Source organism: Artemia franciscana, chromosome 15, assembly GCF_032884065.1.
Source record: "Artemia franciscana chromosome 15, ASM3288406v1, whole genome shotgun sequence".
NCBI lineage: Eukaryota > Metazoa > Arthropoda > Branchiopoda > Anostraca > Artemiidae > Artemia > Artemia franciscana.
Genome location: NC_088877.1, coordinates 10,961,856 through 11,033,944, shown reverse-complemented (window position 1 = coordinate 11,033,944; position 72,089 = coordinate 10,961,856). Strand labels below are relative to the sequence as shown.

The 72,089-nt window shown below is 35.2% G+C and overlaps 1 long non-coding RNA gene across 1 annotated transcript; it reads left to right on the top strand.

Moving 5' to 3' along the window:
* The first annotated feature begins 20,594 nt into the window (after nt 1-20,594).
* Nucleotides 20,595-56,086, top strand: LOC136036037 (uncharacterized). Its single transcript, XR_010619611.1, has 2 exons — nt 20,595-20,691; nt 55,909-56,086. It is a non-coding gene; the product is annotated as an uncharacterized LOC136036037 (long non-coding RNA).
* Nucleotides 56,087-72,089: the final 16,003 nt, after the last annotated feature.

Here is a 72,089-nt window from a genome sequence, read left to right as displayed (position 1 = left end):
ACTCTCTCAAACCCATGGCCCTAGATTATCAGGAGAAGGCTACTTTAAAAAAACAAAATATTAATAAGTGTTAACTTTCAATAGTGACAAAATATATGTAGCCATAGGAAAGTGACGTTTTCATACATTTTCTACCCCAAGTCGAAATATTAGCCCACAAATCTGATATCGTGGTAGCTAGATAAAAGTAAAATATTATTTTAAATAGTTTAAATTAAAAATAAATTTTAAATAGTATAAAAGTAAAACCTAATAGTAAATTTAAAAGTTTAAAATATGAAACACTTTTAAATAAATTTAAAAGTGTCATATCGTGGCGCATTCGTGGTGCTACTTTTGTTTATTTATTTTGAAGAATAAAACTGTATTGACCAATCAGAATCAGAGATAAAAAAAACATTATTTGACAAATGGGGGAAAAATTACGCTGAATTAGAAGGATAACTTTCCTTGCGACAGGCGGGATTGAACCTATACACCCACAGTTGGAGAGTACGGCCATAACCGCTTCGCAATCGCACGGTAACAAAATTGGCAAATTTTCTAATACTTCACTCACTTTCTTTTATAATGGCTGATGTATATACACTTCTTAGCATAGTCAACAACAGACTTGAGATTATATTTATATCAATGGACAGTTCAAAAATGAAATGATATTATTTCGGTAGGAATGAAGAATAAGATGATAAACAAAATGGGTGTAATCAAAACATTTAATGCTATCCTTCCGTCAAAACTTGTCTCAGTGCCATTTTGCCCCCCCCCCTAATACCTGGATAAGTATGTAGGAAAAATTAAAAGTTTACTGATTGTTCATTTTATGGTTTCACAAATTGCCATTAAGAATCAATAGTTGAAAAGATATAATTTCAAAGTAAATAAAATAAAAAACTAAAATGCCTGTAAACATGACGTAGGCATCTTACCTGTTTTTTGCTGTTCTTTTTTTTTCATTACAGCCATGAAAAAAGGATCCATCCATGTTGTTAATATTAAACAAATTGTTGTTAAACAAAATAATAAACAAGATTGTTGCGTCACTCTAAGAATTGGGATTTTGATACCAATAGCTACATCAAAAGAATTTGATTTTAAAGCTGATTTTAAATATATAAGTCTCATCAAGGTTAGTCGAGGTTAGCCTGAGAAAATTTGCCTTATTTTAGAAAATAGGGGGAAACAAGTTTCAAGCTCCTATTTAAAAAAAGGTGTAATTTTGTATTTTTGCCAGAGGGCAGATCACGGATTCGTGTTTATTTGTTTTTTTGTTTTTTTATGTTTTTTTTTTAAGGGGTGATCGCATCGACCCAGTGGTCCTAGAATCTTGCGAGAGGGCTCATTCTAACGGAAATGAAAAGTTCTAATGCTCTTTTTAAGTGACCAAAGAAAAGGAGGGTATTTTGGCCCTCTCCCACACTAATTATTTTCCCAAAGTCACTGGATCGAAATTCTGAGATAACCATTTTTTTTCAGCGTAGTCGAAAAACTTTATAACTGTGTCTCAGGGGATAACTTATTCCCCCACAGTCCCCGTGGGAGGGGCTACAATTTACAAACTTTGACCAGTGCTTACATATAGTAATGGTTATTTGGAAGTGTACAGGCGTTTTCAGGAGGATTTTTGGTTGGGGGAGGGGTTGAGAAGAGGGGGATATGTTAGGGGAACTATCGAACTTTCCTTTGAGGAATTTGTCATGGGGAAGAAAATTTCCATGAAGGGAGCGCAGGATTTTCTAGCATTATTTAAAAAAGATAATGAAAAAATAAATATGAAAAAACAATTTCAACTGAAAGTAAGGAGCAGCATCAAAACTTAAAACGAACATAAATTATTACGCATATGATGGGCTCACCTCCTCCTATTACCTCGCTCTTTACGCTAAAGTATATTTAGTTATATCAGCTATTTATTCTACGGCTTTTGTGATTCAGGGGTCATTCTTAAGAAATTGGGACAAAATCTAAGCTTTAGTGTAAAGAGCAAGTTACTGACGAGGGAGTGAACCCCCTCAGATACGTAATAGAAACATGATAATACAGAAGTTCGTTACGTAAGCTAATTTGTAGGTTACGTATGTCTTTTACTAATAAAAACATTCGTAACAAATTAAAAGTTCTAGTTGCCTTTTTAAGTAGCCAAAAAATCGGAGGGCAACTAGGCCTCCTCTCCCGCTCCTTGTTTTCTCAAAATCATTCAATCAAATACTATGAGAAAGCCATTTAGCCAAAAAAATAAATATACAAATTTCGTTTTAATTATTCATCTGCGGAGAGCCAAAATCAAAACATGCATTGATTCAAAAACTTTCAGAAATTAAATAAAAAAAAACAAAGTTTTATTAACGGAAAGCAAGGAGTGACATTAAAAATTAAAACGAGCAGAAATTACTTCGTATATGAAAGAGGCTGCTTCCTTTTCAATACCCCGCTCTTTACGCTAAAGTTTTTTTTACTGTTTTAAAAGTAGAGTTAAGAGAAAAAGTCAAACCTTAGCGTAAAGAGTGGGGTGTTGATGAGGAAGCAGCCCCTTTCATATACGGAGTAATTTCTGTTCGTTTTAAGTTTTATTGTCGCCTTTCCGTTAAAAAAAAATTATTTATTTAATTAATAAAAAAATTCCATATTGGATGGCAGATTGTAGGAGATACAGACAAACTTGACGTTTAGATTTTGGTGGTGCGAATCAATGCAACTTATTTTTAAATATTTTGTCTTCCTTATAGTTTTCTTTGGCCTGTCTCCCTAAGACTTTAGAATTGCCCGGGATACATTTGGGGATTTCCGTAGTAGTATTATGTTAAATCCATCAAGGAATGCTGAGGAGGAGGGGGGTGTTAAACTAAATTTATCAAAAATATATGCATCTAAGCTGTCACATTGGCGTATATGTAATATATTGCTATATATGCAAAATAACTTAATAAACAAGAATTTAAAATGTCTTCCGTTCGTTTTTACTTGTTTTAAATGTTCTAACTAGATATATAAAGGGGGAGGTCCACCCCCTTGCACTCCAATTACAGCACGAGTGTCTGGTGTCATTTTTAAGAGTAATAAGAGATTAGAGGCCATGCAGCCTTTCTCTCAAGGTCATTCATTTTCCAAACGCATCCGGTCAAAATTTTGAAACGGCCATTTTATTCAGCATAGTAAAAGGGTACAGCAACTACGGTTTTGGGGATATTAGGCATGTCAACTCCCATAACTATACAATTGGCCCATTATACTTTAAAACTTAATATTGCTTTAAAAAAATCAAAAGCATTGTATTAAGTGGTTGTCAACAAGACACCTCAGCAATATATCGAGAACGACTGGGGGCACTAAGTTGAAACTTTGGGAGATACTACTATTACTGCTTCTGTTCTTACAATTTAAATAAATAAAAAGAATGTAAGAGTATTGAGATTGTCAAAGAGCAGAGATAGAAATAACATAAATTTTTATTTTTCTGGTCAATTTCAGAATCTTATTTTTCAGGTCAACTTCAAAAATCAGGCAAATATTCTAAGACTCATAATTTTTTATAGGTAACACTAAACTTGATGAATCCTGTATATTTGGAATCAGAATCTTTTGATGCGTCTATTGTTATTAAAATTCCCGTTTTTTAGAGTTTCGTTTACTATTGATTTCTATTTTCAAAAGAGAAGAAACACTCCCTAAATGTCAAGGGTCTTACTGAAAATCACATCATCAGATTCAGCGTATCCGAGAGCCCTATAGTAGAAGTTCAAGCTCTCTCCAGACAACCTTTCCCTAGGGGCTCTGGAGGATCATTTTATCTCCAAAGGCATAGTTCTTGGACCTTTCAGCTATGCTGAACAAAAGGGCAATATCAAAATTTAGATAAAATGACTTTTAGGAACGATTGGGGTTGGCAATAAAAGGGGGTCTAGTTGCCCTCCATTTTTGGCAACTTAAAAAGAATATTAGAGCTCTTAATTTTCATTTGAATGAGCCCTTTCCCTATAGATAGATAGATAGATAGGTGTATTTCAAAAACCCATGGGCCATTTACACACAAAAATGTAAATAAATAACAAACAAGCAAGGAAATTAACAACAGTATGAACACGCACAAAAAAACAGAATTCAACGCAAAAAGTACCTAATCTAACTACAAGAGAAATTAATCATATAAAACTTTTTCTTCTTATCAAGGATTGATCTATATATACTCCCACTCGAAATATTGTGGTTGGGTTACTATTTTGTAGAATACCCGGAAGCATCAAATTAATCCCATGCAAATAAATTTCCCGTAAATCCAAGAGCACCGGGCATTTCCGGAGAAAATGATCCAAGTCTTCATCATCATCTTTACAAAGGAGAAAATCATTTTATTTTGTCGAACGTTTTTTACCTGTTCTGGATTGGAAGACAATTCGCCCTAAGCTGGATCCAACGACGTAGAATCATAGCCGGTAAATTAAATTTAAAATAAACTTCCTCTCCAAAACTAGGTTTTGCCTGATTATAATGTTGTAGGGTTGTAGAATCTAAAACCCTTGCCCTTGCCAATGCTGAATTTCCTGACTCTCTAATATAAATCGTACCTGGCTTTCTAAATTTGTTGGTACATCACTAGAGCAAAGACCATTATTCCATAAATAAGGCATTCCTACTTTTTCTAGTAATGATTTAATTTGGGATGGCCACGAGGTTTTTAAACCACATTTCAACATCTCTTCATATGCCACTCTTAATAGTCTATCTTCATTATTCTTAGTTAACTTCAACCAGAATCTAAGCATTAAAATATACCTACGTAGCTTTAAAGAAAAGAGGCCGATATCACCTTTCAGAATCTGTGAATGAGTTGTCTGATGTAGACCAAACACTCTTTTATAATACTGGAGCTGAAGGGACTCCAGTTGCTGCACCGTTTCTCCACCCCATATCTCTGCTCCATATTGTATCACGGGTAAGATTTTTGTGTTAAATATTCTTTTATGTATTTTTAGGTTTTTAATCCCCATTATCGTCGGGTTTCAAAATATTGCTGACATGGCCACCCTACCTCTCTTAATTATTTCATCAACATGACTCCTTAGGCTTCCATTTTCCGATAAGATAAAGCCTAAATATTTTGTTCTTTTACTTATAAATATTTCCTTATTATTAAATTTAAATTTATATTTTTCATCGCCCCCAACCCTCCTTTTTTTTAAAATAACAACTTCGCTCTTTTCAGCATTCAGCCTTAATTTTTTTATCTGCAAATATTCTTCTATGAGATTCAAAAGAGTGTGTAGATCTTGCGGTTTATTAGCCACCAAAGCAATATCATCTGCAAATAATGAGAGAGATAGTTTTTGAGTCCCTAGGCTAACTTTCGGACCCCATCTATTCTCTAGAAAGCTAACAACATCATCAATAAAAATATTAAACAACTTAGGAGAAAGGGTGCTGCCCTGTTTTACTCCCCGCTTAATATCAAAAAGCTTCGAAAACCTATTACCAACTTGAATGATTCCACTCACACAAGTATACATGCTCACTATCAATCTAACAAATGAATGGGGAAGGCCAATATTTAGCATGGCATCATTCAATAACTCTCTGTCTTTTTCTTTGTTTTTGACACTATCAAAAGCCTTATGGAGATCCAGAAATCCCACATAAAGACAAGTTTTACCCTTTCCATATTTATCTATTAATGCCTATAAAATAAACACACTATCTGTCGTCCCATACCCTGTCCTGAAACCTCCTTGTTCCTCATGTATTAAATTATTTTTATCTAACCAATTGGAAATATTTTCTCCAAAACCTTACTTAAAGCAGGGACAAGCGCTATTAAACGATAATTTTCATGAGCCTTCGGGTTTCCTCTCTTAAAAAGTAGTATAAATAATGATGTCTTCCAAGCGCTTTGCCATTGCCCTGACGTTAACACCTTATTACAAAGAAGAACAATTATCGGCATCAAAATGGAAAGAAAATTCTTAAATAACAATATTGGTATACCATCAACACCCGCAGCAGTACCACCTTTTAAATTCTTAAATATTGACTTAATCTCTTGGCCATTCACATCACCCACTAAATCGTAATCATGTTCCCTCATTGGATAAATAACCATCTCTGGGGTATGCGCTACCTCCTGAAGATCTGCACAATCACCTTCTAAATTATTTTGGTAATCAGGCCATGAATCAGCTTCTGGAACAGCCTGGGTATTAACATTTCCCCTTCCACTATCATTCTTTATATAGCCCCAAAACTTTTTAAAGTCTTTATTTCTAAAATCATCAGCAATGTCCAGTTTCTTCTTATTCTCGTACTCTTTTTTTTCTTTTTATTAAACTTTTATATTCTCTTCTTTTATCTTTATATTTAGCCAATCTCAGACTTTGATCTTCCGCGCTATCAAATTCATTCAAACGATTTAATAAATATTTTGCTTCTTCTTTCATTAACTTGCAATCCAAGTCAAAATATCCCTCATTCTTTTTTAATTTTTTAGTCGGGCCACATGATTTCATTTAACAGCATAATTACACCATGTGCATCTTTTTCATTGTCTTTTAACGCTTTCAACTTATTTTTTACATGCGACTCCAAGAGCTCCCTTCTAAATGCCTCAATATCTTTATCTGTTAAATCATTTCTAATTCGTTTTTCTAAACCTATTTTTCTATAATCCGCATTGTAGAAATTTCTTACTCGTGAACCGTGGTTCACAAACTGCCCAATCTTCACCTCAAGCATAATACCTCTATGATCAGATCCAACTAAATCTAATGCTCCCATATTTATTGATTCAGGTATAAATTGCGTATTAATTAGCACATAATCTACAACACTTGGAGTTGGACCCGAAAGGCAAGTGAACTCGCCCCTACCCTTATCATTCCCCAACCTACCATTCGCAATCATCAGACCATGTTGCCCACAAAACGCCAGGAGCTTTCTTCCCCATACATTTATTTTTCTTTTTTCATCCTTGTCGCTTCGTGGTATTCTACAACAAATTGGGACAAAATCACCTAAATCTGGGATCAACACATCTGGGATCTCAGCCTCCAGGCCGGTATAAGCATTGAAATCCCCCATTAACACACAATTCAGATCTCTATAACTTTCTTGTATTAGCGAAAATTCTTCACCTATAATTTCCTAAGCGTTTTCTCGATTATACGAACTATTCTGTGGAGGTATATACACTACACCCAAAATTAATTGCTTCCCACATTTCAAATAAATAGACAGCCAAAGCAAGTTTTCAGATCTACTACTAATTCTCGCATAACCGTCAATAGCAGATGCTTTAACCAAAACCAAAATGCCACCATAATGTCTATTATTTTTTGCTACATTACGCACGGTCTGTTCAACGAAATACCCGGGGAGAGGTGATATAGGAGAACAATCGTTCCATATTTCAATAAGCCAAATCACATCAAACGAAAATAAATCGTCATATAAATAGGTCAACTTATCACGTAATCCTTGTATGTTCCATGACACTAGACTCAGTATATGGCCCTCTATATCCTATGTTTCTACGCCTTCTGTTAGCACGTTAACATCACTAGCCTTTGGTCGAGATTGCTCGTTACTAGTCTTAGTCGGGGGAAAGGCAACTTGATAATACTACTCACGACTGCAGTTATTTATATCCGCTAACACACTTCGGTGTTTATTGTCATAAAAATCACGTGAAAAACCACCACAATGTCTTTCATTAAACTTCTTTCTTGGCGAATGGCTTCCTTTGGGTGCTACATTACGAGTACTTGGTCGATACAAGTCATTTGGGCTGACAATAGCACTAGCAGGTCTTTTAGCTGTCAAGAGTGCCTGAAGAGTGCTGGTCGATGGTACTAATGTCTCAGTATCACTATCACTGGCATCACTAACTAGCCTCATTGGAATATCATTGGGATCATTTGGGAGCCTAGCACTGAAGGGTGGACCAGAATTTTGTACTGGCTTCAAATTGCGCTTAATCTCGACTATTGAATTTCCATCGTACCTGAATATTCGGCCTTCGATGAATAGTTTGTCACCTCGTAATTTTGCAGCACGGCCGTCATTTTGCGTAGTAGTCAACATTTCCTTTAAATGTTTATGGGCCTCCCTTTGTATAGCTGTGTAATCCGGAGCCACCGATAAGCCAAACCTTCTTAATATGGAGCTGTTTCTTAAAATATAGTCTCTGATTTCAACCGACTTTAGCTTTACTACTATCGGCCCTGATTTCAATCTAAAAATGTTACGTATATCACTTCGATTTATTCCGAGAGACGGCATAGTACGATTTAATAACCCCGTTATTTCTTGCTTCAGAGTATAATCGCCGAGTTGTTGAGGGGTGTAATTATAGAAGATTAAATTCGCTCTTTTCTGATCTGCATCGAGCTTCTTGGCTCGTTCATAAGAGACTCACAAACTTGGGAAAAAAAAGTCCTCATTATTCTCTCTTTTGTATTTGTGATAAGGTTTATTGCAAAAAGCCTAGGGGCCATAGCAACACACAATATAGTCTGCAAACAAAGTTCAGGAACAAAATTCAACTTTAGATAATATAAATCAAAAAAGTAAAAAGAAAAAAGAAAAACAAAAGACAAAAAAAGAAATAAAAAAGCAACACACCAAGGCTCAACATATTAACCAACAAACACCAATCATTATAAAATTCAAAACCTAAAAACTGTAACAGGCTATCCCCTCAAAAATGAATCCCTATCTTTAATCCCTAAATGAAGAAACTTACACAACTGTTGAATAGCACACGCGTTCCTCTCAGCAATCCGCTCATTTTACCACCATTCACTCCCAAACACTCGTCCAAAACATTCATTCCCCAACCCAGACAGCTCTTCACACTCGGATACAAAATGAAATAAGTTTTTATTCACGCATCCACATATAGGGCCAAAAATAGGGACCAGCCTCCAGCCTAAACTTTCCCAAAATTTCGTTCTCTCACCTAAGTCCAAACTATACCCTCAAATCCTCTTTATTAAACCCAAATTCAAAATAAACCTCTTCCCCCTTACAGTTATTAGCTTGGGAGTGATCCTCGAAGACATAGATTGGTCCTTATGAGCTTGCCACTCTTAGATTTCTTGGTCATTTAGGGTTTGCTGGACTTCCTTCCATACTGACACGCCTTCACCAATTGGGCATTTTGCTTCATTCCACATCTCCGGAAGCCCACAAAGGTCTCATAATTTCCTCATTAGTCTTCATCTGCCTCTCTCTCTTTTTAACTCTTTCAACCATATTACAATCTGACCTTAATTTCCTATATTCAGCTAGCCTGCGCAAATTCGTTTCCTGATCCAATGGGTTAGTTGGTTTAAGTAGCCTGAAATCCCTAATTACCTCTTTCCTTTTCTGCCTACATGCCTAAGAAAACCTCATTTTTTTCTGGTCGGATGTTTCCTATCGTGAGCTAAAGGCTTGACTCTCTTATGGATTCTATCTGTAATTACTGAAACAGCTTGGTATAGCTGTTGAATTGTATAACAATTCAATTCAGCTGGTTCTGAAAAATTCAAAATCGAATGGCAATCATTTGGAATTCCTCACTTTGAAGTTCCATTTTAACCAGTTTTTCTTTCTCCTTTGCTAATCAAACTGGTTTAAGGATCCTTTCCTCACACGCAGACATTCCCCTTGCCCTTTCTGATCGTTGAATACAAGCTCTCAGCTTAATAATCATTGGCAAATGGTCAGATCCGACCAGCTCTAGAACCCTTAGGTCCACCGTCAGGTGTCAGAGACATAAAATACAATCAATTAAACTCAGGCTAAGCCCAATATAACATTTAAAATCATCCATATCAAAATCTCCTCCCAATTTTCCGTTCATAATTAGTAACCCTTCCTCTTTACAAAAATTTAATAAACTCCTTCTCCATCTATTTATTTCCCGGGACCAATCCCTACTTTTCCTAATAGGAAAAAAAATACTCACAATCATTCTCCAAATAGACATTCTGACCTGGTTCACTTACAAGGGGTTTATCAACCTGCAACTCGTCCTCTTTACTAGTATATGCATAGAAGTCCCTTAGAAAAACAAAATTACGGCAAGGGTACATTCTTTTATGCATTTGTGTTTCATTTTCGATCAATTCCCATGTATCTACAGAGCTGTAAGATCTATTATTCGGAGGCAAATAATCAACAAACACAACATGGTGAACGTTTTTAACTGACAATATTAACCATAATAAATTTTCAGACTCAATTTCTAGCCTATGAAATAAATTAAATACGCCCTTCCTTACAAGCGCCGAAAATCCTCCATAGCATTTACCATTGGCCAAAACTTTTCTCCTACACTAAGAATCATCAAAATCTTCAGATGATAATAAACTATCTAGAGAATTCCACGTCTCAACAAGGCAAACAACATCCCATCGCTCACAGCCGGCTGAAGTACTTGACTCTAATATTTTTTCCAACTTTTCCCTATTGTAACCTTGCAAATTACAAACTACTAACATCCAGCCATCATCCAGGCATATTAATCATCACGATAATTTCTTCAAAATCCGATTCTAAATTGCGACCAACAGTTATGACTTTCAGTTTTGGGAGTTCCGCTGTGGTCTCTTCTTGAAGAAGTGTTTCGGTCAAGTCAAGTAAATGTTTTGGAGGTCATGGTCTCCCAAGCTTTTTGTATTTTTGATAAAATTTTTCCTTCTGCTTAACCACAAGGAAAAGCTTTTGGTTTCTTGCTTTTGTTTTTGGTGATTGTCTGAATACCGATAATTAGTCCGACACTTCTAACTTACAAAATCTTTGGGCGAAATTGCTACTTTTCATAAAAAGGTAAATGATTAATATTTAATTTCTTTCCCGGAAAAAGATTCAAAAAGTGCTACAGTGATACAACCTATTCAATCACTCAATCCACAGAAATACTAATTACGAATAAATTAAGAGTTTTTCAGAAATAGTGAATTTCATGACGTTAATAAACCATGAAAAATACTAAAAAAAAAAGAATTCGTAAATCCGCTCAATCCTATTGCAAAATAAAGTCGAAGAATTGTTTAACAGCAAAGCAACAAGTCTTTCTCGTTTTTCAAAGTCTTTGGACGCAACCTAATTTGATGGAGCACTTTTATTTGCTTAATATGTTGAAACATTCACTTGTAATGTAATGTCTGCCGAGACAAGTTGAAACACTGACCATTTATCACCTAGAGACTAGTATTTATCCCCGCCTATTGAAACTAAATATGCAACAGTTCAGGAGTTTCCAAAGTAAAACTGACGGCAACAACTTTTAGAAGAAACAAATAAACTGATGAAAATATCTTTTTTAAGTTAATTTGGAAAAAACTTGAAAGTCAAGTTGTTCCTTTCAAAACCCTCTACAAGTCTGTGTTAAAATTATTAAACTTTTGCCGTTTTCTTAGACATGTTGAAATTGCATTTGCACTAAAAAGCTTAAGTTAGAAAGGCCAGAAAAAAAGAAGAAGAAAAAAAGAAAGAGGAGATACAGATTATGTAGCTAGATCAGGGGAACAGCTAGAAACCAAAACCAATACCTTTTTGCGCCCGTTGTCGCCAGACAAGCTATAAATACTTAAAATGGAAGAGATAGCCGGGAAGTTTTCTATACCGTTCCCCCTTAAGCGCTTCGCGTAAGCACTGTTCAAAAAGTTCGTGGTAACGAACTGTAGCAAAGAGCGACCCGGCTCAATAGTAACCAAAATTCTAAAAAAAGGAATTTTGATATCAATAGCTACATCAAAAGAATCGCATTTTAATGCTGATTTTAAATATATAAGTTTAATCAGTTTAGTATTATCCATCAAAAGTTACGAGCCTGAGAAAATTTGCCTTAATTTAGAAAATAGAGGTAAACAACCCCTAAAAGTAATAGAATCTTACGAAAATCACACCATCAGATTCACCGTATCAGAGAACCCTATTGTAGAAGTTTCAAGCTCCTATCTAAAAAACTGTGGAGTTTTATATTTTTCAGTCATAAAAGTCATAGAATCTTAACGAAAATCACACCATTAGATTTAGCGTATCAGAGAACCCTATTTTTTTTTGTTTTTTTTTAGGGGTGATCGTATTGACCCAGTGGTCCTAGAATCTTGCGAGAGGGCTCATTCTAAAAAAATAAAAAGTTCTAGTGCCCTTTTTAAGTGACCAAAAATATTGGAGGGCACCTAGGCCCCAACCCACGCTAATCATTTTCCCAAAGTCACTGGATCAAAATTCTGAGATAGCCGTTTTATTCAGCGTAGTCAAGAAGCTTGTAACTATGTCTTTGGGGACGACTTACTCCCCAAAGTCTCCGTGGGAGGGACCACAAGTTACAAACTTTGACCAAGTTTTCCAATTCATGGAAAACTGAATTTTCAAGTTCATGGGGGAAGAAAATTTTCATGAAGGGAGCGCAAGATTTTCTACATTATTAAAAAAAAAAAAACAAAGAAACAATAAATATGAAGTTTTTTCAACTGAAAGTAAGCAGAAGCATTAAAACTTAAAATGAACAGAAATTATTACGCAAAAAATGGGCTCACCTCCTCCTAATACCTCGTTCTTTACGCTAAAGTATTTTTAGTAATTTCAACTATCTATTCTACGGGTTTTCTGATTCAGGGGTCATTCTTAAGAAATTGGGACAACATTTAAGCTTTAGTGTAAAGAGCGAAGTACTGACGAGGGGGTGAACCCCTTCATATACGTAATAAAAACATGAGAACACAGAGGTTTGTTACGTAAGCTAATTTGTAAGTTACGTACATCTTCCTAATAGAAATATTCGTAAAATATTAAAAGTTCTAGTTGCCTTCTTAAGTAACCAAAAAATCGGAGGGCAACTAGGCCTCCTCCCCCACTTCTTTTTTTCTCAAAATCATTCAATCAAAACTATAAGAAAGCCATTTAGCCAAATAAGTAAATATACAAATTTCGTATTAATTACTCATCTGCGGAGAGGTAAAGTCAAAACATACATAGACTCAAAAACGTTCAGAAATTAGATAAAAAAACAAGTTTTCTTAACAGAAAGTAAGGAGCGACATTAAAACTTAAAAAAAAACAGAAATTACTTCGTATATGAAAGGGGCTGCTGCCTCATCAACGCTCCGCTTTTTACACTAAAGTTTTTTGCATTTTTAAACAGTTAAGAGAAAGTTAAGAAGTTAAGAGTTGAGAGAAAGAGTCAAACTTTCGCATAAAGAGCGGGGTGTTAATGAGGAAGCAGCCCCTTTCATATACAAAGTAATTTCGCTAAGGTTTGACTTTTTCTCTTAACTCTACTTTTTAAAACAGTAAAAACTTTAGCGTAAAGAGCGGGGTGTTGATGAGGAAGCAGCCCCTTTCATATACAAAGTGATTTCTGTTCGTTTCAAGTTTTAATGTCGCTCTTACTTTCCGTAAAAAACTTGTTTTTTTAATAGGAACTGATCGTTTATTTAATAAGATACGGCAAGGCCATCTTCTTAAATAAAATACCTTTACTACGAACAGCTTTAAGCCATACCTAATAGCCGACTCCTTCTTAATATTGCAATATGGACCGAATCCTGTCTTTTTTTTATTATGTAAGTGTCCTAGCCTTAGCACGTAAAAACTAAAGAATTAGCAAGAGACCTAAAAAAAGCCCAAAGCAAATAATTTAGTTTTGTATATAATTTTACACGAGAATTTCAAGAATGAAAATTTGATCGCTCGCCTAAATTCTAAAAAATAAATCTGACCCATTTTCTCTAAATTTTATTGAATGTTGATTTGAAGAATATTTTTGTTTTAATATTTTCATTGAAAAAGGTTTTTTTTTATATTCTCGAAAATTTTCGGTTTTTTCGTTTTCTCTGGTTTTCTCTATTCAATACTCTGTTCACAATAGTCCTGTGCATAGCCACCATGGGGAAAAGAATATGTTACAAAGGATAAATGCCAATAAGTATAATTAATTATTTGTAATTATTTGTGTTCGAAACCACCAGATAACAAAACAATATTTTGTAGTCAAAACAACTTTTGCCTGAGATTATCACATGCGGAGTGGAACTTGAGGTATTAAGCCTTTTTAGGATTAAGACGACAAAAGAAAAAATTAAGGATAATTATACTTGGCTTCTGGCACGCACTCTAACTCGTATTAGTTTCTATTTTCCTCACAATCATCAGGGATTAAAAACTATCATCGTTAGTTTAGGCAGCCGAAAAATATTCTCAGGGTAAAATATTTCAAAGTTTCATTTAGTAGGAAATGGATTGGAATTTAAAGCATACAATTTAATTCAAGCAATTTTTAATTTTTGAAACTAAGGATGAAATCAGAGGACAGGGTAAAAACAAGACCATAAAGGGTGTCAGATCTAATCTAGGTCATATGTATTTATTTTTTCATATAGAAAACCAACTTCAAAGTACGTTACTCTTACGTGGCTTTTAAACACACCCTTTTATGCTTTACTTTTTATGCCCTTTTCATACGTTAGTACATTGCTAAGTACGTTTCTGATATATACGATTTTCTTCAATTTATGTTAGCCTTATTATTCCACATCAAGAAAAGGTTAGAAAATGTTTCTATTAAAAGAACCCAGAAGCCTTCTCCCTCAAATGCCAGACCTCTGTACTGGCCTACACAGGAGGAAGATGTGTGCTGTCTATTGAGGGAGAGAGTGTTTTCTTGTTTTAATCAACCTATTCAATTGTTTAATTGACTCTTTTAATTTTTTTTGTATGTTTTTTGCTTTTCCTTTTCTCTTGTGGCTTCGGCCCTGTGCTTTCTTTCTGTCAAATATACAATACTAATGTATTACAGTTTGATTCATTTAGGGTCTTTCTTAATACAATATTTAAAAATTAATTATTATAATTACCTACGTATTTTCTAACTTATTAATAATTTACTTAATACAATTATTTATATTAACTCATTCTGAGTGTTACACTGCCATCAATTTTTGATTGCATAAAAAATACCACACCATATATTCCTTAGTAGACACAGTGGAGCTTTCTATCCAGCATTAAAAACTACTGCAAGAGTCTTTCATTTGTTCGTTGGTAGATATAAATAGCTTCCAGTAGAAAGGAAGATCATAGCACAAATCTTATCAAAACCTAGACGACTAGTACAAGCCTAAGTTGGTCCCAAGCCACTTTTCTGAAAACGCGTCAGATCATCGTTATAAATCAGAGTATTCCGTTAGTGAAATATTGAAATCCATCATATAATCTTGTAGATAAGGAGCATAAATTTGATTCTACCATAGATTCCACATAATTTTGAAGTTCAGAGTCAGTTACACCGATCATAAAACGATTCCTCAAGGCTCCAACCGAAGCTGCTCCAGATCGTGAGCACTGAAGTTCTCCAGCTGGAAAAAAATAAAGTCCTTTTGAATATTAAATTCTTGGTTTGTTTTTAGATGGATTTATGGAACGCCAGCTGGTTAATGCAAAACGAAATAAACCACCCTATTAAAGGCAAATGTTCTTGCTATTACTCGTTTGAAGGAGAGGTGGGCTTGGTCTGGGCATGTTAAGTGAAAATCGTTGGTGTTCAGTAAGAATCAGGTTTACCAATGACAACAGAGCAACTCTAATAATAATTAAAAAATACAGCTAAAAAACACCCACTAATAAATACTATAGTTTCATCTCTATTTGATTATTTACTGTCATTCTTTACATTATTAAAATAAGTTTTACTGATTTAAATTCAGATCATTTTAATATCATATAGAGATTATTTCAAATAATTTGCTCCCAGAAACATGCTTTCTTGCATATTTTTTAACCTATTTGTGCTGTAGGACGACACTACTGCTTTAACAGCTGTTTGCCTTTGTCACCAACTCGAAATTGTTTGGGGGTAGGGGATTCTTGCATCGAGTCAAAAAGTCCCTGTTGAATTTCTAAAATTACCCGTAGTTTTACAAGAATTTTTTTCCGCAAAACTATCTTAGCTGGAAAAGTAAAATTTTTCAATTTCTTTTATTGTAATCCTGCAAATCCTCAAATTACCCATCTGAGGAACCGAGAAAAAAAAATTCCGTGTCTCTTCTAGATTTCATGGAAAAACTTCTTGAGAAATTAATCTCGGAAGCCAAACTAATTTTTTTTTTGGCCCGCTTTCTGGTATTTTTGATTTAATGCCTCTTTTGTTTTAATCAAGTTTTAATGTGAAAAGAACGCCAGATGACATAAGCTTTCTTATATACGGAATTACTTCGTTCATTCAAATATAATTTTCAAAGTTGCCACCCCGCATTAAATTTTTTATATCGTAAAGGCATTTTTTTTAGAGAGAAATTTGATCTTTTTTAAAACACATATATACAATTCTTGATTTTCTAAGAATAGAAGCTGAGGGTGGCTTTCTAAAAGTGAAATTGATACTGTGACTTTTCTATACTAAAATTTTGTGTTTGCAACTTCCTTACATTTATTCTTTAGTATAATGTCCTAGTTTCGAAACTTAACTTTTAAAAAATCAAATAACTTCTGAAAGAACTTTATATCATATGTTTCAAAACATAAAAAAAAATTTCCATCAATTGAAAGTTTTTGGAAAATAATACCCTAAATTCTGATTTCGAATCACAGTAGTTCCAATTTTGCTCATAATTTTAAATTTCGATGTTTATTATATTTTAGGCGTTTATCTCCGTCGAAAGTTAGCAAGAACACTACTCTATATTAAAAAATTAATTGGATTTAATAAAATATTTCATAATGAATTTCTACTTAGAAATAATTTCTAATGTCATTGTACATCTATTCCCTTGATATCCTAAAGGTAACTTTTATTTCTCCAAGACAAATTTTTCATGAAAAAAAAAAATTTACTGAAAAAGAAAATCAATATATAGGCCTATTAAGTTTCTGAAAACAATGACTGCCATATGTTTCTTTCAAAATTAAAATTTTTCTTGAGATTATCAGATTCAATCCACAAGGTGAGATAAGATCCTCTGTATCCAAAATAAAGTCGAAATGGCAAGGAAAGGGTATTTTTATCTTCCTCTTAAAATCAAATATAATACAATACTGGAAATCTAAATATAAATTCAAAAATAAATTCAATAAATATAATTTATATTCAAATATAATATAATACAGGAAATCTAAATTTCAAAACAGAACTGCCAATTTATTTTCTCTCTATAGTTTGCAATATGTATGTCTACTATAATTTTAATCATTAGATACCTTGAAAAGTAAGCAAGAAAACATGCAGTCTTCTGTATCCAAAATAAAGCTGAAAAGGTAAGGAAAGGGTATTTTTACCTTTACCTTTTTACTTTGAGTATTTTACCTTGAATATAAAACATTCAATCTAGTTTAAGCTAAAGCTTTCAATTCAAAGGGAAGACAATAGCTTGGACTTCTAGTATCTTCATACATTTGACACAAACTGAGATCAGTTGGTTGTCAAGATTCCTTAGTTCTGAGCTATAAAAGTAGTTGAAACATTTTTCTGTTTCCGTAAATGTAATAAGCAAAATAAAACCGAAAAGGCAAGGAAAGAGTCTTTTTAATTTCCTCTAAAATACATTTTATAATATAATATAATATAATATATTTTATATATTTGTTGTCAGCATGATTCAAAACTTTTTTTTGTATTTATTCTTTTTAAGCTTAGATTATTGGAGAGTTTAAGTCAGTGTTGGCACAGGTCACTCTTTATTTACAGCTACGTACCATGAACTGTTTGAAAAAATTGCCAAAATATGACTAAAGCAAGTTGATATTTTTTGTAGAATTTAGGTTAGTTTTCGCAAGGCTTACTCTTTATTTACAACTCGTTACCATGTATTGTTTGAAAAGATTATCATGGCTTGACCAAAACCAGTTGATCAATTATGTACAAATTAGGTCACGATTGGCACGGGCGACTTCTTACGTAAAACTTGTTACCATGTACTGTTTGTTAACATTACCGAACTCGACTAAAACAGGTTGGAAAACCTTATTCATACAGGACACCCTCTTCATCCCTCCAAATAGATTAGCATATAAATTTGAGTATCTTATTATACTAAAATTATCCCCACAATACGAGGGCAGCTGACACTACGTGGCACTCGTTATGCACACTTTGTCCAAATATACTCCAACAGACATTGGGAGGTTAGAAGGGTAACTTTATGAGGGGGGGGGGAGGAAAACTTCAATCGTCTTTTCAAGTGCCGAATTGTAGATTTGACGTTACAATATGTGAAGGTACTCAACCTAATCAACAGCTATAATAGGTATTCGAGGGCGACTGCCAATTATGAAATGATTAGTATGTCACACACAGTCAGGGATTACTCAGATGTCACATTACATGTTGTATCACAGGAAGGGATTTATTTAAGCGCAGGGGATGAGGAACTATCCCTAACCTTAAAAGGCACACATTATATGAAAAATATACAAAATTTAGGAGAAACTACAAAACTCCAGAGGGTTGTGGATAAGTAGATCTACTTGAGCTGTGGCTGTGGTATCTCTTGCACCCGCAGCAAAATCTTGATTAGCCCCCCCCCTGTCTCCCAAACATTTTCAGGCCAAATTTTAACATTAAACATTAATATTAACTTAAGTTCATTAAACAACCACTCATTACTGGCCACCGACACTGCAATCGCTAATAATATTTGATAGGCATTGATATTTCTTTAGTTTTTACTTGCTAAGGGTAGGACATTTACACAATAAAAATAAGCCAGGGTTCGGTCCATATTGCAATGTTAAGAAGGAGTCGGCTATTAGGTATGGTTTAAAGCTGTTCGTATTAAAGGTACTGTATTTAAGAAGATGACGTTGCCGTATCTTATTAAATATACAAATAGACAATTAATATATTCAAACGATCAGTTCCTGTTTTTTAAACAGTTCTTACAAGAAGCGCTTAAGGGGGAATGGGATAGAAAACTTCCCGGCTATCTCTTCCATTTTTAGTATTTTGGCTTGTCTGGTGACAACAGGCGCATAAAGGCATTGGTTTTGGTTTCTAGCTTCTTTCTTCTTCTTTTATTCTGGGCTTTCTAAGTTAAGCTTTTTAGTGCAAATGCTATTTCAACTTTTCTAAGAAAACGGTGCAAGTTTAATAATTTTAGCACAAACTTGTAGAGGGTTTAAAGGAACAACTTGACATTCAATTTTTTTTTTCTTATTAACTTGAAAGATATTTTCATCAGTTTATTCGTTTCTTCTAAAAGTTGCCTGCTATTTCTTCTTTTTTTCTTTTGTTCTGGGCTTTTTAAGTTATGCTTTTTAGTGCAAATACTATTTCAACTTGTCTAAGAAAACGGTTCAAGTTTAATAATTTTAACACGAACTTGTAGAGGGTTTTGAAAGGAACAATTTGACCTTCAAGTTATTTTCCTAATTAACTTATAAAAGACAGTTCATCAGTTTATTCGTTTCTTCTATTGTTGCCATCAGTTTTACATTAAAATCCTAATTTGTTGCATATTTAGTTTCAATAGGCGGGCATAAATACCAGTCTCTAGGTAATAAATGGTCAGCGTTTCAACTTGTCTGGGCAGACATTACAAGTGAATGTTTCAACATATTAAGCCAATAAAAGTGCTCCATCAAATTAGGTTGCGGTCAAAGACTTTGAAAAACGAGAAAGACTTGTTGCTTTGCTGTTAAACAATACTTCGACTTTATTTTGCAATAGGATTGAGTGGATATACGAATTTGTTTTATTTAATATTTTTCATGGCATTAGCTTCATCAAATTCACTATTTCTGTAAAACCCTTAATTTATTCCTAATTAATATTTTTTGTGGATTGAATGATATAGGTTGTATCACTGTAGCACTTTTTGAATCTCTTTTTTCCGGTAAAGAAATTAAATATTAATCATTTACCTTTTTATGAAAAGTAGCAATTTTGAACAAAGATTTTATAAATTGGAAATGTCAGACTAATTATCGGTATTCAGACAAGTACCAAAAGCAAAAGCAAGAAACCAAAAGTTTTTCCTTATGCCATGCCTAAAGTTTTTTAAAAATACAAAAGCTTGGGAGACCATGACTTCCACAACATTTACTTGACTTGACCGAAACATCTCTTCAAGAAGAGACCGCAGCAGAACTCCAAAAACTGAAAGTCATAACTGTTGGTCGCAATTTAGAATCGGATTTTTAAGAAATTATCACTGGATGGTTAATCTGCCTGGATGATGGCTGGATGTTAGTAGTTTGTAATTTGGAAGGTTCTAATAGGGAAAAAGTTAGAAAATCTATTAGAGTCAAGTACTTCAGCCGGTTGTGAGCAATGGGATGTTGTTTGCCCTGTTCAGACGTGGAATTCTCTAGATATTATCTTATCATCTGAAGATTGAAATGTTTCTTAGGGCAGGAGAGAAGTTTTGGCAAATGGTAGATACTATGAAGGAATTTTGGCACTTGTAAGGAAGGGCGTATTTGATTTATTTCATAGGCTAGAAATTGAGTCTGAAAATTTATTATGGTTAATATTGTCACTTAAAAACGTTCACCATGTTGTGTTTGTTGATTATTTGCCTCCGAATAATAGATCTTACAGCCGTGTAGATAAATTGGAATTGATTAAATATGAAACACGGATGTATAAAAGAATGTACCTTTGCCGTAGTTTTGTTTTTCTAGGGGACTTCAATGCATATACTAGTGAAGAGGACGAGTTGCAGGTTGATGAACCCCTTATAAGTGAACCAGGTCAGAATGTCTGTTTGGAAAATGAATGTGAGCATTTTTGTCCTATTAGGAAAAGTAGGGATTGGTCCCGGGAAATAAATAGATGGAGAAGGAATTTATTAGAGCTGGTTGTATCCCAGTGTGAAGAGCAGTCTGGGTTGGGGAATGAATTTTTTTTGACGAGTGTTAGGGAGTGAGTGCTGGTAAAATGAGCGGATGGCTGAGATGAACGCATATGCTATTAAACAGTTGTGTAAGTTTCTTCGTTTAGGGATTAAAGATAGGGAATCATTTTTGAGGGGATAGCTTGTTACAGTTCTTAGGTTTTGAATTTTATTATGATTGGTATTTGTTGGTTAATATGATAAACCTTGGTGTGTTTCTTTTTTATTTCTTTTTTTTGTCTTTTGTTTTTATTTTTTCTTTTTCCTTTTTTGATATATATCATCTAAAGTTGTATTTTGTTCCTGAAATCTGTTTGCAGACTGTATTGTGTGTTGTTATGGCCCCTGGGCTTTTTGCAATAAACCTTATCTTATCACAAATACAAGAGAGAATAATGAGGAATTTTTTTTTCCCTCTTACGTTTGCAAGACCCTTTCATCTTCGGTTTGCACAATTAATTCTAACAGAATTAAAATTAGTTAAATTTGGTCTACTTACTTTTATTTTCAAAGAATGATGGTGATGATATGTGAAAAAATATAGTTTCGGATTCAATTTGCTTATACTTACGGCCAATTACACCATCTACTTGATTTTCATAAAAACCAAATTTCTAATATTACAAAATGATTATCCGTTATATTATTTATTAAATATTCCTCCCCCCAAAATTTCTGCACCCGCGGTAAGTGTTTCCTCTGTCTTCCCCTAAAATCACCTCTGTTCTAAAATAAAAAAAAACCAAGAAAGCTATTGGTTTGTTAGAACAACTCCAAAATCCAGCACATGTTTTTATATTTAATAAAAAAAAAGAAAAATATCAAACACGGGCATACGAATGGCACATTAACTACTATTTCATCTAAGCTATGAATGAAACAACAAATGCAAGAAAATTGTGGAATTTTTTATAGATTTCCCCCAAGAAATTGGAAGATGCTCTTTTGGGGCGGGGCTGGAATAGTTTCGAAAATTCCCAGAGTTGTTTTTCCAAAAAAAAAAAAAAATACAATTTAAAAAAAACGGCCTCTTCATTTAAACTTTTCTAACCAAACTAAGCTTTTCTTAAGTTTTCTAAAAAAATTGAAAAAAGATAAATTTACTGTTCACCCGATTTTGAAGAATACATTTTGACCCCCAAAGCACTAAATTTTTGTAAACTGGTACTATTATTCATCGCAATGCAAGGTCACTCAGCCTTATGCGGCAAAAACCAAGATCTGATTCTGAAATTTTATCAATAAAATCAGGATCCTGTTGTTACATAGTGTCCCATTTTTAGCTGCGAAGATTAAAATATTCCCTAAAAACAACTTTTTTAGGGAATCTTTTTATATCATCTTCTTTTAAAATGAGTCAAATCAAAGTCATTTTAAATATTCAATCCTTGTTTAATTTTCAAGCTTATTAATGTAAAGTCAGCTGGTTTAAATAAAACAAGAGCTAAGAGCTCATATGGCACTTGTGACGAGGCGAGAAGAGCTAAGAGCCAAGATATCATATGATATGAGCTCTAACAAAATTCTATGAATCAATAGATTGATTTAAAAAGGAAAATAAGAGGCTTAATGCCGGTCAAGATTTAAAATAAGAGCTCTGAGTCACAAAGTCCTTCTAAATATCAAAATTCATTAAGATCCGATCACCCACTCGTAAGTTATAAATACCTAATTTTTTCTAATTTTTCCTCTCCCTTTTGCCCCCCAGATGGTCGAATCTGGGAAAACGACTTTATCAAGTCAAAATGTGCAGCTCCCTGACACGCCTACCAATTTTCATACACGCCTACCTTCCTAGCACGTCCAGAAGCACCGAACTCGCCAAATCACTGAACCCCTCCCCCCAACTACCCCAAAGAGAGCGAATCCAGTACAATTCTGTCAATCACGTATCAAGGACATTTGTTTATTCTATCCACCAAGCTTCATCCCGATTCCTACACTCCAAGGGTTTTTCCAAGATTTTCCCCTCCAAATCCCCACAATGTCAAAAGATCTGGTCGGGATCGGGAGTTACGAGGTCCTTCTAAATATGAAGTTTCATGAAGATTCGATCACTCCTTCGTAAGTTAAAAATACGTCATTTTTCTTATTTTTCAGAATTACCCTCCCCCCCCGCAATTGAGTGGATCCGTTCCAATTATGTAAATCACGTATGCAAGACTTCTACTTATTTTTCCAACCAAGTTTCATCCCAATCCCTCCAATCTATGCGTTTCCCATCATTTTAGGTTTCCCCACCCCAAACTTCCCCCAATGTAACCAGATCCGGTCAGGATTTAAAATAAGAGCTTTGAGACACGATATCCCTCTAAAAACCAAATTTCATGATGATCCAATCACCCGTTCGTAAGTTAAAAATACCTCATTTTTTCTAATTTTTCAGAATTAGCCCCCCCCAACTACCCCAAAGAGAGCGGATCCGTTCTGGTTATGTCAATCATGTATCTAGGACTCGTGTTTTTTTTTCACCAAGTTTCATCACGATCCCTCCACTCTACGTGTTTTCCAATTTTTAGGTTTCTCCCTCCTAACTCCCCCCCCCAATGTCACCAGATCCGGTCGGGCTTAAAATAAGAGCTATGAGCCACGATATCCTTCTAAATATCAAATTTCATTGAGATCCGATCACCCGTTCGTAAGTTAAAAATACCTCATTTTTTTCAGAAATCCCCCCCCCCAACTATCCAGAAGAGAACGGATCCGTTCCGTTTATGTCAATCATCTATCTAGGACTTGTGTTTATTTTTCCCACCATGTTTCATCCCGATCCCTCCACTCTAAGTGTTTTCCAAGTTTTAGGTTTCCCCCTCCCAACTCCCCGCCCCCATCACCAGATCCGGTCGGGATTTAAAATAAGAGCTCTAAGACACGATATCCTTCTAAACATCAAATTTCATTGAGATCCGATCACCCGTTCGTAAGTTGAAAATACCTCATTTTTCTAATTTTTAAGAATTACTCCCCCCCCCTCCAACTACCCCAAAGAGAGCAAATCAGTTCCGATTATGTCAATCATGTATCTGGGACTTGCGCTTATTTTTCCCATCAAGTTTCATCCCGATCCCTCCACTCTAAGTGTTTTCCAAGATTTTAGGTTTCCCCCCTCCAACTCCCCCCAATGTCATCAGACCTAGTCGGGATTTAAAATAAGAGCTCTGAGACACAATATCATCCCAAACATCAAATTTCATTAAGATCCAATCACACGCTCATAAGTTAAAAATACTTCATTTTTTCTATTTTTCCGAATTAACCGGCCCCCACTCCCCCCACCCCCAGATGGTCAAATCGGGAAAACGACTACTTCTAATTTAATCTGGTCCGGTTCCTGATATGCTTGCCAAATTTCATCGTCCTAGCTTACCTGGAAGTGCCTAAAGTAGCAAAACCGGGACTTTAGGTTTTCCCCCTCCAACTCCCCCCAATATCATCAGATCCGGTCGGGATTTAAAATAAGAGCTCTGAGACACAATATCATTCCAAACATCAAATTTCATTAAGATTCAATCACCTGTTGATAAGTTAAAAATACTTCATTTTTTCTATTTTTTGCGAATTAACCGGACCCCCACTCCCCCCTAGATGGTCAAATCGAGAAAACGACTATTTCTAATTTAATCTAGTCCGGTCCCTGATACGCTTGCCAAATTTCATCGTCCTAGCTTACCTGGAAGTGCCTAAAGTAGCAAAACCGGGACCGACAGACAGACAGACCGACAGACCGACAGAATTGGCGACTGCTATATGTCACTTGGTTAATACCAAGTGCCATAAAAAGAGAATACTTAGTTGTAAGCAATGCTATCGCTCTGCTCGTTTGAAAGAGAGTTAGATGTGATTTCGGCGTTTCAAATGAATTTCGTTAGTTCAAAGACTAATAAGCAACTCTTATAAAAAGAAAATAATAAATTATGCCCGGAATAGTTTCCTAATCTACGGAATAGTTTCTGCTCGTTTTGATTATTTACTATTATACTTTATTTTCACTCAAAAAAGCTTTCATCAATTTAATTTCTGATTGTTTTTCATAAGCATGTCATTTTTCATGTTTTAATTTTCTGATTCGCATAACTATTTGCGTTGGAGGGCAACACTACAGCTATCATACTTGTTCAGTTTTATATCAAAAATCGGAAATGCTTCCGAGTATCGGATTTGTGAAACGGGGTAGAAAAGTCCCTGCTAAGTTTGTATAATTACTAGAAGTTATCTAAAAAGAAATCACTTTTTCCACAAAAATAACCTAGAAGGAAAAAGTAAACTTCTTGGGAACAATTTTGAATCGTAATTCTGCATAACATCAAATTACTTCTCTGAGGGTCGGAGAACAATATTCTATACTTCTTTAGATTTCTTGGAAATATTTCAGGGAGAGTTAATCACGAAATCCAAACGAAAGTCTTGGGTGGCTTTTTAAAATTTTTACCTGATGTTGAAAAATACCTTGCGGGAGGAGTATTTTTACAGAAAGTGCACTTTTTGGTATCATTGATCAATATAGAAAAAATGAAAAATTTAGCCCTTCTGTACAACATCCCCTTCTTAAACTCAGTCAAATCAAAAGCCACTGTTGCCATGTAAGGAAAAAGCCAGTCATTTCCTCGAAATGTCTATTTTTTTTCTAAGGTCAGTAAGTGTCTACATTTCACCTTATAGGATGAAAACAAAGAATGTCCAGAGTTTTCCCTTTAATGGTGAAAGGGGAATGGCGTTAGCTAGAAATCTAAGGAAGGGGCCCCGGGCGTGCCGTAATTTACATATATATATATATTGTTATACAAATACAAATGTATAATATTTTACATACACGAAGTAGTTTTAATAAATAATATTATAAATAAACTAAGCACTACAAATAAGATGAATACGAAATAACAATTACCGAGAGTCATAATTTCGACATTAGTTAGTAGTCGTTCATAATGTTTGCGGGCAGCAATTAGACCCTGTAGGATGAGGACCTTGAAGTATTTGAACACACCCGAGTCCTTGCCACCCATTACGTTGACCATTTCTTGAGTTAGTGTGAGCGGGACGTTGTGGAGGAAAATCCCCTGACATATTCGGAGTAATTTCTGTTCGTTTTAAATTTTAATGTCACCCCTTACTTTCAGTTAAAAAAACTTGTTTTTTTTTTTATTTAATCAGATCATAAAGCGGCGGAAAAGGACACAATTACATTCATGTGTTGAAAAGGACAATGAATTGATTTCACGCTAATATCAACGGATCTACATTTTCTATAAAATTGATAAATAGAAAAAAACTTTATGCCTATTTAATCGTGCTATTTGTTAGCATTCAAAAACTGTTTTATCTGAGTTAATTCATATTAAACACAAAGGAAATACAAAATCTTACAATGGCTGAAACAAATATGATTAAATATAATATACCTTCAAATGCCCTTTTCTTAAAATTTCTTAACTTTAACTTGAACAATTCGAAAAGGGGACGTGGATATTTTAAACTTGTTTAGTTTTTTTAGTTTTTTGACTTTCATTGAGATTCTAGGACTTTTAGGGAATGCTTCCCCATTCTATTCGAAAATAAGTCAAATATTTTCAGGCCAGTAACTTTTGATGGGTAACCTGATAGAACTTACATATTTGAAGTCAGCATAAAATTCTCATTCTTTTGATGTATCTATTGGTATCAAAATTCTGTTTTTTTAGAATTGCGTTTGCCACTGAGGTGGGTCGCTCCTTACTTACAGGTTGTTATTACGAACTGTTTAACAACACCACAGTTACTCGTCAAAGAAGGGTTTATCAAATACCACGTAACTGCGGAAATTACCATGGGCAGAATCCACCAGAATTTCGAAAAAACCCTGCAATAGCACAAAAATGACATAATCGAGACATTAAATTAAAATAGTGTGCTTAATTTTTTTGATTCTGCTCTAATCAGCCTTAGTGTTGATACCCGTCAATGAAATAAGTTTTAAAGACACCTTCCTCATTAGCAATGATTTGAGAATTAAACAAATTGTAAATTTAGTAAGATTATTTAGTATAAGCTCGGGACAGATTTTAAGTAGCAGCAATTTCTTTTGTTTTATTTATTTTTATGGCTCTTGGTCTTAACCAAGTGACATACAGCAATCGTAAATTTTGTCGGTGCGTCAGTTGGTCCCGGTTTTGCTACTTTAGACACTTCCAGGTAAGCTAGGACGATGAAATTTGGCGGGCATATCAGGGACCGGACCAGATTAAATTAAAAATAGTCGTTTTCCCGATTTGACCATCTGAGGGGGAGTGAGATCGGTTGATCAGATCATAATGAAATTTGATGTTTGGAGGGATATCCTGTCTTAAAGCTGTTATTAAAATCCTGACCGGATCTGGTGACATTAAGAGGGGGGAGTTGAAAGGGGAAACCTAAAATCTTGCTAAACACTTAGAGTGGAGGGATCGGGATGAAACTTGGTGGGAAAAATAAGCGAAAGTCCTAGATACATGATTGACATAGCCGGAACGGGTCCACTCTCTTTGGGGTAGCTGGGGGGGGTAATTAATTTCTTATGAGGTATTATTTAACTTACAAACGAACGATCGGATCTCAATGAAATTTGATATTTAGAAGTATATCATGTCTCAAAGCTCTTATTTTAAATCAGGGTTCGGGATGAAACTTGGTGGGAAAAATAAGCAGAAGTCTTAGATACGTGATTGACATAGTTGGAACAGATCCGCTCTATTGGGAGGGGGGAAGGAGGTAATTCTGAAAAATTTGTAGAAATTCAAGCTCTCTCCAGACAACCTTTCCCTAGGAGTTGCGGAAGGTCGTTTTATCTCCAAAAGCCTTTCAGCTATGCTGAACAAAATGGCTGTCTCAAAATTTAGATAAAACAACTTTTAGGAAAGATTGGGGATGGGAGTGAAAGGGGGTCTAGTTGCACTCCATTTTTGGCAACTTAAAAAAAAACATTAGAGCTTTCAATTTCCATTTGAATGAGCCCTTTCCCTGTATTCTAGGACTATTGTTTCGATGCGATCACCTCTGGGAAAAAAACAACAAAAAAATAAACTATAAAACACAAATCTGTGATCTTTTTTTGATAAAAAGAATATAAAATTCTACATTTTTACAGATGGCAGCTAGATGCTTCTACAATAGAGTTCTCGACTACACTGAATCTGATGATTTGATTTTCATTAAGATCTTTTAACATTTAGGGTAGTCCTGTTTGAAAATCACAAAATTTTTCTCATGCGCGTAGCTTTAGATGGGTATCGTTAAACTTTATAAATTTATATATTTGGAATCAGCATAACAAGCCGATTCTTTTAAAATGGTTACTGGGAAATGTAGAGACGTTTTCAGGGGGATTTTTCCGGTTTTGGGGTGGGATTGAGGGGAAGGTGCTATTTGGGAGGATCTTTCTTTGGAGGAATATGTCATGGGGGAAGAGATATTCAATGAAAAGGACGCAGGATTTTCTAGCATTATTATCAAAAAAACAATGGAAAAATAAACATGAAAAAGATTTTTCAATTGAAAGTAAGGAGTAACATTAAAACTTGAAACGAACAGAGATTATTACGCATATGAGGGGTTCTAAAAATACTTTGGCAAAAAATACAAGATTCCACATTTTTGTAGATAGGAGCTTGGAACTAGTACAGTAGAATCATTTTTTGTTAAAAGTTGTTGTTTTTTGCTCTTTTTTTAAACCACGTCTTTCGTGTAAAATTATATACAAAACTGCCATTATTTTCTTTGGGCTTTTTTTAGGTCTTTCGATATTTCTTTAGTTTTTACTTGCTAAGGGTAGGACATTTACACAATAAAAATAAGCCAGGGTTCGGTCCATATTGCAATGTTAAGAAGGAGTCGGCTATTAGGTATGGTTTAAAGCTGTTCATATTAAAGGTACTGTATTTAAGAAGATGACGTTGCCGTATCTTATTAAATATACAAATAGACAATTAATATATTCAAACGATCAGTTCCTGTTTTTTAAACAGTTCTTACAAGAAGCGCTTAAGGGGGAATGGGATAGAAAACTTCCCGGCTATCTCTTCCATTTTTAGTATTTTGGCTTGTCTGGTGACAACAGGCGCATAAAGGCATTGGTTTTGGTTTCTAGCTTCTTTCTTCTTCTTTTATTCTGGGCTTTCTAAGTTAAGCTTTTTAGTGCAAATGCTATTTCAACTTTTCTAAGAAAACGGTGTAAGTTTAATAATTTTAGCACAAACTTGTAGAGGGTTTAAAGGAACAACTTGACATTCAATTTTTTTTTTCTTATTAACTTGAAAGATATTTTCATCAGTTTATTCGTTTCTTCTAAAAGTTGCCTGCTATTTCTTCTTTTTTTCTTTTGTTCTGGGCTTTTTAAGTTATACTTTTTAGTGCAAATACTATTTCAACTTGTCTAAGAAAACGGTTCAAGTTTAATAATTTTAACACGAACTTGTAGAGGGTTTTGAAAGGAACAATTTGACCTTCAAGTTATTTTCCTAATTAACTTATAAAAGACAGTTCATCAGTTTATTCGTTTCTTCTATTGTTGCCATCAGTTTTACATTAAAATCCTAAACTGTTGCATATTTAGTTTCAATAGGCGGGCATAAATACCAGTCTCTAGGTAATAAATGGTCAGCGTTTCAACTTGTCTGGGCAGACATTACAAGTGAATGTTTCAACACATTAAGCCAATAAAAGTGCTCCATCAAATTAGGTTGCGGTCAAAGACTTTGAAAAACGAGAAAGACTTGTTGCTTTGCTGTTAAACAACTGTATGTAAATACTGGTCAAGGTTTGTAACTTGCAGCCCCTCCCTCAGGCACTATGGGGGAGTAAGTCATCCCAAAGACATGGTTATTATGGTTTCCGACTATGCGGAAGAAAATGGCTATCTCAATTTTGATCTGTTGACTTTGGGAAAAAATGAGCGTGGGAGGGGGCCTAGATACCCTCCAATTCTTTTGTTTACTTAAAAGGGAACTAGAACTTTTCATTTCCGCTAGAATGAGCCCTCTTGCGAAATTCTCGGACCACTTGGTCGATACGATGACCCCTGGGAAACAAACAAACAAACAAATAAACACGCACCCGTCATCTGTCTTCTGGCAAAAAATACGAAATTCCACATTTTTATAGATAGGAGCTTTACATTTTTGCTGTTTGGGTCTCTAATACGCTGAATGTGATGGTATTTGTGAATGTGATTTTCGTTAAGATTCTATGACTTTTAGGGGGTGCTTTCCCCTATTTTCCAAAATAAGGCAAATTTTTTCAGGCTCGTAACTTTTGATGACAAAGACTAAATTTGATGAAACTTATATATTTAAAATCAGCAAGAAAATCCAATCCTTTTGATGTATCTCTTAGCACCAAAATTCCGTTTTTTAGAGTTTCGTTTACTAATGAGCTGGGTCGCTCTTTACTGTTTATGGGTTACCACGAACGGTTTGAACAAGTATTGTGGAGTAACATCAGTATTAATAGTAGAAGTAGCATAGATATGTTGTCTTATGCCCCATTGTATGAGAAGGATGTTATACCTCTTTTGATGCCCTGGAAGTTATGGCTTGATACGGTAAACTGTTACAAGGATATTACTGATATGCCCTTTTGACAATGTGTATGTACAGACTATATTTTGATTTAGTTAAACTTTTCCCAGAACATTTCCTTAAATTTTAGCTTTAATATCGACATCCTTTGCAGTACTTACTTTAGAGGCAGTAATTGTAGTGGTAGTAATTTCAGTAATTGTACTGGTAGTAATATCACACAAATAGTACATTTTTGGTCAGTTGGTTATCCCCCATAACATTATGTGAAAGTTCTAGATTAATAAATTCAGTTATTCCAACTTCATCGCTTTTGACACCCCATGTGTATATAATGTGTTTTAATTTAGTTCAACAATTCCCCCTAAATTCTCTGAAAGATTTACCTGAATGTCCATCATCTTCTTGGACATTTAGAGTCAAACGCACCGACTTTTCTCAATTGCAAAACAACTATACATGAACATGTGCCTAATTGTGAAGCCCTATAATTTTCTTTGGGGGGATGACTGTGTTGGGAGATGGATAGCCCAGAAGACAAATTTACAAAACACTTTCAACATTACCCTCTTTTCAACAACATTAAATTAAATGGCTACCTAAAACTTTTGGTTGGATGATTGGGGAATTAACTGGCGTAAGAGGGGGTAATGGTTTACCTCCAGTCACTTTTGTGTCTTGATAGAGCCACATAAAAACAAAACTAAGGCTCTCGATTTTCCAATCGAATGAGCACTCTCCAAAGTTTCTACGATCAACTCCTCTAAAAAAAAACTTCCAATATGCTGATAGTTGGAAACCCGCAAGTTGGAAACCTTGGCCTTGGAGCTTGGGAATTTGTCAACTCCTTAGTTGAAGTTATTTGACTTTTGGACTATTTTGAACAAATGGCTATATTAAAATTTTTACCGGATGCATTAGGTAAAAATACCGCAATGGGGGGGGGGGGCTTGTTATCGTTGAATTTCTTTCCTCTTAAAAAAAACAAAACTTTTTATTTCCAGTCGAAAGAGCCCCTTCCAAAGTCTACGCTCCCATCATTTCCGTAAAACCATTGTAACCAATGTAACCAATGTTGCCCATGTAACCAATGGGCAACTAGCACAAATTACAGTCATTGTCCGAAGAGTTGGAAGGGGCTATCAAGCCATAGCTATTCAAGTACCTTTCCGAACAAAATGAATATCTCACAATTTCTGTAAGAAGAATTAGGAGTGAGTTGAGGGGGGGAGTGTACTGGTTACCCTGTGATCACTTTTGACGCTTAAATAGAGAACTAAAACTTTGAATTTCAAATTAAATAAGCCTTTTCTAAAGTCCAGAACGAACACAAAACAAAACAATACATAATTATATCAAAGAACAATATTTCTTTGATGCATTAGCAAAACAAAACAACAGAAGGACAAGGGCATCGTTTGGGAGGAACTTAACCCTTGATTTTTTGGATGTCCTCTTGCACTTATCCTCCCTATACACAACCTCTTTTGCCCAAATCCATCCGATCAAAATTTTGACATTCCCAGTTTGTTCGAAATTATTCAAAGATCAGATAACAAAAACTTTGGGTTCATCATAATCACTCACCCCCAAATCCTGAGTCTCGGTTGTAAATTACACCCTGATTGCAAATAAAGCTTGAGAAATGGTCGTATAAGCCTCGGAGGGGATTCAGATGATAGACGTTGAAAGTTCCAATTCCCTTTTTAAGAGTAAAAAGTGATTCGATGGCAACTAGCCCCCTCCCAACCAACTTTCTTTGCCCCAAAAATGTCCAATCGAATTTGTTTTACGGAGCCAGTCTATTCAAAATAGGCTAGATCATTTAAAAAAGACTCCATGGACAACACATCCCACCTGAATCTGGGAGCAAGTACTTTAAATTATGCCCTGAGGGCATATAAAGATTTTTTGGAAGGTATGGTAGCATAAACTTTGGAGGGAGCACATTTGATTGTAAATCAAAATTTCTATTGTCCCAATTAAAAGTCAAAAGTGACCCGATGGCAATTTGCCCGACCCCTACACCAACCTTCTTTTCGCCAAATTCGTCTGATCGAGTATTTTACTCGAAGCAATTTTATCCAAAATTGACCAAAAATCATATAAGAAAAACTCCAGGGATAACACAGCCCCCCTCCACAGAACCAGGGGCCAAGAGTTATAAGTTATGCCTCCGTGGCATATAATGCTCTTATTGAGGTGATTTTAGTATAAACTTGGGAGGGGGCCCATTTGACTATAAATCGGAGTTTTATTGCCTTTCTTAGGAGTCAAAACTGATTGAAGGGCAACTAGCCCCCCAAAGCCCCTTTTCCCCCATATTCATCTGGGCAAAATTTGTGATATATATTTCATTCAAAATAGTTTAGAGTTTCAAATTCCAAGAGCCCGGGGGGAAGTGTTTTAGGTTTTTCCCCGGGGGCAGATAAAGCCTTGTGTAAGATGTGGTCATATAAACATCAGATGTTGCTCATTTGATTGGAATTTGAAATTTGTATTTAACTTTTTAAGAGTCATCAAAGTGATCGGCGGGCATACATGCCCCTTCCTCCACACCACCACCCTCTTTTCCCCATATGTATTCAATCAAAATTTGAGATAGTTCTTTCGTTTAAAACAGTCCAGCGACTTGTAAGTTATACCTCCGGGGCAAATAAGGTTCTTATTGAAGGGATGGTGGTGTAAGCTATGGAGGGCACCCATTCGCTTGGAAATTGGGATTTTATTGTCCTTTTTAAGAGTGAAAAGTTATCGGAAGGGAAATAGCCCCCCCCCCCAAGCCCCTTTCCTCAAAAATTCATCTGATCAAAATTTGTGATATAGATTTCATTCAAAATAGTTTAAAATGTAAATATCAAAATATAAGGGGTCAAAAAACTCCTTAGAGCCCGGGGGAAGTGTTTTAAGTTTTGTCCCGTGGGCAGATAAGGTTTTTTGTAAGGTGTGGTCATATAAACATCAGATGTTGCTCATTTGATTGGAAATTGAAATTTCTAAGAGTCATCAAAAGTGATCGGCGGGTATTCATGCCCCAGCCCCACAATCACCCTCTTTTCCCCAAATGCATCCAATCAAAATTTTGAGATAGCCATTTCAATTAATTCGCTCCCACGACCAGATGACAAAACTTCGGGATCAAAATACACCCCCCCCCAAACCCAGGGGAAGGCTTGTAACTTATGCCCTGCGCGCATATAAAGTTTCTAGGGAAAAGTTGGTCACATAAACTTCGGAGGGGGCTCATTCGATTAGATATTGGGAGCTATAGAGTCGTTTCTAGGAGTTAAAAGTGATCAAGGGCAAAGATCTTCCACGCCCTCTTTTTCGCAAATGCATATGACACAAATTTTAATCTTAGTTCAAGGATTAAATACAATTAACTTCGGGGTGTAAAAACTCCACAGAGTCCAGGATCGAGTGTTGTAAGTTAGTCCCTGAGGTATATATGGTTTTTACGGAAAGGCTGCTCGTATAAACATCGGAAGGGATACATTTAATTGTAAATTATAAGTTCTAGTTCAGTTTTTAAAAGACAAAAGAGGTCGGAGGTCAACTAGCCTACACCCTTTTTCCCCAAACCTATCTAATAAAAATCCTGAGATTTTTTTGATCTAATTTAAAAATAAATCTGAAAAAAATGCGTTTCAAAGAAAAGTTAAGGTCATCTTAAACTTACGATCAGCAGATACAAATGTCTGTTAAAATTCAAACTAGAAACGACAAGAAATTACTATTAAAGAATAAATGAAACCAAAAGCGAATAGAAATCAAATTTACAATCACAGCAAACGAACGTACAATAGGCACTATTATAGATGAATACTTGAATCTGAAAACGAGTGAAACTTAAATTCAATATGCAAATCAAGCTTGAAAAGAACAAAAATCAATAAACAAGAGGTTGGGTTTTGCCTCCTTCGCTCATTGTAAAAGTTCAAAACCTACTGCGTCATTGGCGCTTTAATGAGAACGAATTATATCGCAAATTTTTTCTTTTTACTTATTACAACATTGAAAATAAACATAGAAATTAAAGTAGAATTAAATTTTGAAGTGATAAACTTTCAGCAATTAGTATCATAATATATGAAATATTCGGTTTAATTTTATTAATTCTTTCTAAGACTGTTCAAGATAAATATAGTTTCACTACAAACAAGAATTTCGGATACTACCCCCTTCCTTAACTGTAAAGTTAAAAGCCTACCCCGTCATTGGCGCTTCACTGATAACGAATAATATGACAAATATTTTTTGTTCTGGTTATTACAGCATTTAAAATGAAAATAAAAATTACAGCAAAATAAACCTTAAACTGATTATCATTCATTCATGAACTGATATCATTACATCTCATACACATTCTGATTTTATTTGTAGTCTCTAAGACAGTTCAAGAAACACATAACTTTCTGTAAAGCGTCAACGACGCAGTAGGTTTTAGACTTTACAGCAGCAAACAAACACAAAGTAGAAACACTAGGAGAAATCTTTTCAAGACAGTAGAAATCAAATCTGTGGATATTTCGGCCCTATGTCCAAGGGCCGTCTTCAGCCCAATACGAGAAAGAAAAAAAAATATGTATGTATAAATAAAGTTACATTAAAATGCAAGAATTAAAACTAATATTGTTTTTAAAAAAAACTTTTGTAAAACATCCTTAGCATCCTTACTTCAACGAAGTTCAACAACTGACAAACCGACAAATGCAATGAACTATGATGATAGATTCACTCAAACAAAATAGAACAAAATGATTAAATGCAAGTTCTCAAAGCCAAACTTGCGTTTTTGGCAACTTGCCTCAAAGGTCGTTTTGTAACTGGTTCAATACTATTATAAATCGGTTTAGTAAAATATTTTGTTAGATCATCTTTAATTAAATTTGAGTATAAATAATTTAGTGAGTATTCCCCAAACTCTCTGTTCAAAGAAATATTTTTATTTTTTTTTAGATTAATTTCGATTGATTCCCGAACCCACCTGTTTTACCCCCAAATGATTACTGATGAGAGAACATTTTTCAAAAAGTATCGTGTGGGAGGTATTACTAAATATATGCCAACCTAAAGCAGAATCAAAGGAGTTGTTGGAACTATTTGAAATTAATGCCTTGTCCATGTCTTTTTGATGCTAGTGCAGCCGTTTTTCTAGATTTTGATGGGTCCTGCCAACATAGTAATTTCCACAGTCACAAGGTATTTGATAGACTCTCTCTGGGCAAACGTTATAGTAGAATATAATACTTTTATTCATTTACAAGATACATATTCAAACAGTTCGTGGTAACTAACTGTAGTAAGGAGCGACCCGGCTCAATAGTAACCAAAACTCTAAAAACGGAGTTTTGATATAAATGGTTACATCAAAAGAATCGCATTTTAATGCTGATTTTAAATATATAAGTTTCATCAAGATTAGTTCAAAAGTTACGAGCCTGAGAAAATGTGCCTTATTTTAGAAAATAGGGGGAAATACCCTTTAAAAGTCATAGAATCTTAACAAAACACACCATCAGATTCAGCGTATCCAAGAACCCTAATGAAAGAGTTTCAAGCCCTATATATATATATATAGCACCCCCTATATATATATATATATATATATATATATATATATATATATATATATATATATATATATATATAAATGTGTGTGTGTGTGTGGATTAGGATATGTTAGGTTAAATTTGGTTCTAAATATAAGAAACAGGTTAAAAACCCCACCTAAGCTAGCCTAACCCAACTTAAACTCGCCTCACCTATCGAAACCTAATCTATTCTAACCTTATCTGCCATCATCAAATCTTGCACTATATTGAAAAAGTTGACTGGCAACTAGACTAATTCCAAGGAGAAAAAAGCTTTATCGAACATTCACCGGTGATTTTCGAAATTCACCAATATGCGGACAATCACTGTAAAATTTTGTTACAAATGATAAAGAATTATATCGCACCTGAATCAAAATTCTAACATATTTAAGTGTTAAATTTAACTTGAAATAATACTATCCATCAACATTTTTCTATAGTGAAATTATAGTTTTATTATAGTTTTATTGAAATTATAGTTTTATTGATTTATAAGTTTCTATACTGACACCCTAGTGACTAAATCTCTCAAAGTGTGCCCTAGCAGAGAAAGTTTTTTATGGAAAGTCATACTTTTGCAGTACAGCAAGTTCTCGAAATGGTTTCACACCTGTTTAGGGATTAAATAAAAAAAAAAACTAGTTTTTTTAACTGAAAGTAAAGAGCGACATTAAAAATTAAAACGACCAGAAATTAATCCGTATATGAAATGGGTTGTCCCCTCCGCAATCCCTCGCTCTTTATAAAAGACAAACAAAGAATTAAAACACTTTCAAACTTCTAAATTAAAAAATAACACTTTAATTTGTACTGTTTTTAACATTCTCACTTCAAAGATCACTCACTCAAAAAAAGGATCGGTTCATATCAACTATTTGGTCATCATTCTCTTTCTCCTCCACATCTACTTCATCTTCATCCTCTTCCGCGGCCCCGTTCTTGGCGGTACCTAGATTATGAAGATACTCGCATGACATAGACTCCTTTTGGTATTACATAAAAAAAACTAGTTTTTTTAACTGAAAGTAAGGAGCGACATTAAAACTTAAAACGAACAGAAATTACTCCGTATATGAAATGGGTTGTCCCCTCCGCAATCCCTCGCTCTTTACGCTATAGCTTGTAATCATTTTAAAAAACAGAATTGTGGCAAAGAGACAAACTTTAGCGTAAAGAGCGAGGGATTGCAGAGGGGACAACCCATTTCATATACGGAGTAATTTCTGTTCGTTTTAAGTTTTAATGTCGCTCCTTACTTTCAGTTAAAAAAACTAGTTTTTTTTATGTAATTTCAGAACGTTTTTGAAATAATGCATGTTTGATTTTGGTTCTCCACACATATATTATTAAAATGAAATTTGCATATTAATTCCTTTTTTGGCAAAATGGCTTTCTCTTAGTTTTGATCAGACGATTTTGAGAGATAAAGGGTTGGGAAAAAGGCCTAGTTGACCTGCAATTTTTCGGTTACATAAAAAGGCAACTATAAATTTTAATTTTTAACGAATGTTTTTATTAGTAAAAAATATACTTAACTTAAGAATTAACTTACGTAACAAACTTTTATATTCTTAAATTTTTATTATGTATATGAGGGGGTTCGTACCTTCGTTAATACCTCGCTCTTTACACTAAATCGTAAGTTTTGTCCCAATTCTTTAAGAATGACCCCTGAATCAGAAAGGCCGTAGAATAAATAGTTGAAATTACTAAAAACACTATTAAACAGTTCGTGGTAACGAAATTGTAGTAAGGAGCGACCCGGCTCAATAGTAACCAAAACTCTAAAAAATGGAATTTTGATACCAATAGCTATATCAAAAGAATCGCATTTTAATGCTGGTTTTAAATATATAAGTTTCATCAAGTTTAGTCTTACCCATCAAAAGTTACGAGCCTGAGAAAATTTGCGTTATTTTAGAAAATAGGGGGAAACACCCCCTAAAAGTCATAGAATCTTAACGAAAATCACACCATCAGATTCAGCGTATCAGAGAACCCTATTGTAGAAGTTTCGAGCTCCTATCTACAAAAATGTGGAATTTTGCATTTTTTGCCAGAAGGCAGATCACGGATGCGTGTTTATTTGTTTTTTTTTTTTTTTTTTTTTTTTTTTTTTTTTTTTTTTTTTTTTTTTTTCCCAGGGGTGATCGTATCGACCCAGTTGTCCTGGAATGTTACAAGAGGGCTCATTCTAACGGAAATGAAAAGTTCTAGTGCCCTTTTTAAGTGACCAAAAAAATTGGAGGGCACCGAGGCCCCCTCCCACGCTAATTATTTTCCCAAAGTCAACGGATCAAAATTCTGAGATAGAAAATAGGGGGAAACACCCCCTAAAAGTCATAGAATCTTAACGAAAATCACACCATCAGATTCAGCGTATCAGAGAACCCTATTGTAGAAGTTTCGAGCTCCTATATACAAAAACGTGGAATTTTGCATTTTTTGCCAGAAGGCAGATCACGGATGCGTGTTTATTTGTTTTTTTGTTTTTTTTTTTTTTTCCCAGGGGTGATCGTATCGACCCAGTTGTCCTAGAATGTTGCAAGAGGGCTCATTCTAACGGAAAAGAAAAGTTCTAGTGCCCTTTTTAAGTGACCAAAAAAATTGGAGGGCACCTAGGCCCCCTCCCACGCTAATTATTTTCCCAAAGTCAACGGATCAAAATTCTGAGATAGCCATACTATTCAGCGTAGTCGACTATGTCTACTATAACCTTATAACTATGTCTTAGGGGACGACTTACTCCCCCACAGTCCCCGTGGGAGGGGCAACAAGTTACAAACTTTGACCTGTGCTTACATATAGTAATGGTTATTGGGAAGTATACAGGCGTTTTCAGGAAGATTTTTTTGGTTTGGGGGAGGGGTTGAGAAGAGGGGGATATGCTGGGGGAACTTTCCTTCGAGAATTTGTAATGGGAGAAGAAAATTTCCATGAAGGGAGAGCAGGATTTACTAGCATTATTAAAAAAAAAAAAAACAATTAAAAAATAAAAGTGAAAAAGCTTTTTCAGCTGGAAGTAAGGAACAGCAATAAAACTTAAAAAAACAGAAATTATTACCCATATGAGGGGCTCACCTCCTTCTAATACCTCGCTCTTTACGCTAAAGTATTTTCGGTAATTTCAACTACTTATTCTACGGCTTTTGTGATTCAGGGGGTCATTCTTAATGAATTGGGATAAAATTTTAGCTTTAGTGTCAAGAGCGAGGTACTGACGATGGGGCGAATCCCCTCATATATGTAATAAAAACATGAGAATACAAAAGTTCTTTACGTAAGCTAATTTATAAGTTACGTAAATCTTTTACCAATAAAAAGATTCGTAAAAAATTAAAAGTTCTAGTTGCCTTTTTAGTTAACCAAAAAATCGGAGGGCAACTAGGCTTCGCCCCCGCTCTTTTTTTCTCAAAATCATTCGATCAAAATTATGAGAAAGCCATTTAGCCCCCCCCAAAAAAATATGCAAATTTCGTTTTGATTATTCCTCTGCGGAGAGCCAAAATCAAAACATGCATTGATTCAAAAACGTTCAGAAATTAAATAAAAAAACCGAGTTTTTTTAACTGAAAGTAAGGAGCGACATTAAAACTCAAAACGCACAGAAATTACTTCGTATATGAAAGAGGCTGCTTCTTCATCAACGCCCCACTCTTTACGCTAAAGTTTTTTACTGTTTTAAAAAGAAGAATTGAGAGAAAGACTGTTTTGTGTATGGCATATATTAACGGCCTATATGATGGCTGAATTTTTGTGCTCGGAACAGGATGTGTTAGGGGGGGGGGGGGGGAGTTACGTGGTAAGATCTTTCCATGGAGGAATTTAGTATAAGGGAAGAGATTCTTCATGAAGAGGGAGCAGGATTTTCTAGCATTATTTGAAAAAAAAATGAAAAAATATATAACAAATCTCTTTGCAATTGGAAGTTAGGAGCAGCATTAAAACCTTAAAACGAACGAAAAATATTATGTATATAAGGTGGTTCGTCTTCTCCGAAATACCTTGCTCTTTACGCTAAAGTATTTTTAATAATTAAAACTCTTTATTCTACAGCCTTTTAAATGGAGGGCTCATTATTAAATAATTGGGACAAAATTCATACTTTCAAACAGTTCGTGGTAACGAACTGTAGTAAGGAGCGACCCGGCTCAATAGTAACCAAAACTCTAAAAAATTGAGTTTTGATATCAATAGCTACATCAAAAGAATCGCATTTTAATGCTGATTTGTAATATATAAGTTTTATCAAGTTTAGTCTTACCCATCAAAAGTTACGAGCCTGAGAAAATTTGCCTTATTTACAAAAACAGGGGGAAACACCCCCTAAAAGTCATAGGATCTTAGCGAAAATGACACCATCAGATTCAGCGTATCAGAGAACCCTACTGTAGAAGTTTCAAGCTCCTATCTACAAAAATGTGGAATTTTGCATTTTTTGCCAGAAGACAAATCACGGGTGCGTGTTTATTTGTTTTTTTTTTTTGTTTTTTTTTTCCCCAGGGGTCATTGTATCGACCAAGTGGTCCTAGAATGTCTCAAGAGGGCTCATTCTAACGGAAATGAAAAATTCTAGTGCCCTTTTTAAGTGACCAAAAAAATTGGAGGGCATCTAGGCCCCCTCCTACGCTCATTTTTTTCCCAAAGTCACCGGATGAAAATTTTGAGATAGCCATTTTGTTCAGCATAGTCGAAAACCATAATAACTATGTCTTTGGGGATGACTTACTCCCCCAAAATCCCTGGGGGAGGGGCTGCAAGTTACAAACTTTGACCAGTGTTTACATATAGTAATGGTTATTGGGAAGTGTATAGACGTTTTCAGGGGGATTTTTTTGTTTGGGGGTGGGGCTGAGGAGAGGGGGCTATGATGGAGGATCTTTCCTTGGAGGAATCTGTCACGGGGGAAGAAAAATTCAATGAAAAGGGCGCAGGATTCTCTAGCATTACTATAAGAAAACAATGAAAAATAAACATGAAAACGTTTTTTTCAGATGAAAGGAAGAAGTAGCATTGAAGCTTAAAACGAACAGAGATTATTACGCATATGAGGGGTTCTAAAAATACTTTAGCATAACGAGCGAGGTTTTAGGAGGAGATAAATACCTTGCTCTTTATGCTAAAGTATTTTTAGTAATTTCAACTATTTATTCTACGGCCTTTCTGATTCAGGGGTCATTCTTAAATAATTGGGACAAAACTTACGATTTAGTGTAAATAAGGAGATATTAACGAGGGTACAAACCCCCTTTCTGAAAATCGTATGATCAAAACTAAGAGAAAGCCATTTAGCCAAAAAAGGAATTAATATTCCAATTTCATTTGAATAGTTTACTTGTGGAGAGTCAAAATCAAACATGCATTAATTCAAAAACGTTCAGAAATTACATTAAAAAAAAACTAGTTTTTTTAACTGAAAGTAAGGAGCGACATTAAAACTTAAAACGAACAGAAATTACTCCGTATATGAAATGGATTGTCCCCTCCGCAATCCCTCGCTCTTTACGCTAAAGTTTGACTCTTTGCCATAATTCTGCTTTTTAAAACAATTAAAAGCTTTAGCGTAAAGAGCGAGGGATTGCGGAGGGGACAATTCATTTCATATACGGAGTAATTTCTGTTCGTTTTAAGTTTTAATGTCGCTCCTTACTTTCAGTTAAAAAAACTAGTTTTTTTTAATGTAATAGCATAAAGAGCGAGGTATTTATCTCCTCCTAAATACCTCGCTCTTTATGCTAAAGTTTTTTTAGAATCCCCCATATGCGTAATAATCTCTGTTCGTTTTAAGTTTCAATGCTACTCCTTACTTTCAATTGAAAAAAGTTTTCATGTTTATTTTTTTATTGTTTTCTTTATAGTAATTTTAGAAAATCCTGCGCCCTTTTCATTGAATTTCTGTTCCCCCATGACAAATTTCTCCAAGGAAAGATCCTCCCACATAGCCCCTCCCCTCAAATCCACAACCTCATCCCCAAAACCAAAAAAATCCCCCTGAAAAGGTCTGTACACTTCCCAATAACCATTATTATATGTCAACACTGGTCGAAGTTTGTAACTTGCAGCCCCTCCCCCAAGGACTGTGGGAGAGTAAGTCATTCCCAAAGACATAGTTATTAAGGTTTTTGACTATGCAGAAAAAAATGGCTATCTCAAAATTTTGATCGGTTGACTTTGAATAAAAAATGAGCGTGGGAGGGGGCCTAGGTGCCCTCCAATTTTTTTGGTCACTTAAAAAGGGCACTAGAACTTTTCATTTCCGTTAGAATGAGCCCTCTTGCGAAATTCTAGGACCACTTGGTCGATACGATGACCCCGGGAAAAAAAAAAAAAAAACAAACAAATAAACACGCACCCGTGATTTGTCTTCTGGCAAAAAATACGAAATTCTACATTTTTGTAGATAAGAGCTTGAAAGTTTTGCTACAGTGTTCTCTGATACGCCAAATACGATGGTGTGATTTTCGTTAAGATTCTCTGACTTTTAGGGGTTGTTTCCCCCTATTTTCCAAAATAAGGCAATTTTCTCAGGCTCGTAACTTTTGAAGACAAAAATTAAATTTGATGAAACTTATATATTTAAAATCAGCATAAAAATCTGATTCTTTTGATGTATATTTTAGCATCAAAATACCGATTTGTAGAGTTTCGTTTACTATTGAGCCGGGTCGCTCCTTACTACAGTTCGTTACCACGAACTGTTTGATTGGCTTTTTAACGGGACCGCTTGACCAACGACAATCATTCACAGCTCAAGCAACCGTGAGCAGTAGAGCTCAAGTTAGCTAATGGGCAACTGAAAGCTCTGAATAGCCAGTGACCAAGGCTTGAATGGTTTAAGTGCTATTAAAGACATAGGCTAAGGGAGCAGTATCCGCTCGAGTAAGGGTACGCTATCTTTTCGCGGCACCCTTGCACCGTGTAGCTTCTCAGTCTTTGGGAGCGGTCTTAATAGAAAGCCACTGGACGCACAGCATATGAGAGCCGCAGAGAAAAATTTGGCTTGGAAATTGTCTGCGATGCCTGCCTTATGAGAGAATAAATGTATTTAAAATTTTATCTTTATTCAGTGGTTGTTTTAATTCTTTGAATTTAAACTAACTGAGGTAAAAATGTACAAATTTTTAATAATTCGAAAAACAAAATTATTAACTTTCTTCTTCGTCGCCATCATCTCCTTCGGGGTGCATGCAATTTTGGTTTCATTGTCATCCCCTGAGTTATTGTCAAGCTTTATAGATATACCAGTTAAATGAACTATTTCTCAGTTACAGACTTAATAGAAAAGAGCTATAGTTTAAACACACTTTGTCAGTTGCAATGTTAACAGCTTACAAAATACTAATTAATTTTCAGCTTAAAATCTAATTTCACTAAACTAATATAAACCAAAAAATACAATAAGTATTTCATTCAATGGGTTCTTAATTCCACAGTCAAGTAAGAGTTATTTAGATACATTTAAGATGTTATCAAATATAACATGTTAATTAGTAAATAATAAAAATTGTTCAATTATATAAGAGCGATTTAATAATGCTATTCATTGATTTATGACATATTAGCCAATGTAATATTGACCTAGATGCCCATGTCCTACCTTATAGTTTTACAGTTGGCCTTGCCTTATAGTATGTATGGCAAGTGCTCTTTGCCCTTTTTCTCAAAAATTGGCTGAGTGCACTTAAAAATCCTTGGGACAAAACTTGTCACACATTTTATGCTGTATAATTTTTAGAATAGGTACTAACATCATTGGAACACTAGAAAATTGAAAAAAGATGGTTTTTGGGACCTTTGACCTTGAATGACTTATGACGTGTGAATCAGATTTTATGAAGCAGCATCTAGAACGCCAAAATTTTAAATTTACATGAATTTCCAGTTCCCCTGTCATTCCGAGGCGAAGCCCTAATTTGACTTGACAATATACGTGGAGTAACTAATACAGGGCTACTTCGTGGTCACTATTTCAACTAAAAGTTACTATTTTTAGTGCTGGTCTCTATTTTCGAGAATGTATAAATTTAAATGAATTTAATCTTATCCGTCAAATATTACAAGCCTGAGAAAATGTTTCTGATTTTCGTAAAAAAGGGGGAAAACACCCCCTAAAAGTCAAGTGATCACATCATCATTTTCAGCGTATCAAAGAACCCCACTGTTTAGGTTTCATGCTCCTATCTGCAAAATGTGGAATTTATATTTTTTGCCAGAAGAAAGATTGCGGTGAAAATGTTTATTTATAATTTATTTTTTCAGGTGTGATCGTATCGACCGAATGGTCCTAGGATATCGGGAGAGGGCTCATTCAAACAGAAATTAAAAGTTCCGATGTGCTTTTTAAGTAATCGAAAATGGGAGGGCAACAAGGCCCCTCTCCCGCCTCATTTTTCCCAAAATCGCCCGACCAAAATTTTGAGATAGCCATTTTGCTCAGCGAAGTTAAAAGGCCCAAAACTATGCCTTTGGGTATAACAAGACCCCCCCCCCCACATCCCCAGGGGAAACATCTTTAAGTTATAAAATTTGCCCATGTTTGTACATACTATTTGTTATTGGGATGTATGCATACGTTTTTGGGTGGGGGGAATACACATTTTTCACTAGGGGCGTTCTCCACGGGGGAGTTTTTCATATTGAGGGAATTTTCTAGGGAATGAACTTTTCAGAGAAAATTGTACACTGGGCGAATTTGCCAGAATTCTCGTACAAAATTATTTTTATATATCTTGCTTTCTCTTTTCTGTCTCAGTTTTACACACGGAGTAGTTAAGAGTAACTGTCCGGGGTAAATTTTCACTGGGATTGAATTGTCTAGAGGATATTTCCATGGGGAAGGGGTTTCTACGTGGAAGGGGGGACCAGATTTCCTAGCATTATTTAAAAAAAACTATCAGAAACTAAATAAAGAAAACAAGTTTTTTCAACTAAAAGTAAGGAACAACATTAAAACTAACAGAAATTATTACTTATATAAAGGGGGTTGCCCCCTCTTGAACGCCTCATTCTTTGCCCTAAGTTTGAACTTCGTCACAATTCTTTAAAAATGACTCCTGAAACACAATGGACGTTTAATTAGAACAATAAGACGCTTTTTTAAAAGTACTAAAAAACTTAAACGTAAAGAGTGAGATATTGAGGAGGGGGCAACCCTGTTTATATACGTAATAATTCTGTTCGCTTTAAGTTTTGATGTTGCACCTTACTTTCAGTTGAAAAACTTGTTTTTTTTATTTTATTTAATCATTTTAGAGGCTGTCTCCAAGTTTATAGCCTATCTCGAGTTGGGTGCCTTTTTGTTAGCAGACATAACATCAGTAGCTAACAAGGTAAGTTCCAATGTGTAATTTTCAACCAAAATGGTAAGGTTACAGCGCTGCTCATTGTCTCTACTTGGTACAAATTCAACAACAGAAGTCCTTGTTGTCACCACAGCATAAATGGCTAAGGGCTCTTCTTGGATCCCTAAGAAGTGCTATTCTGGTTTTAATTTTATGTAAAGCTGTTGTATGTAAGTGAAAGCAGTGAAAGGGACTGACGACTCTTGCTGTTGGAATCCGAGATTAGGCTATTAGATGATGTCCTTCCAGAAGGAGGCAGCTAGAGATGCATGCATAATCTTCATGCATAATCTGCCCTGTTCCTTATTCGCAAGTTTCGATGTGGTGGTATATCTGATCTCTTACAAAGTATAAAACTTTCTAAAGAATCTTTACATCGTTAACCTTGATGCACTTCGAGATTGCAATTTTCATGGAAATAAGTTTTTTCTAGATCCAAAGTGTGATAAAGCAAAGATAGTTTTTGTTTTTTAAATAAAACTGAGCTTATAATATATTTTCATTTTTTCAGTAACTTCATACTGAAGTGAGACCTGCACAATGGGGAAGTGCATGTTTTTGAAGGATTGGCTGTCAAAAGATAATCCCACTGGTTTACCATGTAAAGATTGGCATACTTAAGTGCTCAAAGATGCTGTTGCATTTTCCTGCAGCTTATATATCTATAGCTTGAGCTACTCAAAGGGCATACAAGCTCTGGAGCAGCACGCTAGAACAGAGGGTCATCAGCAAAATTTACTCAATAAGTTAAATCTTTTGTAGCTGCAGATGGCAGTAGCTTCTCCCACTAACGCTAGTGGAGACTCTTTGCCTTCTAACTCTCACTTACCTTACAACACTTTAAAAGCTGAACTTGTCTAAACACAGAAAACGGTCTCGGCGAATCTTCCTACTGTGTCTTATGGCAGTATCACAACTACCCTCTAAGCTATGTTTGGGGATGGGATGCTCAAGGACTTTGCTCTTGAAGTAGATGAGCTTGTATACATCATAACCGAAAATTTGTTGCCTCACTTTAGGAGGATGATCTAAATGGTGACTACTACTTTATTGAGTTTTACGAGACGACAAACGAAGCTATTAAAAAGAGTTCCAGGATCAAGTCAGATTCTCACCTGAGAAAATGAACAGGGCTGTCCGTCGTTCAATGTCATTCACGTGAGATTAAAAACGTGAGCTTATGTAGACAATTGATGAAATCAATTTAAGTCTCAAAACCCTCCTTATGAAAGGGACTGATGCATCTTTTGTTAATAAAAATTTTTTGGCACCTTATGAACAATTGAAAAGTTCAATATACTGAAGATCAAGGCAACGGATCGTTAGATATCGGGACATGCAGAATCCATGTTGCTCATAATACTTTCTGAAAAAAACTAGAAGCTATTGCAGACAACATTTCATAATTGGTGGTAGTAGTGTACTATTTCTGTTATGGCTGGCCGGCTAGATTAGAGGACTTTCGGAAGATACAGCAAGAAATGAATGTAACGACTATAGGATTTATAAAGCGTATGTTCACCAGATGGCTTACACTTGCCCCACTTTCGCAAATACTTTTCTTGGAATGGGAACCATGGATTGAGTACTTTCAGAAGTTTATCTCTAAAAAAAAAACCAAAGACTTATGAATTCGAACTCGTATCTGTTGATTGCAATTTTTTTGAAGAGTCCAACCATGAAGGCAGAGTGAACTCTACTTTGCAGAGCTCATTGAAAAATCTCATCATGATAAATCACTGATCCGTCTCTTGTTTGCAGAGCTAAGATAGCTCATGGTAGTGCTGTCTGGATTTATCTTGAACGAAAAGAATGCTGAAACAATGGCTTAGAGGCTAGATGCAAAACTTTTTGACGATTTGTCAAATATGGAGGGCCTAGCGGACATCCTGTTGTCTTATGACTACCTGAAAGATGTTGAAGAACGTCATAAGAAATCTTTCTTAATGAGGTATGTGAACGCTTTAGAGTTTAGGCTTCTTACATGCTAAAATACATCTCCTTGAATAGCGTCTTTGCTAGATTCCTGAAGAGCTTCAGATGCTTTAATCCCACAGAGAGAAAAACAGCAAGAAGTTCAAAAGATATTGGTTTGATAGCTACCAAACTGCGAGTAGGTGTTTCAAGAACAGATATTTTGGATGACGAGTGGAACCTCCAGCTGCTTGATAAGGATCCAGACTTGGTAGCTGCGACAAGAGTTGAAGAATATTGGATAAATTACCTGTGTCGTGAAGGTTTGTTTGGGAAGCATAAGCACCCAAACCTTGCAAGCGTTGTCAAAGCAGTGCTCTGTTTCCTGATAGTGCTCTATCAGCAAAGATTGTGTACGAACAGAGAGGAGCAATGGGAGAAAGAATTTTGATTATGAAGCTGACAATTTTTGACGGATTGAAAATGTTTGGAGCCAAGCCTGAGAACGCTCCTATTACACGTGACCTGATAAAGCTTTCACGGGGAGCTCGATCTAGTTATTTGAACCATCTTGAAGCTCAGCGTGAATGCAATACAGATCAAGAGGAGGCTATGAGAAAGAAGTGAGAAGCTGTGATCAAGAAAAAGCTAAACAACAAGAAAAAAGAAAAGAAAAAATGTTGAATTTGTTGGTAAACCTACAAATATAACGGGAAAAATGCGTGTCGAGAACAAAAGCTTATCGACAGTCTATTAAAATAGGGAGTTGATAGGCTGAAAAATACGATTGATCGCAATATCTAGAAGAAATTATTGACACTCAGGCTATCCTGGAAAGTTCTTGGGCAGTAAGAGATGAACTGAACTGTCATTCCAAACACGTTTCCAAAGACGATTCCAAAGAAAAAATAGATTGATAACATTCCCAAACGAAAGCAAACTCTTTGCTGCTGGAAAAGAAATATAAAGAGAACAGATCTCATACCCGGTGACACCGTTTAGTTTGATACATATATCTCAATATTATTTTTTCATTTCGTGCCGTTATGTCATCCCACTGTGGTTGAAGAGACATCTCCGCATCACTCAAGTCTCGGTCATGCTATCGTAGTAAGGTGTGTCTTGGTCGACCTCTTTGTCACCTCCACTCGGGGTGCCACTCATATAATTTATTTGGGAGTCGATACTTTTGGCATACGGAGAACGTGGCCAAGGTATGTCCATCTCCTAGTGTCCTAGTTTCCGAAAATCAGTAACTAATGGCTGACCGGTCGTCGGCGAACTTCTATGTTGGTGACCTTTTCCTGCCATGATATGTTCAGGATTCTCCTAAGGCACATATTTTCGAAGGCTAGGACACGTTTCTCCGGTTGGGTGTTTAGTTTCCAGCATTCACTAGCATTGCGGAGGATGGACATGGCATTGCTGCTCAGGAGGCGGAGCTTCAAGCATATAGAGTATTTATTACTGCGCCAGAAAGGTTTTAGCTTACTAAAAGCCAATTTCGCTCATCCAATTTTTCTCTTGATTTCGTTGGCTATTTCACCATCATATTCAATCCAACTCCCGATATGCTTAAATTCCTTGACCTGCTCAATTGTTTTATCTTTGCATTTTAGTATCAGCGGGGAGTCAGATGTGGCCATACTATTTGGTTTAAAGACATTTACGCAAGTCCCATTTTCCCAGCCTTTTCGTCTATGGCGTCGAGTTGCAGCTGCAGTCGCAGTTTCGATTCTCCATGAAGAACAACGTCATCTGCGAAGTCCAGATCAAGGATCTACTGGCTGCTAATCTTCACTCCAATACCTGAAAACTGCCGTAGAATATAGTCCATTACAATGACAAACAGAAACGGGGATGGGACACATATCTGTTTGACGCCAGACATTATCTTCAAGAAACTTGTGTCCCCATTTCCTGCTTGTAAACAGCATCAACTATCCTCATATAGTGCAATTATCATTTTGACTAGCATACCAGGTACTCCTTAATATTTTGAAATCTTCCAAAAAGTGTCTCGAACGCCTTTTCAAAATCAATGAAGAGCAGGTATAGCTCTTTGTTCCATTCTCTGGACTCTTCTACCATCAGTCAAAGAATGAAAATAAGGTCGGAGCAATACCTAGTAGGTAGGAACCCGTGTTTCTCTTCCCTGAAGTGTGGGTCTATGGCTGCTCTTAGGCGTTGTAATATGACCGAGGCTAGTATTTTACTAGGCACAGACGTCAAGTTGATGCCCCTCCAATTGTCACAAATTTTTGCATCGCCTTTCTTGAAGAGTTTGATAATTTGTAAAAAAAAACGTTCCTATCAAAGCTTCCTATTTTGCTGTGATCCATTGTACCTATATATGCAAAGCTAACAGAAATAAACGATAAAGAGAAGCAGAAAGAAAAATAAATAATTGAGAATGATGCATAAAGTCTTTGAGAATTCGAGAATATGTGCTTCTGACCTTTTTGACTGATATTATTTTGGTCACTTTTCGTACTATAAGTCACTTTTTTAACTGTTTTAGAGGGGAAGTGTGCGAAGGAACCCTTCTAATACAACCTGACCCTAATATAACAAATATGATTCAACATTTGATGTTTCAGAACCGAACCTGGGATCCTCATAATCTTAAAGTAAAGATCTAGTCACCGAATTAGGTAAATCTATTCAGTGAAAGTCATGGCGTTTGCTCCTTTAATGAGCCTCTTCTATTCGATGAGAGATTTATCATAAAGTATATTGGGTTTTTCAGGATTCTTTGCTGCTCTTTTGAGCCCAATTTCAATCGGTAAAACTACAAATCGGAATTAGGGTGACACTTTCTATACAAACTTTTTGGGTAGCAATAACTTTCACCGACTGGTTTTACATCATATGAGTCCATGAGTCTATTTATCCAATAAAAAAAGATTTTTACCGACTGGCTACGAAAATTAGGAGAAAGGGTCTCTCCCCTCCCTCCATACATGAAGAACTTTTACCTAGACATCAGAAAACTATGTATGGACGCTTTGAGTTTGATTTAACCCAGACAAAGTCCATGCTACAAGAAAATTAATTTGAAAGTCCTCTATTTTTACGCCGTGATTAAAATTGATAAAATTATTTTATTTTCTAGTTTAAAGTAAATAGAAAAAATAGTTAATTTTTTGTGAAAAAAAATCTTGAGATGACAGTACTAAAAGGATTAAAGAATAACAAGCCCCAAAGGTGCGGTTACTTTGGTAAAAGAGTTAATTAGATATAGTAGTGGTCATAAAATTAGAGATAAATCGTCGAAGATTATGAATATATTATTAAAAAAAAGGGGAAGAATCTACCAATTTTACAAAAGATTTGATCGAACCTCAATAAAAAGGGGGTAAACATGGGTGTAGTAATTATGGAGTCTTTATATTGTTTCTCTACGAAGCAAATTACTTAGTATGATGATACTTTTTATGTTTAGAGATACTGTGAATAGAGTCATAAGAGCTAAACAGTGTGTTTTTAGGAAGGGGAGAGGATGCGTCGTCCAAATTTTCACTCTTTGATTAATGACAGAATAAAGCCTGACTCATCGAACCCCTTTAGTCCTTAGTTTGATAGATTACCATCAAGTGTTTGATTCAGTCCATAGAAAAGCTATAGCGAAGGTTTTATCTTGTATAGCGTGGCAGATAATTGCATCAAAGTGATAAGTGGTATGTACCAGAATAACAGTGCTACGGTTAAGGTCATGAATGAGGTTGATAGCTGGTTCCGTATTAAATCAGTAGTTACGTTTCATCCCATTTATATGGATGATTTTGATGCACTTCGTCCTAAAAAACACGAAAAAGGCTATGGGAGAGCATGGAATCAAATGCGAAAGTATAAATCTCCTAGACTTAGATCACAATTGTGGCTCGAGCATCCTTGGTGAAAATATTGGCAAAAAAAATGATTTTTTGGAAATTTTGACAGCTCATGGCAAAAAAATAGGCTTGAAAATTAATGTTAAGAAGACTAAGTCGCTTAGACTGGGAATAATTAAACGTGAAAAGGTGACGTTGGGTAACCAGAAGATCGATGAAAATGACAACATTACTTATCTAGGTCAATTATGGTTCTGAAACGTGGGCGCTCCAAAATACTGAAAAAAAAAATCCCAAAGAAATTACCTACGGACTGTTTTATAAAACCTGCTCGACTGAATGCATTTCAAACAGTATTCTACATGAAAAGTGTGGTTCTATCCCGCTTTCTAGGGCTATAAAGAGAGGAAGGTTGAAATGGCTAAGACACGTTCGAGGAAACAAGACTGCCAAAGATCATCCTTTTTGGCCAACCGAAAAGGAGGCAGTCCCCAAATTGGTTGGTAGGATATCACAAGGGGATTCGGAACTTCTTTGTTAGGTCTAAAAAGGGAGGCTTTAAGCAAATTGGGATTGAGGAACCCGCTTAGCAGTGTTGCCCTCAGACGGCTTGGCGCTGCAGTGAGTTGTCAGTAGCAGTTAACACAGACCCGAATTTTTCGGCTTTACACTAGGGAGGCTTTATAAACGCAAAAAGTTAATAATCTTCACCATCGGAAGATAATTTTCCACCCGTCGAACTTAAATGATTACACGACGGTTTATCTGAAATTGTATAGTATTTTTTTCATCATACAACTTTTTGTTTGAACTTGTCCTAAATAATAACTGATGTTTATCTACAATTAATGTATATATATATATATATATATATATATATATATATATATATATATATATATATATATATATATATATATATATATATATATATATATATATATATATATATATGTATATATATATATATATATATATATTTATATATATATTCACAGGTGGGACACAGGGAAACAACTACAATGGACCAAAGGATGACGGACCAAAGGATGATGAGGCGATAAACGATAAAAAGCTGATTCCGACAAGCTTCCCTGCAGGAGGGCCAACTTTGCACTTATATCAGGGACATCAAACTTATGAATTATCTTCCCATTGCTATACCATGGGGGAGATAAAGTAAAAATTTACAATATCTGAAATAAAAAGTCCGAATCTGATTAACATCTTTTTTCTTTAGAAGGGGATAAAGACCAGAAAGATAAAGGATAGAATGATCACAGAATGTAGCATATAGTCTACCGAGTGCACGTCTATTATACTTCCCTCGATTAGCAACTATCTTAGAATAGCCTATTTGAATTTTCTTTTGAACATCACGAACAGCGCACTGCCGTAGGCAAGAAATTGAATTCGTAACAGTAATACCCAACCACCGAAAGGCGGAAACAAAGGGTATGAAAAAACCGCGACAAGCTAAGGGAGCATTAGAGGAAGTCGGACCATTAAAAACTTGAAATTCACATTTCTCAACATTAAGAGAAAGACCAATATTTGAAAATAGACGTGAAAATTTTGAGACCATAAACGAGAGATCTTGCTTATTTTTACACAAAAGTAAAAGGTCATATGCATAAGCAAGATAAGAAACATCTGATAGTCCAATAAAATAATTTGATCTAATTTCATCTAAAATACCAGAAATGCAAATTTTGAATATACTAGGTGATAAAACCCCCCCCTGCTTGACACCTCGACGTAAACGGACAAACGGAGATCCAGATTTAATTATTCGGAGGAAAGAATTCTCATACCAAAAACGAAGAAGAAAAATGATTGAAAGATTTACACCAATATCAAAAAGGGGAAAAAAAAAGCTTGACTGTGAACTACATTGTCAAAAGCTTTAGAAAGGTCCAAAGTACACATATAAAGTGGCGACCCCTCAGCCATGCTATTCTTAAGGGCGGAAGAACGAAACGAGAGGAGAGTATTAGATGCGAGTGCCTGCTATTTTTGATTATTTTGATTTAAGAATGAGGCAAATTATTATGAGCATGGTTTGAAATAGACAGCTGCTGAATTCATTTTCAGGAGCAAAGGGTTGCATATATGTTCTAGTTATTTTACATTTATTCTTTTCTGATACATACAAGGGTAGAATTCAATCTCATAGCCACAAAGACAAGTGATGGGTGACAGAATGCATTAGACTTATATAATTTGGGCTATATATTTGCACTTTGGGGGGATAAAGTAATTTGACATCATAAAGTTTGAAAACAATTCTTACTTAATAATATGCAGCATAATTTTTTTCTGCAAGAAAACACAATTTGGTTGCAGACCCGCTACACTTTACTCCTCCCTCCTCCCCCCCCCCTAATGTGCAAAGATATAGCCCAAATTTAGATCAGGAACCTGAGTGTGTTTGCTGTAATACGTAAGTACCTCTAACTGTTCACCTAGGAAATTTAAACAAGCAGGCTTAGAGCCCTGAACCCTCCCTTTCTCTTCTCCATGAAATCCTCAATCAAATACATAAAATCGATACATATGTGTTATCGCGACCACACTGAAGAACTGAAGTTAGGTCAATAGTAATAAAACATATCAAAATATAATGAAAAAATAATTCTTTAGTAACAAAATTATGGGAACTACAACAGAGAATTATGAAAAGGAGGCCACTCAGAACGCATTATATTAAACATCTATCATAACCTAGCCTAACCAACTCTATATATTAAATATTTAAAATATACCCATATAGTAGTTTATCTTACTCAGGCTAAGGTAATTCTCTCAGAAAAACACAGAGAAACCGGTTTCAAAGGCATCAAACTTCTTTAGTGGGGTCGGGATAACGCGTAAGTCGGATACAATAAACCTTCTACAGAGGTGGATTTTGCATGATTTGAAAAATGATAAGAAATTAAATCCATACAAGATTTCTCTTAAATGAAAGTATAGACAATTTTCAAGCATAACTGTCCGCAGGACGTTTTCTGGGGGATTTTTCAGCGAGGATTGCATTATCCAAAGGTATTTTAAGCAGGAGGAACTTTCCAATTAGGAATTTTGTCAAATGGGTTTTATCTCCTAAGGAGGACTTCCGTGGAGGGGTGGGGGGCTAGAAGGGGCGCAATATTGTTCTGCATTATTTGAAAATGACGAGAAATTAATTAAAAACTGTTTTTTTTTTACAAAAATAAGGAGCAACATCAAAAATTAAGACGAACGTAAGTTGAATAAGACGAACATACATGAGCGCTCATAAGCTGAGTTTTAGGAGGAAGGGGCTATGAAAAACACTACATCCTTGAATATCCGTATAAATTTTATTATTCTCATTAGAGAGCACCTTATTGTACAAACACACGATTTTCCCTTTAAAAACGTAAAATATAAATGGCATGGGTGTCCTCCTGCTTCCCCCTCCTTATGGGCGGCCATGCTTACATAAGAGAGGCTGTCCGCTTTTTTTGGAAAAGTTGGGTATTTCCGTATTAGCCAGTACACACAAGTGAAGTTAGGTTAATCCTAATGAAATATACAAAAAATTGTAGAAAATATAATACTTTAATAACAAAATTACGGAAACTACAACATAAAATTATGTAAAGCGGGCCTTACAGAACGCATTATATTAAATACCTGGCCTAACCCAACCATTATAAAACTAAGAATTGATCACCCAATATAACCATTTCTTTGTCAATACAAAATCGTCTTCCCACAGTCGATAGGTTGATCGCTCTAAATAAAACTAAAATATGTCAAAAGAAACACACCCCGCGTGGCACAAAGTTTATCATACGTGGCATGGTATGACGGAAGGGTGCCATATGTGGCTGAAAAAGCGACACTCCAGGGTGTACAGTAGGTGACGGAGAGTGAGTGACCCTTTCATAATCGGCATTGATCTGCCGAACCTCCTTTCAAGAAAAACGTAGCAGACGGTTTTTGGCACTCATCTCAGAAGGTTTAAAATGCAAGACACGATCTTTAGGCACGGCAGTTGTGATTCATTGTTTTTCTAGTCAATCCCTATCTTCATGGAGTCCTCTCATCGTGTCAAATGAAACAACCAAAAAAGGAAGGTATTCTAGAAGGTAGTTGGCCAGAGACTGGAAAATCAACGCATTGTATGTGAAATATTATAAGTTTTAACTGAAAAGGGCTTCCGAGACTTAGTCGGAAAGGATTTGAAATATATCCGTTGGGACAAAAACAGTTTTTTTTGTCCTGTGGTGGCGCAGCGGGCTTGATATTAGCTTCGTAATGATGCTTCCCAGAGTTCGAACTCAGCTGTAGCATCACACTGGCCGACACTAGGACTTTAGTGGTCAAGAAGTGTTGGTAATCCAATGCATACATACATCTGTTTTTTCATCATGGTCTTATTTAGCCAAAAATGTCAGAAAATGGAAGTTTATACTGCCATTCTTCTACAAATTGAATTCTTGTACTCTAACAAAGTGGGTTTTTTTTTAAGGTAGGTGGTGCGGAAACCGGTTGTACTCGGATGGGGATTGGTGAGTGGAATCTAGTGAATATACTTCATATTTATTTATATTATGTTTTTTCCCAAATAACGCGCCATTGAGACCTTTGGAATATTTTTGTTTATAAATGGAAGTATATTGGTATTAAAAGGCACTTTGAACTTGAATTTTAATGCGGCACTAAGTTGCTAAATTGTAGCACTTGGTATCCTCGAGTGATACCACTCAAAAATAAATAGCGAAATCCTGATCATTTGTGACTTCTTTCTAGTCATCTGTTAGGATTGAGCCACCCAATTGTCAATTGTTAGGAAGTTTAACTAGGCAAGTGTGGCTTGAGATTTAGTATAGCCATATATTAACAAATAAAACTATTTTCAGGGACTTCTGACTCATGACGCTGAAGGGAAAGAGATCTCCAAAGGACTAAAGAAGAAACTATTAAAGAAATATGAAAGCCAAGCGAAAGTTTATCAGGATTATTTGCAGTCAAAGACAAAGGGAAATACCTAAATGTTGTGCTCATTAAATTCGGTTAATTAAATTATTTCAAATTCTGGTTGTAACTCTGCTTATAGATACTGAGAATAAGAGATAACTGAGAAAGTTCTTTTTGAGTGTATGGACATTTAAACTAAAGGGACACAAGTAGCAAATGATATCACTTCGAGGCTGCTTTTCATCACCATATACATAAGAATGAGATATGTTTATCTTCTGTGTATATAGAATGGTCTTTTTGTGTATTTATGTCTATTTGCGGAATGTAGAACGGATTTGGAACTGCGGACTTTGGAAGGAATGTGGATTGAAAAAAATTGATCTAGCGTAAATAGTCAGTAGAAAAACATTGCCAAAAATCGTAAGTGTGAATCATTTCTTTTACTCGAGAAATTAGGATCTCTATTCGCCAGATCATCCCCTCATTTTTGACTCATTGCTTACATCATTTAAAACCATGCACGCACGTGTACAGGAATAATTACGATCAGCCTATTTAATTTTTCTTCTTTTTCTTCGTTTGATGGCAGCCTGTCTGATAACTGAGAAAGGTCTTTTTGAGTGTATGGACATTCAAACTAAAAGGACACAAGTAACAAATGATATCACTTGGAGGCTGCTTCTCATCACCATATAAATAAATATTGAGATATATTTATCTTCTGTATAGAATGTTCTGTTTGCGTATTTGTGTCTATTTGCGAATGTGAAACTCCGGAGGTGCCTAGTGAAGGGTGTATATACGCATAATGTTTATTTCTCATAAAGTATTTTGGCATTTTTTTTAAGCTGCTTCAGAGTCCGGTCAAAGAGTTTACTTTCTATTAGCTCTATGGTAAAAAAAAATGTGGTTTTAATACAAATGGTTTACGTCCGTGGCCCATTTTCACAAGAAGTTTATTTTTGCCTGCTTAAAAACATAGAACAATGGAATGAGAGTACGAAAAAGGAACGAAAACGGAACGAAAGAAACAAACTGGAAAATATAAAGAAACTTCTAAATAATAAAGAATTGATGCAAACAACGCTCGTAAATAATGGCAAGTGGCAGCGTTTTTTATCAAAGTGAGTAAAAGTATTTTGCAGTCTCTTAAAATATGTCAGCCGTCTCCGTCAAGCTCTTTGCTAATAAGATGTTTGATAACACTGCCACCATAAGAAAGAGGGTCCTTGACCCCAAAACTAAAATTTTTCAGGATTCAAGAAAAACTATTTATCAAGCTGGCATCCAGAGTTTTTCATTTTCAAATTAGCTTTACATATAGGGATGCTAAATTTAGCTGTATAAATTTACCCGTGCCTTTAAAAAAAAGCTATAAAATAATAATATTAATAAAAAAAAGGATCTAGAATCTTTTATCTTAGAATTGCTTGGCACTACATATACATATCTAAAAGCCCTGGTTCTCATCAAAGAAGTTAAGACTCTTAATGTTCAAATTACTCAGGTTAAAAGACATTCATCAATTTATTAATACCATCCAGTAACTGTATAATAAATATTGAGAACGCAAGAAACTGATCAGCTTAATTATTCAGTAACATAGAAAATATTAACAGTGAAGGAGTATTTTTTCTGTGATATAACATTCATGTCCCAGAAACAATATTCTTTTACTTAAAGTAGTTGATTAAGTCCGGCTCATTTGGTTTCAGAAAGTTCATTTAGTACCCCGAGTGTTGGATGAGATGAACAGACCTGGTTTCTCAACAATATTTTTCTCCTTTCCTCGGGTTTTCTCTCTATTTATTGGTGCCGACAACAAAGTTCATCGCATACACACTAGTACCTTCATATTCAGTCGAGCTGATTAATCCAGCAATTTCAACAATATTCAATCAATCAAATCCAACAATATTTTTCTCATTTCCTTTTTTGAAATCTCAGACTTTCTCTCTATTTCTTGGTGCCGTCAGCTTCTTTAATTTTTTTTTTTTTTTAAGTTCATCGTCTTCACAGTAGTACCTTCATATTCAGTCGAATGGAAAAGAATGCGTGTCCTCTTTTCCCTGTTATTTCTATTAAACCCTCAGGTAAGGTAAACTCTCGTCGCTATCTCTCTCTTTAATTTTTAAAGTATAAGCCTGACATAAAAAAATATTTTCAGTGGCCATGAAGTTTTTTCTACTTTCCTAGAATATTGGCTCCTTTAGAAAATTCGATGAAATCAATAAAATCACACACTCCGAAATGCTTCACTGAGAGCTCAACCTGAAAATGAAAGAAATCGGTGGCCATGATTGTGTGACTATGTTCAATGTAAAAAAATCTCAACTTTTGGCCAAGAAAACTTCATCACAATAGTTTACCAGGTAAACTATAAAGCTAAAAAACTTCTAATTTTTGCTTTACCTTGAACAGTTATTAACTTGTTACCTTGGACCCAAAGGCAAATATGTTCGGTATCCAACAAAAAAAGGCATATGTATAATTTAAGGTCTCTTCTTTTATTCTTCCACTAATAGCTTCAAACCCCAATTCAGTTAATGTTTTGGGTTTTGCCAGAGTGCCAAGTGTCACAAATATTTTACTAAATTCTACAATTTCTATAGTAAACACGGCTTCTCTAAAGGAATCCATGGGTGGTAACATGATGACTTATTGAAGATCATCCCAAAAATATAATTTGTCTAGAGTTTGTTTTTGCATGTTTTTGAAACAAAATTTTCTGATTGTTCAGTCTTTACCATGTGACATTTCTAATAAATGTAATGTAGAGTGGCTTCTTTTAGATTATCTTCGTTGTGGTTTGGATCATGCTCCTTAAATTCTTCATAGTTTACCTTGAAAATAATGTATTCCTAACATATACAACTTTTTTATAGAAATCATAAAAGCAACTAAAACTTCGATTGGAATTTAAAAATTATTGTGCATCCTTTGAATTGTCGTGTCATTAGGAAGATACGCTCTTATTTGAGGTATATTCTCTTCTATAATATGCGACACTGGGGTTGTAGCTTTGTATATGATCAATATTTATAGTTCTATCTATTTTACTTGGTTTTGGATTTCTTCCTTTTTTATCAGACACATTAGATGTCATTCTTGTCATTGCATATTTGTCAACATCTGTAAAGGTGTCGTGAATGACTATTTTTTCCCCTTAAAAATTTCAAAATTGTGAGAAAAATTGTTTACGTATTTTAACTCTGTTTTCTTCTCTGTCATTAATAATTTAAATAAATGAATTGATCCTCGTTTCTGGAATTCCTAGTCATCTCTTAACTGGTAGCTTTAGAGAACGTAATGCAATGAAATTCTTTCTCGTGAAATCTTTTCCCAAACTTCAGCATTAATTTGCTTGCGCCAATCTTCTGAAAAGGTTAAATTGCATTTAAAACTTCATTTTTCATTGCAAGGTCCACATTGAGGGTGGTTTTCTCTTCACTTCCTAGCTCTATTAAGGTCTCTTGAGATTTTATACTTTTCTTTTTTATAATTGTTTTTTCGTTCCTCTTTGTCACACCTTCATCTGATTCTTTTTGTTTTCCTTCAATATTGAAATTGTTGTTTTGTCTTAGTATATTTGAATTTTTGGTACACTCAGAATTTTCAAACTAAAAAGGCTCTAACTCATTTTTAATCTCATTTATAGTCATTACTCAGAGAATCCAGGCGAGGTACCCCATGGATATCCAAGGGGAATGCAATAATATAGCCTGGAGTGCGTAAAAAACATTTGTGGTAAACATCAAGGCAAAGTCATAGATGGTGGAACTACTACTAAAATAACCCCAAATACAACCATATTCTGAAAAAGGGTAACCTTAACTCTTACCTCTTGATGCAGACAATACCATGTCGGAGAACTTTGGGTTAGTGGGGATTTGTGTGACCCAACCATTGTGCTCTTTGAGCATGCCAAGCAGCTGGAGTGATTCACTTGGTGCTTTCATTGGGCCGATTAGCTTAGATAAAAAGTTTGAAGTTAATCAAATTCTAAATACGTTTACTTTTAAAGAGATGAAAAGAAAGTGATAATGAAAGCGAAGCAATACTTGTTTACATCACGCCAGAACATTAACGGTCACACTCCGGATAGATCCTAAGAGTAACCCGATTTGGCTCAAAATCAACTGTTTTACTTTCCCTTTAAATTGGAAAATAATAAAGCATTACCATGAAAGCATTCCTCATTTTTTAGCGATACTATTTTCTCAACATTGTCTATTATTATATTCATTAACCTTCAGGATTCAAGCATAGAAATGTATGATTTTTTTGTATTATCAGAAACCAAATGATCCTGATTGACAATTTAAAAATAATGCCTATTAAAATGAAATCTCCATACTTTAATTAAATAGCATACATATACATACAGCATTGTTTACGCTCGGCAAGGCTCTGGAATGCAGCAAGAAAGAAAAAAACAATAAAACACATATTAAAAAAAAATGAAGAGGACAGACAGCCACCTTTTACTGACTACCCACCAAAAACCAAGCTCAAGTAATGCCCTGAATTAATGAAACAAGCATTTCTAACATGCCTCAATCAGATCGAAAAAAAAATGAAAAAACCATAAATGAAAGAAACAAACGCAAAAAAGTACCGAAAAAAATTAAGTTAATATTAAGACATATTACAAGATTTTATACTTCTTTTCAAAGCACCAAACCAGTTACACTTCTCAGCAGACTGAACTGTAGCGTTCCAGCCACACGAGAAGTAGCTAGAGGATTAGAATATGATTTAACTGATGGGTTAAAGGGAATTTGATTGTTAAAAAATTCAAAAAATGGCACGTAGAATGATAAAAACGAGAGATGGACTAGTGCTGAAGGCAACAGGAACATGATCACAATTGAAGAAAAACCAAACACCCCAATGAAAAATATAAAGCAACTTCAAGTCCAGAAACGACTTGTACACATAACTATTATTTTCAAAATGTTGTTTTCTGTATCATCTATCCTAGAGAGTGGTATCAGAAGGGAAGATGAAGTTAACATTCAGATAATTGGGTTGACATTCACTTTATAATCAATCTGGGAAAAATATACTCCAGCTTTCTCGATACATCAAAAAAACCTCGATAACTTCATTTTAATTAAACTAATACGATGCATGAAGGAGATATCATCATCGAGAAAAATACCTATAAACCAGACTTGCGAATCACGGGATTTATTGAGAAAACTCGTCAATGAAAGCAACTAGACTGTCCTCATCTCATAAAGATATTCACTTGTGGGCATGGATATATTCCGGGTGATACCGTCTACTTGAGACGGTGGGTGGGAACGGGGACCAACACGGTATTTATTCCAGACGAAGAGAAATGAAATTAACCGCTAGCATTCTCTCTATCACCGTAATGAGATTATTGAAAGTGCATATATTGGTGGGTAAAGGAATCGAAAGCTGTTTGAGGTCCCGAAATATAGCGACAAGAGTCAAACTGGAGTCAAGAGCTGAATGTAGAAAACTTAAAAGAGTAGTACATCCAAGAGGTGTTGAGTGCTTTTCTCGGAAACCAAATTCAACATCATGAAAAAAATCTTTGATTCTAAAAAAAGAGATAAGATACATTTTTAGAAAATGTAGCTAAATACAGAAAGTAGAGATGTCAACCAATTATCAGTTAGATCACTCTCGGTCACACATTTGAATAAAACAATCATTTCAGCTCCCATAAGAGAACTGAGAAACTTGCATTATCGAATGACATATTTACAAGAACTGACAAGGAAGAAATAATTGAAGGAAGAATCAATTTTACTTTTTTATAGTGTATACAATCAGGACCTAATTGCACTGAACCTTGAAGTAGGGGTGTTGTTGGGGGGGATTTTCCCCGTGGAGAAAAAATTTATTATATATCCCATGCCTCATGACTATCTGAATACGGACACCTCTTGCCCCCCCCCCCTCAATAGAAATCCTGAAGGTTCGCCCATGGATTTAGTCCAATAATAAGTCTACTCATCCCATCTTTGAAACTAGCTTCAAGTAAATTGCAGGGGGGATAGTAGGTCCCCAATAATATGGAGAAAAAATCGATTATATACCCAATACCCCTTGATTATCCGGATGTGGACCCCTCTTGTCCCCCCAGTAAAAATGCTAGAGACCCATCCCTGCCTTCTAGTCTAAAAACAAGTCTGCATCTTATCTTTAGAAACTAGTTCCAGGGAAATTGAAAGAGGGGGACAGCAGCCCCCTCATTAATGTTTAAAAAGATTATTATATACCCTATGTCCCATGAATCCGGATATGGATCCATCATTGCCCCTCCATCCCAAAAAATACATGCTTTCGTCTTATAACAAGTCTACTCATCTTATCTTTAAATTAAATAAACAAAAACAAGTTTTTTTAACTGAAAGTAAGGAGCGACATTAAAAATTAAACCGAAAAGAAATTACTTCGTATATGAAAGGGGCTGCTTCCTCATCAACGCCCCGCTCTTTACGCTAAAGTTTGACTCTTTCTCTCAACTTTGCTTTTTAAAACAGTAAAAAACTTTAGCGTACAGAGCGAACTTTAGCGTACAGAGCGGGGCGTTGATGAGGAAGCAGCCCCTTTCATATACGAACTAATTTCTGTTCGTTTTAAGTTTTAATGTCGCTCCTTACTTTCAGTTAAAAAAACTTGTTTTTCTTTAAATTATTTTCTGAATGTTTTTGAATCAATGCATGTTTAGATTTTGGCTCGCCGCAGAGGAATAATTAAAACGAAATTTGCATATTTATTTATTTTTTTGGCTAAATTGCTTTCTCAGTTTTGATCGAATGATCCTGAGAAAAAAAATGAACGGGGGAGGAAGCCTAGTTGCCCACTGATTTTTTTGGTTACTTAAAAAGGCAACTAGAACTTTAATTTTTTACGAATGTTTTTATTAGTAAAAGATATACGCAACCTATAAATTAGCTGACGTAACGAACTTTCGTATTCTCATGTTTTTATTACATACATGAGAGGGTTCACCCCCTCGTCAGTACCTCGCTCTTTACACTAAAGCTTAAATTTTGTCCCAATTGAATGACCCCTGAATCACTAAAGCCGTAGAATAAAGTGTTTAAATTTCTAGAAATACTTTAGCGTAAAGAGCGAGGTATTAGGATGAGGTGAGAACCTCGTATACGTAATAATTTCTGTTCTTTTTAAATTTTAATGCTGCTCCTTACTTCCGGTTGAAAAAACTTTTTCATATCTATTTTTTCATTGTTTTTTTTTTTTTTTTATAATGCTAGAAAATCCTGAGCTTAGTTCATGGAAATTTTCTTCCCCAAGAAAAATTCCTCCATGGAAAGTTCCCCCAACATATCCCCTCTTCTCAACTCCTCCGCCAACCAAAAAATCCCCCTGAAAACGTCTGCACGCTTCCCAATAACCTTTACTAAATATAAGCACTGGTCAAAGTTTGTAATTTGTAGCCCCTCCCACAGGGACTGTGGGGAGTAAGTCGTCCCCAAATACAGAGTTATATGGTTTTTCGACAACGCGGAACAAAATGGCTATCTCAGAATTTTGATCCGTTGACTTTGGGAAAATAATTAGCGTGGGAGGGGGCCTAGGCACCCTCCATTTTTTTCACTTCAAAAGGGTACTAGAACTTTTCATTTCTGTTAGAATGAGCCCTCTCACAACATTCTAGGACCCCTGGTCGATACGATCACCCCTGAAAAAAAATAAAATAAACACACTTCTGGCAATAAATACAAAATTCCAGATTTTTGTAGGTAGGAGCTTGAAACTTCTACATTAGGGTTCTCTGATACCCTGAATCTGATGGTGTTATTTTCGTTAAGATTCTATAGCTTTTAGGGAGCGTTTCTCAATATTTTCTAAAATAACGCAAATTTTCTCAGCCTCGTAACTTTTGATGGGTAAGAATAAACTTGATGAAACTTATATATTTAGAATCAGCATTAAAATGGTATTCTTTTTTATTTAGCTATTGGTATCAAAATTCCATTTTTTAGAGTTTTGATTACTATTGAGCTGGGCCGCTCCTTACTACAGTTCGTTACCACGAACTGTTTGAAACTAGCTTCGGGGAAATTGACTTCAAGCAATTTGAACTATGATACGATCTACTACTAGAATTTAAAGGATAGAACCTTACGGAAGAAGCAATTACTTATATAACGTAAGAGTTAAGAAATGGGAGATAAATGGTTCTCGAATTTTCATTTCACCGTGAACAACTGGGCCATGAACCAGGTGTTCATTTCTTAACTCATATACAACTTCCAAATGTCGTTTTTCCTTCTTCAACTTCTAAGAAGGCCGGGGGTCATCCATGGATTCAGGAGGATAAATCACTTAGATGTGGAACCAAAAGAGGATGCTATACATTCATCGACAACAGAAGTTTCTGCATTTTCATAAAAGGAGGAAAAATCCCTATTTTTGTTACAAATATTTCATGGCATCTACTAGCCAAGATCTAAGGAAGGTTAGCTTATCCTAAACAAATTTAATGACAACTGAGGTTATAGTAAGTTTCTTCTTGGTCCAGATTTTCTTAGAGTTGAACACATAGAAGACTGAAAAATGATCCGATAGATCATTCACTACCACACGACTCTTCACCAAATTAATAGAGTTAATTTTTTTATTTAGGCATTTTCGAAGAACTTCTAATTTTTTTTATTTGGCACGTTGTAATCATTGTTGTATTGGAATGCATAATGTTGGTAAGGTTCCATTTTTGTTAGCGAGGCTAACAGAAAATCCCTCGTCACTGCAAATGCAAAATCATTAAGATTAAGGTAGAAAAATGTAGTCTCCTCTTTTGTCTATTTGAGTAAATTCTTTTAACACCAAGAAAACTGATGTTTGAATCAAGGCTGATCTCTCTAACCACATATAACGTAGATACACATCTTCATATACACCCAGTACATAATAACCCACTAGAGGTTGCTCTTAAATTTTGAGCATGAGCATAACATTATTTTGTTCCGTCTCAAGTTCTTGGGAAACGTTGCATTTTATTTCAGTGATTTAAAAGCGCACATGTGCAAACAATTAGCTAGCTAGTCACAGAAAAGGTAGTTCCAGTTCCAAAAATTGTAGGAAGGTATATGGACTAACAGCGAGTCCTTTCATCTCTTTGACTTCTTCTCCAGAAAAACTAGCCACTAAAAGCGCTATTCTCCTCCAGTCTGCAAACAATGAAAATATGCAATTATGAACAATAATACACTGTTGTTGATTGTGGGAAGTGCGAGTACCTGAGCTACCTGTCCCCAGCAGCTTAAGGCCACTAGGCCGGCCGGTACCAATACGGCTCTTCCTACTCATTCCCGCTCTCTTTTGCACAATCAAAAACTATAGATAAACCTTTTAAAAATTGACTTCTTCAAACTTTAGTCATTATTAAACAATATTTCTCTTCTTTAAGATATCAATTGCTGCCTTAAATATCTTACGATCAAATTCCCATGGCAGGTTAGAATCTAGGATAGCTGTATAAGTATTTGGTATCTTACCAAGGAGCAGAAACGCTTAAGAGCAATAGTCTCCTCACTCTGAGCCTAGCAATCAAATAATATATGCTGGACTGTTTTGTCTGCTGAAAAGCAGACTCGGCATAAAGGGGAATGATATAGCTTCTAATTAAATAACAAGCTATTTAGAAGTAGGGCCCCTGATTTCAGCTGGTAACATAGCATTGTATTTAATCTTGTATGAAATGGGGATAAAATTAATTTACTGTGATTAATTTTGGATCTTTGCCTGGTAATATCTCGTGACTGAGGTCAGAGGAAGGACTAGGAATTAACATGGAATCCTTTGCTGCTAGAGAATCAGCCATATCATTATATTTGATGCCTTTATGACTTGAAAAATGTTGAAAATAAACCTCATTTCCTTTAATCTTAAGATTGAGAAGATGTCTTCTAATATTATATAAATCCTTGTCATTAGCAATTCTATTAATATTTTGGATAAATACAGGCTGACTTCCCAGCAAAGGTATGAACATATACAACATGCTTGGCTCCATAAGCCTGGATTTGCGAGAAATATTTAATCCTTATACCGGATGCTCTTTCACTTACGGATACCAATCCCGACAGTATTTTTAACTTTGACAGAGTCTTAGTTCACCTTTATCCTCAATAGATACCACTCAAAAATATACAATAGAATGCGTTGTGCAAATCACACCTTAGAATTCACGAAGTGTGCAAGTGAGCTATTGAATTGTAATCCCAACGATTTTGGGCCTTTGATTTCCGATAAATTGTTATATTTGAAAGTCTTCTTGGCACAAAGTACCGAAGAAAAAAAAACGACTCTAACTGACGTTAGCAAGATATTGCGTCGTTTTTATGCAGTTGACATCTATCCAAACATTAACATGGCCTTGAAAATAGGTTCTTAGTGTGTCTGCCACAAACTGTACAGGAGAAGTATCCTTCTTCACCCTTTTTCGGGTGAAAAACTACTTAGGATCTTCAATCTGCCACGACAGACATCATTATCCCTGCTCACTATTGAGCGAAGGCTGTTTCAAGAGGTGTCGTACGTTGACACATAGACACCTTTGCACGAAAAAAGCAAGAGTGAAGCCTCTATCAATTGGTATTAAAGATAAATAGTCCTACTTACAAGAGAATACATAACGCTTACAAGTATTTATGTGCTGCTATCTACCAAAGGATTAAACTTCTTTCCAATATCTTGATGATTTATTTAATCTATTTAATATCCCCCTTGCACAAATATTTGATTTTCAAATTATTTCTCTTAGTTTTTTGCTTTTAGTTTTAGACTTTCTCTTAGTTTTGATCAGACGATTTTGAGAAATAAGGGGTGGGGAAGGAGGCCTAGTTGCGCTCCAATTTTTTGGTTACTTAAAAAGGCAACTAGAACTTTTAATTTTTAACGAACGTTTATATTAGTAAAAATTAAACGTAACTTAAGAATTATCTTACGTAACAAACTTTTATATTCTTATGTTTTTATTATGTATATGAGGGGGTTTGTCCCCTCGCTAATACCTCGCTCTTTACACTGAATCTTAAATTTTGTTCCAATTCTTTAAGAATAACTCCTGAATCAGAAAGGCCGTAGAATAAATAATTTAAATTACTAAAATTACTTTAGCATAAAGAGCGAGGTATTTATCTTCTCCTAAATACCTCGCTCTTTATGCTAAAGTATTTTTAGAACCCTTCATATGCGTAATAGTCTCTGTTCGTTTTAAGTTTTAATGCTACTCCTTACTTTCAATTAATAAAACTTTTTCATGTTTATTTTTTTATTGTTTTTTTTTTTATAGTAATGATAGAAAATCTTGCGCCAATTTCATTGAATTTCTCTTCCCCCATGAAATATTCCTCCAAGGAACGATCCTCCCACAAAGCCCCCTCCCCTCAACCCCAACCCCAAACCAAAAAAAAACCTGAAAACGTCTTTACGCTTCCCAATAGTCATCACTGTATGTAAAGACTGGTCAAAGTTTTCAACTTGCAGCCTCTCCCCCAGGAACTGTGGGGGGTAAGTCATCCTCAAAGACATAGTTATTATGGTTTTCGACTATGCAGAACAAAATGGCTATCTCAAAATTTTGGTCCGTTGACTTTGGAAAAAAATGAGCGTGGGAGGGGTCCTAGGTGCCCTCCAATTTTTTTGGTAACTTAAAAAGGACACTCGAACTTTTCATTTCCGTTATAATGAGCCCTTTTGAGACATCCTAGGACCACTTGGTCGATGCGGTGACCCCTGAGGAAAAAAAAACAAACAAAAAAGAACAAATAAACACGCACCCGTGATCTGTCTTCTGGCAAAAAGTACGAAATTCCACATTTTTCTAGATAGGAGTTTTAAATTTTCTGTGTAGGGTTCTCTTACACGCTAAATGCGATGGTGGGATTTTTGTTAAGATTCTATGACTTTTAGGGGTGTTTCCCCCTATTTTCCAAAATAAGGCAAATTTTCTCAGGCTCGTAATTTTTCATGACAAGGACTAAATTTGATGAAACTTATAAATTCAAAATCAGCATGAAGATTCGATTCTTTTGATGCATCTCTTAGCATCTAAATTCCGTTTTTTAGAGTTTCGTCTACTATTGAGCCGGGTCGCTTCTTACCACAGTTCGTTACCACGAACTGTTTGATGGTGGAATTAAGTAGTGTGAAGCACTTTAAAATTTAGTTTTGCAGAATGAACTATGCATGCTTCATTAAGTTATACTAGGCAAGGATCAACTATTTAATTTCTTATGTTGCAATATCTGCAACATGGAGAGAACTAGTAGTTTGGAATTTAATAGGGAAAAGCCTGCAGGAAAAAACCCACCCATTACAGACTGAACGCATTCTATTGTATATTTTTGAGTGGTATCTATTGAGGATAAAGGTGAACTTGGTTTATAATTTGTCAGATGGGCCTCTGACAATCCTTAGATATTTCTCTGAGGGGCGATTCGTATCCGACTTGGCTTGTTAATATTTAGAAAAGGTTTATAATCATCAGAACAATGATAACGCATAGTGACTTGAGTAGTTCTGAATATATTGGGGCCAATTCCCATATTACCACACTTCTCTTTTGTCTGATTTCGCATATTCTCATCAAAAGAATCGAATTCCAGATTCATACTACTATCCAACTTTAGCCAGTTAATAGTCCTTCCTAATGCTTACTAAACTGAAGTATTTTTTCATTGCTAAAGAAGTAGTTTTCCTAAGCTAATTTATTAGTTGATATGTTCAGAGCTTGGTCCACGGCAAGATAACTTTTGAACTAAGAATTTTTTTTACTGCTGATCAGTTTTTAGAGCTAATAATGGCACGTTAAACCAGTTTTTTTGAAATGGGGCTCCTCTAAGTCATTGAAATTTTCAAGGGCTTTGTTGTGGTACACACCGAAAAAAAAGTGGAATATGACTTCTCGAAATATGCTAACCCCTAGTTCGTACTAAAACTAACTTAAAATTAACAGGGCATGTGTGCTCTGTTACTTGTGACATTACTGGTCCACTTCTTAATAAGTGAGGAACAGTATTATTTTTGGCAATGTGATACCGTTCCTCACCACCTACCTTTTAGTAAAAGAGGTAGGTAAGTCATATTTTCAACTGGCAGGATTGGATAACCGAAGTGGAGCATCTTAAATGCTGTACCGTCCATCTACCACTGACTTTCTGCTCAAAGTTAAGCAAGTCGCACGCTATTAGCCCGATCTCGGTAAGTCCCAAAGCCTTTCAATGAAGAGGATAAGTTAATATTTCTGTATAATTATGTACTGTGTTGTGAATGTGTGAAGTGGATTTATCATCAACAAGCATCCCCACCCTTTCTATTGCTTTCTCGCAATTGACATGTTGCACCTCGATGGAATTGAAAATTTAGTGCTTTCAAACAGCAAGAATCCAGTAAGAAAATAGGTGGTTTCTCTTGAAAAACCCTACCCATCTCACTGCCTTCTTTTTAGCAGAAAATTTAGCATACCTGCGATTTGTTTGAAAATAACATTCAAGTTTTCTGTATGTATGTATGCCGAGACAGAACTTAGGCCCTAGGCACCTCCAAGACTCACGTAAACGTATTTTCTATATGTTTAGAGCGTTTTACCTTTTATTTGAAGTTTATACGGTAATTACCCTGGAGTAATAGAACGTAAGAATGGTGATTTTCAGGAACATAATCTTCAACCCTGACCTATTATTTGCTCGAAACTAAGGGGAAAGTTAATTTTTGGTCAAGATAAAAAAAAAACGGATGGATTCTCAGTGGTGTCCACCACTTCCTGAGTTCCACCTACATTCCCTACCAAATTACACGCTCATTTGGATTTTATAGAAGCACGGCAATGAGGTGTCACAGTCCATACACTAGCAGGCTTTAAAAGTTTCTTTACTCGGGGATTACGTTCTATTGTAAGATCTTCAAGGATGAGGGGTTTTAAACAGCGTCGTAATTTTCTTAAAATCCTTGGAAGGGGGAGGGGGGGTATTTCCCCCTGCCCTAAAGCAAAGTACACCCTTGGTTTTAAAGTTGTGGTAATTGGTTCATCTTTTTTTGTTTCCAGTGCTTATATTTCAGGATTGGGAAGGTTCAGTTATCCAACGATTGCAGAACAACAATGCTAGGCATTGATGCAGTTTCGCAATTATTGTCTTGTGGAAAAACATAGGCTTGGTTTGTTAAGTGACATTCTAAAATGTTTAAGCTAAAATCAGATTGTATTCGGTTTTATATTTTGGGGCTATGTAATAAAGAATTAGCTATCTACACAGTTCATATTAGAACTAACAGCATTGGTTGGGTGTCAAAAGGTAGAGAATAAGTTGATTTTAAGCAATCGTTCATTTAGACTGTCTAAATGAACGATTGCTTATGTCTATTTTTTTTTTAAGAAAAATGCATTTTGAGTAATTGTTTTAAAGTTTGAAGGGTTGACAACCGTGGCACATAATATATGAAGAAAATGATCAGTATATCTTTTAACAATATTTTTGTTGAAAAAGCCACCAAAGGCTGCAAAATATGCCTTACTGAATGCCTACTAATTGCCCTACTAAGGTAAATCTAACAAAATGCTCCAATATTTTTGTCGCAGATATATGGTATGTCTCCTTAAAACCAACACACTTGGTTGATTGGTTCGATCATTTTGCAGCGCTGTCCTGAAGCAGCTTTTTAGCAGCACCTCTTCGTTCTTAAGATAAATAAGTTTCTGGTTTTTCCAAAATGCATTGCATATATTTTTCTTACTTGCAAAGATAAATATAGATCCAAATTCTTAATATCTAGGTTGTTCCACAAAGTACCTTCATCGTAAAACCAAACTATATGTAACAACTCGAAAGATGCTCATTTTGTTATTCTCAATAGAGACTGTACAGTTTACCGTGCACCATGCCGCCTTTTGAATTTTCGTCAATATACGTGAAGTATCCATTTCTAATAACTAGATAGTAAGTTAATGCTAAACTTTGGGTCCATACACGTTTATTTTAAACTATTACAAACAAGTACGGCTTTTTTTTTCACCCATACTAATTTTTTTTTTTAATATGACAGGCTAGGAGGAGGAGGAGGAGTGACGTCACAAAACTTATTTAACTTATTTGTTGTTGCCCTGCAAAATGGCTGTCTTGTTAGCGGCTAAAAGCAAATCTGCCATATCATTTTGTCTTGTTTCAATTAATATATCACTAAATTGAGTAAATGTAACCGGGCAACGACATATAAGTTTCATGTGATAGTCAATGATATAAACTCATTTTTCATTATGCTGTTAAGTATTCTTCGAGAAAATATTTTCCTTTGGTGAGACGACTCTAAAAATGATTACTCCTTAATGAACTTACTCCTTTTTTATAGTCTGACTCAGATCGTTAACTTCAATATATTTCACTGATGGATTTCATCCGTATTATCATCCTTGTACATGAATTATATTCCTTTTTGCTACAAAGCATGACTGTTCGTCTGACTTGAATTTGCTTAATGATATTATATATCGTGCAAACATCTCGTCCCTTTCTAGGGTTAACTGGAACCCTTCGTTATTTCTACTTTAGCAATAGGCACTCTAGGTTTCATTTTGCGGTTGTTAGCGCTGTTAATATCGAATATAGTAAAAGCTACTATTACTAAGTTATCCTCGATGCTGACACATTGAATTCATTTTCAATGCTGGCTCATCCTGCAGATAATCATGAATCGATTACTTCTATTTTTCGATGTCGCAGATATGCTTACAGTAAATTCCTCAGCATTTATGGTGATAATCCTCGATTGAACGGCTTTCTAGTTGACAATACCCTTTCCTATCTCTATAGCATAAATTTGAGTGCCCTAAGAATAAAATGCTTTAAAAATGTTTGTGAATTTTTTTATTAATAAAACTTGTTTGTACAAAAAACTCTGCGTCCTTTAGAATTCTTCTTTCACGTATATGTGATCGTTGGAAACTATAATTGGCGGCAGCTCGTCAGGATTCAACTTGTATTCGTGTTGGCATTGAAATTCGGAAAAATCAAGGAGGCACACTCGTGCCTCTATAAAGAGGCGAACCACGACAATGTTAAGCGATCTTCGATTCCAGTAGTCGCAGAGGGATGGGGAGGGATGTGTTTCG